Below are 70,963 nucleotides of genomic sequence, written 5' to 3' on the forward strand. Positions count from 1 at the left end.
TTCCCCACCTCTGATTGCCTGCCACTGATTGCCCGCCTCTGATTCCCCGCCTCTGATTCCCCGCCTCTGATTCCCCACCTCTGTCTGTATGCCTCTCTTTCGCCTCCGCTTTTTCCCCTACACTTTTTCCGCGCCTCTCTTTCCCTCCCTCAATTTCAACAACTCTGTTTGATCTGTTCTGTGTACCTCATTTTCAACACACAATTTCCAACCACTATGTTTCACCCATCACTTTCCCCGCCTCTATTTCTCCGCCTATGTTTACCCACCTCTGTTTACCCACCTGTTTCACCGCCTCTGATTCCCCGCCTATGATTCCCCACCTCTGACTCTACGCCTCTCTTTCGCCTCCACTCTTTCCACTCCACTCTTTCCATGCCTGTCTTTCCCTCCCTCAATTTCAACAACACTGTTTGATCTGTTTTGTGTACCTGATTTTAAACACACAAGTTCCAGCCACTATGTTTTGCCCGCCTCTTTCACCGCCTCTATTTATCCACCTATGTTTACCTGCCTCTGTTTACCCGCCTGTTTCCCCGCCTCTGATTCCCCACCTTTCATTCCCCGCCTCGCTTTCCCTGCCTCTATTTCCGCGCCTCTTTCACTGCCTCTCTTTCCCCACATCTCTTTTCCTCCCGCTGATTCCCCGCCTCTGATTCCCCGCCTCTGATTCCCTGCCTCAGATTCCCTGCCTCTGATTCCCCGCCTCTGATTCCCCGCCTCTTATTCCCAGCCTCTGATTCCCCGCCTCTGATTCCCCGCCTCTGATGCCCTGCCTCAGATTCCCCGTCTCTGATTCCCTGCATCAGCTTCCCCGCCTCATATTCCCTGCCTCTGATTCCCTGCCTCAGATTCCCTGCCTCAGATTCCCTGCCTCTGATTCCCCGCCTCTGATTCCCTGCCTCTGATTCCCTGCCTCTGATTCCCCGCCTCTTATTCCCCACCTCATATTCCCCGCCTCAGATTCCCCGGCTCTGATTCCCTGCCTCAGATTCCCTGCCTCAAATTCCCTGCCTCTGATTCCCCGCATCTGATTCCCCGCCTCTGTTTCCCCGCCTCTGATTCCTCGCATCTGATTCCCCGCCTCTGATTCCCCACCTCTGATTCCACGCCTCTGATTCCCCGCCTCTGATTCCCCGCCTCAGATTCCCCAGCTCTGATTCCCTGCCTCAGATTCCCTGCCTCAGATTCCCTGCGTCCGATTCCCCGCCTCTGAATCCCAGCCTCTGAATCCCCGCCTCTGATTCCCCGCCTCTGTTTCCCCGCCTCGGATTCCCCGCCTCTGATTACCCGCCTCCCTTTCCGCGCAACTTTCCCGGCCTCCGTTTCCCCACTTCTCTTTCCCCGCCTCAGATTCCACGCCTCTGATTCCCTGCATCAGATTCCCTGCCTCAGATTCCCTGCCTCTGACTCCCTGCATCAGATTCCATGCCTCTGATTCCCCGCCTCTGATTCCCCACTTCTGATTCCCCGCCTCTGATTCCCCGCCTCAGATTCCTTGCCTATGATTCCCTGCCTCTGATTCCCTGCCTCTGATTCCCTGACTCTGATTCCCTGCCTCTGATTCCCTGCCCCTGATTCCCTGCCTCTGATTCCGCGCTTCTGATTCCACGCCTCTCTTTCCGTGTCTCTGATTCCGCGCCTCTGATTCCCTGCCTCTGATACCCTGCCTCTCTTTGCCTGCCTCTATATCCGTGCCTCTTTCTCTGCATCTCGTTTACCACATCTCATTTCCCCCCACTGATAACCCGCCTCTGATTCCCCGCCTCTGATTCCCCGCCTCTGATTCCCTGCCTCTAATTCCCCGCCTCTGATTCCCCACCTCTGATTCCCCACCTCTGATTCCCCGCCTCTGATTCCCCGCCTCTGATTCCCCACCTCAGATTTCCCGGCTCTGATTCCCTGCCTCAGATTCCCTGCGACAGATTCCCCACCTCAGATTCCCTGCCTTAGTTTCCCTGCCTCAGATTCCCTGCCTCTGATTCCCCGCATCTGATTCCCCACCTCTGATGACCCGCCTCTGATTCCCCGCCTCAGATTCCCCGGCTCTGATTCCCTGCCTCAGATTTCCTGCCTCAGATTCCCTACCTCTGATTTCCCACTTCTGATTACCCGCCTCTGATAACCCTCCTCTGATTCCCCGCCTCTGATTCCCCACCTCTGATTCCCCACCTCAGATTCCCCGGCACTGATTCCCCGCATCTGATTCCCTGCCTCTAATTCCCCGCCTCTGATTCCCGGCCTCTGATTCCCTGCCTCTGATTCCCCGCCTCTGATTCCCCGCCTCCCTTTCCGCACAACTTTCACGGCCTCCGTTTCCAAACATCTCTTTCCCCGCCTCTAATTCCCCGCCTCAGATTCCCCGGCTCTGATTCCCCGGCTCTGATTCCCTGCATCAGATTCCCTGCCTCAGATTCCCTGCCTCTGATTCCCTGCATCAGATTCCGTGCCTCTGATTCCCCGCCTCTGATTCCTCGCTTCTGATTCCCCGCCTCTGATTCCCCGCCTCAGATTCCCTGCCTATGATTCCCTGCCTCTGATTCCCTGCCTCTGATTCCCCGCCTCTGATTCCCCGCCTCAGATTCCCTGCCTATGATTCCCTGCCTCTGTTTCCCCGCCTCTGATTCCCCGCCTCTGATTCCCCGCCTCAGATTCCCCGGCTCTGATTCCCTGCATCAGATTCCCTGCCTCAGATTCCCTGCCTCTGACTCCCTGCATCAGATTCCCTGCCTCTGATTCCCCGCCTCTGATTCCCCGCTTCTGATTCCCCGCCTCTGATTCCCCGCCTCAGATTCCTTGCCTATGATTCCCTGCCTCTGATTCCCTGCCTCTGATTCCCTGACTCTGATTCCCTGCCTCTGATTCCCTGCCCCTGATTCCCTGCCTCTGATTCCGCGCTTCTGATTCCACGCCTCTCTTTCCGTGTCTCTGATTCCGCGCCTCTGATTCCCTGCCTCTGATACCCTGCCTCTCTTTGCCTGCCTCTATATCCGTGCCTCTTTCTCTGCATCTCGATTACCACATCTCATTTCCCCCCACTGATAACCCGCCTCTGATTCCCCGCCTCTGATTCCTCACCTCTGATTCCCTGCCTCTAATTCCCCGCCTCTGATTCCCCACCTCTGATTCCCCACCTCTGATTCCCCGCCTCTGATTCCCCGCCTCTGATTCCCCACCTCAGATTTCCCGGCTCTGATTCCCCACCTCTGATTCCCCACCTCTGATTCCCCGCCTCTGATTCCCCGCCTCTGATTCCCCACCTCTGATTCCCCACCTCTGATTCCCCGCCTCTGATTCCCCGCCTCTGATTCCCCACCTCAGATTTCTCACCTCTGATTCCCTGCCTCTAATTCCCCGCCTCTGATTCCCCACCTCTGATTCCCCACCTCTGATTCCCCGCCTCTGATTCCCCGCCTCTGATTCCCCACCTCAGATTTCCCGGCTCTGATTCCCTGCCTCAGATTCCCTGTGACAGATTCCCTGCCTCAGATTCCCTGCCTCTGATTCCCCGCCTCTTATTCCCCACCTCTTATTCCCCGCCTCAGATTCCCCACCTCTGATTCCCCACCTCTGATTCCCCGCCTCTGATTCCCCGCCTCTGATTCCCCACCTCAGATTTCCCGGCTCTGATTCCCTGCCTCAGATTCCCTGCGACAGATTCCCTGCCTCAGATTCCCTGCCTCTGATTCCCCGCCTCTTATTCCCCACCTCTTATTCCCCGCCTCAGATTCCCCGGCTCTGATTCCCTGCCTCAGATTCCCTGCCTCAAATTCCCTGCCTCTGATTCCCCGCATCTGACTCCCCGCCTGTGATTCCCCGCCTCTGATTCCTCGCATCTGATTCCCAGCCTCTGATTCCCCGCCTCTGATTCCACGCCTCTGATTCCCCGCCTCTGATTCCCCGCCTCAGATTCCCCAGCTCTGATTCCCTGCCTCAGATTCCCTGCCTCAGATTCCCTGCCTCCGATTCCCCGCCTCTGATTCCCTGCCTCTGATACCCCGCCTCTGATTCCCCGCATCTGAATCCCAGCCTCTGAATCCCCGCCTCTGATTCCCCGCCTCTGTTTCCCCGCCTCGGATTCCCCGCCTCTGATTACCCGCCTCCCTTTCCACGCAACTTTCCCGGCCTCCGTTTCCCCACATCTCTTTCCCCGCCTCAGATTCCACGCCTCTGATTCCCCTCCTCTGATTCCCTGCCTCTGATTCCCTGCCTCTGATTCCCTGCCTCTGATTCCCCGCCTCTGATTCCCCTCCTCTGATTCCCTGCCTCTGATTCCCTTCCTCTTATTCCCTGCCTCTGATTCCCCGCCTCTGATTCCCTGCCTCTGATTCCCTGCCTCTGATTCCCTGCCTCTGATTCCGGTCCTCTGATTCCAAGCCTCTCTCTCCGTGTCTCTGATTCCCCGCCTCAGATTCCTTGCCTATGATTCCCTGCCTCTGATTCCCTGCCTCTGATTCCCTGCCTCTGATTCCGCGCTTCTGATTGCACGCCTCTCTTTCCGTGTCTCTGATTCCGCGCCTCTGATTCCCTGCCTCTGATACCCTGCCTCTCTTTGCCTGCCTCTATATCCGTGCCTCTTTCTCTGCATCTCGTTTACCACATCTCATTTCCCCCCACTGATAACCCACCTCTGATTCCCCGCCTCTGATTCCCCGCCTCTGATTCCCTGCCTCTAATTCCCCGCCTCTGATTCCCCACCTCTGATTCCCCACCTCTGATTCCCCGCCTCTGATTCCCCGCCTCTGATTCCCCACCTCAGATTTCCCGGCTCTGATTCCCTGCCTCAGATTCCCTGCGACAGATTCCCTGCTCAGATTCCCTCCCTCTGATTCCCCGCCTCTGATACCCCGCCTCTGATTCCCCGCATCTGAATCCCAGCCTCTGAATCCCCGCCTCTGATTCCCCGCCTCTGTTTCCCCGCCTCGGATTCCCCGCCTCTGATTACCCGCCTCCCTTTCCGCGCAACTTTCCCGGCCTCCGTTTCCCCACATCTCTTTCCCCGCCTCAGATTCCACGCCTCTGATTCCCCGCCTCTGATTCCCCACCTTTTATTCCCCGCCTCTCTTTCCCTGCCTCTATTTCCGCGCCTCTTTCTCTGCCTCTCTTTCCCCACATCTCTTTTCTTCCCTCTGATTCCCCGCCTCTGATTCCCCTCCTCTGATTCCCTGCCTCTGATTCCCTGCCTCTGATTCCCCGCCTCTGATTCCCCACCTCTGATTCCCCTCCTCTGATTCCCTGCCTCTGATTCCCTGCCTCTTATTCCCTGCCTCTGATTCCCCGCCTCTGATTCCCTGCCTCTGATTCCCTGCCTCTGATTCCCTGCCTCTGATTCCGGTCCTCTGATTCCAAGCCTCTCTTTCCGTGTCTCTGATTCCCCGCCTCTGATTCCCTGCCTCTGAAAACCTGCCTCTCATTCCCTACCTCTATTTCCGTGCATCATTCTCTGCATCTTGTTTCCCACATCTCATTTCCCCCCTCTGATAACCCGCCTCTGATTCCCGGCCTCTGATTCCCCGCCTCTGATTCCCCGCCTCTGATTCCCCACCTCTGATTCCCTGCCTCAGATTCCCTGGCTCAGATTCCCTGCTTCAGATTCCCTGCCTCAGATTCCCTGCCACTGATTACCCCGCATCTGATTCCCCGCCTCTGATTCCCCGCTTCTGATTCCCGCCTCTGATTCCCTGCCTCTGATTCCCCGCCTCTGAATACCCGCCTCTGATTCCTCGCCTCTGATTCCCTGCCTCAGATTCCCCGGCTCTGATTCCATGCCTCAGATTCCCTGCCTCAGATTCCCTGCCTCCGATTCCCCGCCTCTGATTCCCCGCCTATGATTCCCCGCCTCTGATTCCCAGCCTCTGAATCCCCACCTCTGAATCCCCGCCTCTGATTCCCCGCCTCTGATTCCACGCCTCTGATTCCCCGCCTCTGATTCCAGGCCTCTTATTCCCCGCCTCTGATTCCCCACCTCTGATTGCCTGCCACTGATTGCCCGCCTCTGATTCCCCGCCTCTGATTCCCCGCCTCTGATTCCCCACCTCTGTCTGTATGCCTCTCTTTCGCCTCCGCTTTTTCCCCTACACTTTTTCCGCGCCTCTCTTTCCCTCCCTCAATTTCAACAACTCTGTTTGATCTGTTCTGTGTACCTCATTTTCAACACACAATTTCCAACCACTATGTTTCACCCATCACTTTTCCCGCCTCTATTTATCCACCTATGTTTACCTGCCTCTGTTTACCCGCCTGTTTCCCCGCCTCTGATTCCCCACCTTTCATTCCCCGCCTCGCTTTCCCTGCCTCTATTTCCGCGCCTCTTTCACTGCCTCTCTTTCCCCACATCTCTTTTCCTCCCGCTGATTCCCCGCCTCTGATTCCCCGCCTCTGATTCCCTGCCTCAGATTCCCTGCCTCTGATTCCCCGCCTCTGATTCCCCGCCTCTTATTCCCAGCCTCTGATTCCCCGCCTCTGATTCCCCGCCTCTGATGCCCTGCCTCAGATTCCCCGTCTCTGATTCCCTGCATCAGCTTCCCCGCCTCATATTCCCTGCCTCTGATTCCCTGCCTCAGATTCCCTGCCTCAGATTCCCTGCCTCTGATTCCCCGCCTCTGATTCCCTGCCTCTGATTCCCTGCCTCTGATTCCCCGCCTCTTATTCCCCACCTCATATTCCCCGCCTCAGATTCCCCGGCTCTGATTCCCTGCCTCAGATTCCCTGCCTCAAATTCCCTGCCTCTGATTCCCCGCATCTGATTCCCCGCCTCTGTTTCCCCGCCTCTGATTCCTCGCATCTGATTCCCCGCCTCTGATTCCCCACCTCTGATTCCACGCCTCTGATTCCCCGCCTCTGATTCCCCGCCTCAGATTCCCCAGCTCTGATTCGCTGCCTCAGATTCCCTGCCTCAGATTCCCTGCGTCCGATTCCCCGCCTCTGAATCCCAGCCTCTGAATCCCCGCCTCTGATTCCCCGCCTCTGTTTCCCCGCCTCGGATTCCCCGCCTCTGATTACCCGCCTCCCTTTCCGCGCAACTTTCCCGGCCTCCGTTTCCCCACTTCTCTTTCCCCGCCTCAGATTCCACGCCTCTGATTCCCTGCATCAGATTCCCTGCCTCAGATTCCCTGCCTCTGACTCCCTGCATCAGATTCCATGCCTCTGATTCCCCGCCTCTGATTCCCCACTTCTGATTCCCCGCCTCTGATTCCCCGCCTCAGATTCCTTGCCTATGATTCCCTGCCTCTGATTCCCTGCCTCTGATTCCCTGACTCTGATTCCCTGCCTCTGATTCCCTGCCCCTGATTCCCTGCCTCTGATTCCGCGCTTCTGATTCCACGCCTCTCTTTCCGTGTCTCTGATTCCGCGCCTCTGATTCCCTGCCTCTGATACCCTGCCTCTCTTTGCCTGCCTCTATATCCGTGCCTCTTTCTCTGCATCTCGTTTACCACATCTCATTTCCCCCCACTGATAACCCGCCTCTGATTCCCCGCCTCTGATTCCCCGCCTCTGATTCCCTGCCTCTAATTCCCCGCCTCTGATTCCCCACCTCTGATTCCCCACCTCTGATTCCCCGCCTCTGATTCCCCGCCTCTGATTCCCCACCTCAGATTTCCCGGCTCTGATTCCCTGCCTCAGATTCCCTGCGACAGATTCCCCACCTCAGATTCCCTGCCTTAGTTTCCCTGCCTCAGATTCCCTGCCTCTGATTCCCCGCATCTGATTCCCCACCTCTGATTCCCCGCCTCTGATTCGCCGCCTCTGATTCCCCGCCCCTGATTCCCCGCCTCTGATTCCCCGCCTCTGATGACCCGCCTCTGATTCCCCGCCTCAGATTCCCCGGCTCTGATTCCCTGCCTCAGATTTCCTGCCTCAGATTCCCTACCTCTGATTTCCCACTTCTGATTACCCGCCTCTGATAACCCTCCTCTGATTCCCCGCCTCTGATTCCCCACCTCTGATTCCCCACCTCAGATTCCCCGGCACTGATTCCCCGCATCTGATTCCCTGCCTCTAATTCCCCGCCTCTGATTCCCGGCCTCTGATTCCCTGCCTCTGATTCCCCGCCTCTGATTCCCCGCCTCCCTTTCCGCACAACTTTCACGGCCTCCGTTTCCAAACATCTCTTTCCCCGCCTCTAATTCCCCGCCTCAGATTCCCCGGCTCTGATTCCCCGGCTCTGATTCCCTGCATCAGATTCCCTGCCTCAGATTCCCTGCCTCTGATTCCCTGCATCAGATTCCGTGCCTCTGATTCCCCGCCTCTGATTCCCCGCTTCTGATTCCCCGCCTCTGATTCCCCGCCTCAGATTCCCTGCCTATGATTCCCTGCCTCTGATTCCCTGCCTCTGATTCCCCGCCTCTGATTCCCCGCCTCAGATTCCCTGCCTATGATTCCCTGCCTCTGTTTCCCCGCCTCTGATTCCCCGCCTCTGATTCCCCGCCTCAGATTCCCCGGCTCTGATTCCCTGCATCAGATTCCCTGCCTCAGATTCCCTGCCTCTGACTCCCTGCATCAGATTCCCTGCCTCTGATTCCCCGCCTCTGATTCCCCGCTTCTGATTCCCCGCCTCTGATTCCCCGCCTCAGATTCCTTGCCTATGATTCCCTGCCTCTGATTCCCTGCCTCTGATTCCCTGACTCTGATTCCCTGCCTCTGATTCCCTGCCCCTGATTCCCTGCCTCTGATTCCGCGCTTCTGATTCCACGCCTCTCTTTCCGTGTCTCTGATTCCGCGCCTCTGATTCCCTGCCTCTGATACCCTGCCTCTCTTTGCCTGCCTCTATATCCGTGCCTCTTTCTCTGCATCTCGATTACCACATCTCATTTCCCCCCACTGATAACCCGCCTCTGATTCCCCGCCTCTGATTCCTCACCTCTGATTCCCTGCCTCTAATTCCCCGCCTCTGATTCCCCACCTCTGATTCCCCACCTCTGATTCCCCGCCTCTGATTCCCCGCCTCTGATTCCCCACCTCAGATTTCCCGGCTCTGATTCCCCACCTCTGATTCCCCACCTCTGATTCCCCGCCTCTGATTCCCCGCCTCTGATTCCCCACCAATGATTCCCCACCTCTGATTCCCCGCCTCTGATTCCCCGCCTCTGATTCCCCACCTCAGATTTCTCACCTCTGATTCCCTGCCTCTAATTCCCCGCCTCTGATTCCCCACCTCTGATTCCCCACCTCTGATTCCCCGCCTCTGATTCCCCGCCTCTGATTCCCCACCTCAGATTTCCCGGCTCTGATTCCCTGCCTCAGATTCCCTGTGACAGATTCCCTGCCTCAGATTCCCTGCCTCTGATTCCCCGCCTCTTATTCCCCACCTCTTATTCCCCGCCTCAGATTCCCCACCTCTGATTCCCCACCTCTGATTCCCCGCCTCTGATTCCCCGCCTCTGATTCCCCACCTCAGATTTCCCGGCTCTGATTCCCTGCCTCAGATTCCCTGCGACAGATTCCCTGCCTCAGATTCCCTGCCTCTGATTCCCCGCCTCTTATTCCCCACCTCTTATTCCCCGCCTCAGATTCCCCGGCTCTGATTCCCTGCCTCAGATTCCCTGCCTCAAATTCCCTGCCTCTGATTCCACGCATCTGACTCCCCGCCTGTGATTCCCCGCCTCTGATTCCTCGCATCTGATTCCCAGCCTCTGATTCCCCGCCTCTGATTCCACGCCTCTGATTCCCCGCCTCTGATTCCCCGCCTCAGATTCCCCAGCTCTGATTCCCTGCCTCAGATTCCCTGCCTCAGATTCCCTGCCTCCGATTCCCCGCCTCTGATTCCCTGCCTCTGATACCCCGCCTCTGATTCCCCGCATCTGAATCCCAGCCTCTGAATCCCCGCCTCTGATTCCCCGCCTCTGTTTCCCCGCCTCGGATTCCCCGCCTCTGATTACCCGCCTCCCTTTCCACGCAACTTTCCCGGCCTCCGTTTCCCCACATCTCTTTCCCCGCCTCAGATTCCACGCCTCTGATTCCCCTCCTCTGATTCCCTGCCTCTGATTCCCTGCCTCTGATTCCCTGCCTCTGATTCCCCGCCTCTGATTCCCCTCCTCTGATTCCCTGCCTCTGATTCCCTTCCTCTTATTCCCTGCCTCTGATTCCCCGCCTCTGATTCCCTGCCTCTGATTCCCTGCCTCTGATTCCCTGCCTCTGATTCCGGTCCTCTGATTCCAAGCCTCTCTCTCCGTGTCTCTGATTCCCCGCCTCAGATTCCTTGCCTATGATTCCCTGCCTCTGATTCCCTGCCTCTGATTCCCTGCCTCTGATTCCGCGCTTCTGATTCCACGCCTCTCTTTCCGTGTCTCTGATTCCGCGCCTCTGATTCCCTGCCTCTGATACCCTGCCTCTCTTTGCCTGCCTCTATATCCGTGCCTCTTTCTCTGCATCTCGTTTACCACATCTCATTTCCCCCCACTGATAACCCACCTCTGATTCCCCGCCTCTGATTCCCCGCCTCTGATTCCCTGCCTCTAATTCCCCGCCTCTGATTCCCCACCTCTGATTCCCCACCTCTGATTCCCCGCCTCTGATTCCCCGCCTCTGATTCCCCACCTCAGATTTCCCGGCTCTGATTCCCTGCCTCAGATTCCCTGCGACAGATTCCCTGCTCAGATTCCCTCCCTCTGATTCCCCGCCTCTGATACCCCGCCTCTGATTCCCCGCATCTGAATCCCAGCCTCTGAATCCCCGCCTCTGATTCCCCGCCTCTGTTTCCCCGCCTCGGATTCCCCGCCTCTGATTACCCGCCTCCCTTTCCGCGCAACTTTCCCGGCCTCCGTTTCCCCACATCTCTTTCCCCGCCTCAGATTCCACGCCTCTGATTCCCCGCCTCTGATTCCCCACCTTTTATTCCCCGCCTCTCTTTCCCTGCCTCTATTTCCGCGCCTCTTTCTCTGCCTCTCTTTCCCCACATCTCTTTTCTTCCCTCTGATTCCCCGCCTCTGATTCTCCTCCTCTGATTCCCTGCCTCTGATTCCCTGCCTCTGATTCCCCGCCTCTGATTCCCCACCTCTGATTCCCCTCCTCTGATTCCCTGCCTCTGATTCCCTGCCTCTTATTCCCTGCCTCTGATTCCCCGCCTCTGATTCCCTGCCTCTGATTCCCTGCCTCTGATTCCCTGCCTCTGATTCCGGTCCTCTGATTCCAAGCCTCTCTTTCCGTGTCTCTGATTCCCCGCCTCTGATTCCCTGCCTCTGAAAACCTGCCTCTCATTCCCTACCTCTATTTCCGTGCATCATTCTCTGCATCTTGTTTCCCACATCTCATTTCCCCCCTCTGATAACCCGCCTCTGATTCCCGGCCTCTGATTCCCCGCCTCTGATTCCCCGCCTCTGATTCCCCACCTCTGATTCCCTGCCTCAGATTCCCTGGCTCAGATTCCCTGCTTCAGATTCCCTGCCTCAGATTCCCTGCCACTGATTACCCCGCATCTGATTCCCCGCCTCTGATTCCCCGCTTCTGATTCCCGCCTCTGATTCCCTGCCTCTGATTCCCCGCCTCTGAATACCCGCCTCTGATTCCTCGCCTCTGATTCCCTGCCTCAGATTCCCCGGCTCTGATTCCATGCCTCAGATTCCCTGCCTCAGATTCCCTGCCTCCGATTCCCCGCCTCTGATTCCCCGCCTATGATTCCCCGCCTCTGATTCCCAGCCTCTGAATCCCCACCTCTGAATCCCCGCCTCTGATTCCCCGCCTCTGATTCCACGCCTCTGATTCCCCGCCTCTGATTCCAGGCCTCTTATTCCCCGCCTCTGATTCCCCACCTCTGATTGCCTGCCACTGATTGCCCGCCTCTGATTCCCCGCCTCTGATTCCCCGCCTCTGATTCCCCACCTCTGTCTGTATGCCTCTCTTTCGCCTCCGCTTTTTCCCCTACACTTTTTCCGCGCCTCTCTTTCCCTCCCTCAATTTCAACAACTCTGTTTGATCTGTTCTGTGTACCTCATTTTCAACACACAATTTCCAACAACTATGTTTCACCCATCACTTTTCCCGCCTCTATTTCTCCGCCCATGTTTACCCACCTCTGTTTACCCACCTGTTTCACCGCCTCTGATTCCCCGCCTATGATTCCCCACCTCTGTCTCTACGCCTCTCTTTCGCCTCCACTCTTTCCCCTCCACTCTTTCCGTGCCTGTATTTCCCTCCCTCAATTTCAACAACACTGTTTGATCTGTTTTGTGTACCTGATTTTAAACACACAAGTTCCAACCACTATGTTTTGCCCGCCTCTTTCACCGCCTCTATTTATCCACCTATGTTTACCTGCCTCTGTTTACCCGCCTGTTTCCCCGCCTTTGATTCCCCACCTTTCATTCCCCGCCTCGCTTTCCCTGCCTCTATTTCCGCGCCTCTTTCACTGCCTCTCTTTCCCCACATCTCTTTTCCTCCCGCTGATTCCCCGCCTCTGATTCCCCGCCTCTGATTCCCTGCCTCTGATTCCCCGCCTCTGATTCCCTGCCTCAGATTCCCTGCCTCAGATTCCCTGCCTCAGATTCCCTGCCTCTGATTCCCCGCCTCTGATTCCCCGCCTCTTATTCCCCGCCTCTGGTTCCCCTCCTCTGATTCCCCGCCTCTGATGCCCTGCCTCAGATTCCCCGGCTCTGATTCCCTGCATCAGCTTCGCTGCCTCATATTCCCTGCCTCTGATTCCCCGCCTCTGATTCCCTGCCTCTGATTCCCCGCCTCTGATTCCCTGCCTCAGATTCCCTGCCTCAGATTCCCTGCCTCAGATTCCCTGCCTCTGATTCCCCGCCTCTGATTCCCTGCCTCTGATTCCCTGCCTCAGATTCCCTGCCTCTGATTCCCCGCCTCTTATTCCCCACCTCATATTCCCCGCCTCAGATTCCCCGGCTCTGATTCCCTGCCTCAGATTCCCTGCCTCAAATTCCCTGCCTCTGATACCCCGCATCTGATTCCCCGCCTCTGATACCCCGCCTCTGATTCCTCGCATCTGATTCCCCGCCTCTGATTCCCCGCCTCTGATTCCCCGCCTCAGATTCCCCAGCTCTGATTCCCTGCCTCAGATTCCCTGCCTCAGATTCCCTGCGTCCGATTCCCCGCCTCTGAATCCCAGCCTCTGAATCCCCGCCTCTGATTCCCCGCCTCTGTTTCCCCGCCTCGGATTCCCCGCCTCTGATTCCCCGCCTCTGATTCCCTGCCTCTGATTACCCGCCTCCCTTTCCGCGCAACTTTCCCGGCCTCCGTTTCCCCACTTCTCTTTCCCCGCCTCAGATTCCACGCCTCTGATTCCTCGCCTCTGATTCCCCACCTTTCATTCCCCGCCTCTCTTTCCCTGCCCCTATTTCCGCGCCTCTTTCTCTGCCTCTCTTTCCCCACATCTCTTTTCCTCCCACTGATTCCCCACCTCTGATTCCCCTCCTCTGATTCCCCGCCTCTGATTCCCCGCCTCTGATTCCCCGCCTCTGATTCCCCGCCTTTGATTCCCCTCCTCTGATTCGCTGCCTCTGATTCCCTGCCTCTGATTCCCTGCCTCTGATTCCCCGCCTCTGATTCCCTGCCTCTGATTCCCTGCCTCTGATTCCCTGCCTCTGATTCCCCGACTCAGATTCCCCGCCTCAGATTCCCCTCCTCAGATTCCCTGCCTCAGATTCCCTGCCTCAGATTCCCTGCTTCAGATTCCCTGCCTCAGATTCCCTGCCACTGATTCCCCGCATCTGATTCCCCGCCTCTGATTCCCCGCTTCTGATTCCCACCTCTGATTCCCTGCCTCTGATTCCCCGCCTCTGAATCCCCGCCTCTGATTCCTTGCCTCTGATTCCCTGCCTCAGATTCCCCGGCTCTGATTCCCCGCCTATGATTCCCCGCCTCTGATTCCCAGCCTCTGAATCCCCACCTCTGAATCCCCGCCTCTGATTCCCCGCCTCTGATTCCCCGCCTCTGATTCCAGGCCTCTTATTCCCCGCCTCTGATTCCCCACCTCTGATTGCCTGCCACTGATTGCCCGCCTCTGATTCCCCGCCTCTGATTCCCCGCCTCTGATTCCCCACCTCTGTCTGTATGCCTCTCTTTCGCCTCTGCTTTTTCCCCTACACTTTTTCCGCGCCTCCCTTTCCCTCCCTCAATTTCAACAACTCTGTTTGATCTGTTCTGTGTACCTCATTTTCAAAACACAATTTCCAACCACTATGTTTCACCCATCACTTTCCCCGCCTCTATTTCTCCGCCTATGTTTACCCACCTCTGTTTACCCACCTGTTTCACCGCCTCTGATTCCCCGCCTATGATTCCCCACCTCTGTCTCTACGCCTCTCTTTCGCCTCCACTCTTTCCCCTCCACTCTTTCCGTGCCTGTCTTTCCCTCCCTCAATTTCAACAACACTGTTTGATCTGTTTTGTGTACCTGATTTTAAACACACAAGTTCCAACAACTATGTTTTGCCCGCCTCTTTCCCCGCCTCTATTTATCCACCTATGTTTACCTGCCTCTGTTTACCCGCCTGTTTCACATCCTCTCATTCCCCACCTCAGATTCCCCGCCTCTGATTCCCTGCCTCTGATTCCCCGGCTCTGATTCCCTGCCTCAGATTCCCTGCCTCAAATTCCCTGCCTCTGATTCCCCGCATCTGATTCCCCGCCTCTGATTCCCCGCCTCTGATTCCTCGCATCTGATTCCCCGCCTCTGATTCCCCGCCTCTGATTCCACGCCTCTGATTCCCCGCCTCTGATTCCCCGCATCAGATTCTCCAGCTCTGATTCCCTGCCTCAGATTCCCTGCCTCAGATTCCCTGCCTCCCATTCCCCGCCTCTGATTCCCCGCCTCTGATTCCCCGCCTCTGATTCCCCGCCTATGAATCCCAGCCTCTGAATCCCCGCCTCTGATTCCCCGCCTCTGTTTCCCCGCCTCTGTTTCCCCGCCTCTGATTCCCCGTCTCTGATTCCCTGCCTCTGATTACCCGCCTCCCTTTCCGCGCAACTTTCCCGGCCTCCGTTTCCCAACATCTCTTTCCCCGCCTCAGATTCCACGCCTCTGATTCCCCGCCTCTGATTCCCCACATTTCATTCCACGCCTCTCTTTCCCTGCCTCTATTTCCGCGCCTCTTTCTCTGCCTCTCTTTCCCCACATCTCTTTTCCTCCCTCTGAATCCCCACCTCTGATTCCCCTCCTCTGATTCCCTGCCTCAAATTCCCTGCCTCTGATTCCCCGCCTCTGAATCCCCGCCTCTGATTCCCCTCCTCTGATTCCCTGCCTCTGATTCTCTGCCTCTGATTCCCTGCCTCTGATTCCCCGCCTCTGATTCCCTGCCTCTGATTCCCTGCCTCTGATTCCCTGCCTCTGATTCCGCGCCTCTGATTCCACGCCTCTCTTTCCGTGTCTCTGATTCCCCGCCTCTGATTCCCTGCCTCTGATACCCTGCCTCTCATTCCCTGCCTCTATTTCTGTGCATCTTTCTCTGCATCTTGTTTCCCACATCTCATTTCCCCCCTCTGATAAACCGCCACTGATTCCATGCCTGTGATTCCCTGCCTCAGATTCCCCGCCTCAGATTCCCCGACTCAGATTCCCCCTCTCAGATTCCCCGCCTCAGATTCCCTGCCTCAGATTCCCTGCCTCAGATTCCCTGCCTCAGATTCCCTGCCACAGATTCCCTTCATCTGATTCCCTTCATTTGATTCCCTGCGTCTGATTCCCCGCCTCAGATTCCCCGCCTCTGATTCCCCGCCTCTGATTCCCCACCTCTGATTCCCTGCCTCAAATTCCCTGGCTCATATTCCCTGCTTTAGATTCGCTGCCTCAGATTCCCTGCCTCTCATTCCCCGCATCTGATTCCCCGCCTCTGATTCCCCGCCTCTGATTCCCGCCACAAATTCCCTGCCTCTGATTCCCTGCCTCTGATTCCCTGCCTCTGAATCCCCGCCTCCGATTCCGCACCCACGTTTCTCCGTCTCTGTTGCTCTGCCTCTTATTTGCTGGCTCAGTTTCGCCGGCTCTAATTCCGCACCTCTGATTCCACGCCTCTCTTTCCGTGTCTCTGATTCCCCGCCTCTGATTCCCTGCCTCTGATACCCTGCCTCTCTTTCGCTGCCTCTATTTCCGTGCCTCTTTCTCTGCATCTCGTTTCCCACATCTCATTTCCCCCCTCTGATAACCCGCCTCAGATTCCCCGCCTCATATTCCCCGCCTCAGATTCCCTGCCTCAGATTCCCTGCCTCAGATTCCCTTCATCTTATTCCCTTCATCTGATTCCCTGCCTCTGATTCCCCACCTCTGATTCCCCGCCTCTAATTCCCCGCCTCTGATTCCCCACTTCTGATTCCCCGCTTCTGATTCCCCGCCTCTGATTCGCCGCCTCTGATTCCCCGCCTCTGATTCCCCGCCTCTGATTCCCCGCCTCTGATGACCCGCCTCTGATTCCCCGCCTCAGATTCCCCGGCTCTGATTCCCTGCCTCAGATTTCCTGCCTCAGATTCCCTACCTCTGATTTCCCACTTCTGATTACCCGCCTCTGATTCCCCTCCTCTGATTCCCGGCCTCTGATTCCCTGCCTCTGATTCCCCGCCTCTGATTCCCCGCCTCCCTTTCCGCACAACTTTCCCGGCCTCCGTTTCCAAACATCTCTTTCCCCGCCTCTAATTCCCCGCCTCAGATTCCCCGTCTCTGATTCCCTGCCTCAGATTCCCTGCCTCAGATTCGCCGTCTCTGATTTCCAACCTCTGATTGCCCGCCTCTGATTCCCCGCCTCTGATTCCCCAACTCTGTCTCTATGCCTCTCTTTCACCTCTGCTCTTTCCCCTCCACTCTTTCCGCGCCTTTCTTTCCCTCCCTCAATTTCAACAACTCTGTTTGATCTGTTCTGTGTACCTCATTTTCAACACACAATTTCCAACCACTATGTTTCACCCATCTCTTTCCCCGCCTCTATTTATCTGCCTATGTTTACCCACCTCTGTTTACCCGCCTGTTTCACTGCCTCTCATTCCCCACCTCAGATTCCCCGCCTCAGATTCCCCGCCTCTGGTTCCCTGCCTCTGATTCCCTGCCTCTGATTCTCTGCCTCTGATTCCCTGCCACTGATATCCCGCCTCCGATTCCACACCAATGTTTCACCGCCTCTGTTTAACTGCCTCTTATTTCCCGGCTCAGATTCGCCGGCTCTGATTCCGCGCCTCTGATTCCACGCCTATGATTCCCCACCTCTGATTCCCTGCCTCAGATTCCCTGGCTCAGATTCCCTGCTTCAGATTCCCTGCCTCAGATTCCCTGCCACTGATTCCCCGCATCTGATTCCCCGCCTCTGATTCCCCGCTTCTGATTCCCGCCTCTGATTCCCTGCCTCTGATTCCCCGCCTCTGAATCCCCGCCTCTGATTCCCCGCCTCAGATTCCCTGCCTATGATTCCCTGCCTCAGATTCCCTGCCTCTGATTCCGCGCCTCTGATTCCACGCTTCTCTTTCCGTGTCTCTGATAGCCCGCCTCTGATTCCCCGCCTCTGATTCCCCACCTCTGATTCCCTGCCTCAGATTCCCTGGCTCAGATTCCCTTCTTCAGATTCCCTGCCTCAGATCACCTGCCACTGATTCCCCGCATCTGATTCCCCGCCTCTGATTCCCCGCTTCTGATTCCCACCTCTGATTCCCTGCCTCTGATTCCCCGCCTCTGAATCCCCGCCTCTGATTCCTCGCCTCTGATTCCCTGCCTCAGATTCCCCGGCTCTGATTCCATGCCTCAGATTCCCTGCCTCAGATTCCCTGCCTCCGATTCCCCGCCTCTGATTCCCCGCCTATGATTCCCCGCCTCTGATTCCCAGCCTCTGAATCCCCACCTCTGAATCCCCGCCTCTGATTCCCCGCCTCTGATTCCACGCCTCTGATTCCCCGCCTCTGATTCCAGGCCTCTTATTCCCCGCCTCTGATTCCCCACCTCTGATTGCCTGCCACTGATTGCCCACCTCTGATTCCCCGCCTCTGATTCCCCGCCTCTGATTCCCCACCTCTGTCTGTATGCCTCTCTTTCGCCTCCGCTTTTTCCCCTACACTTTTTCCGCGCCTCTCTTTCCCTCCCTCAATTTCAACAACTCTGTTTGATCTGTTCTGTGTACCTCATTTTCAACACACAATTTCCAACCACTATGTTTCACCCATCACTTTCCCCGACTCTATTTCTCCGCCTATGTTTACCCACCTCTGTTTACCCACCTGTTTCACCGCCTCTGATTCCCCGCCTATGATTCCCCACCTCTGTCTCTACGCCTCTCTTTCGCCTCCACTCTTTCCCCTCCACTCTTTCCGTGCCTGTCTTTCCCTCCCTCAATTTCAACAACACTGTTTGATCTGTTTTGTGTACCTGATTTTAAACACACAAGTTCCAACCACTATGTTTTGCCCGCCTCTTTCACCGCCTCTATTTATCCACCTATGTTTACCTGCCTCTGTTTACCCGCCTGTTTCCCCGCCTCTGATTCCCCACCTTTCATTCCCCGCCTCGATTTCCCTGCCTCTATTTCCGTGCCTCTTTCACTGCCTCTCTTTCCCCACATCTCTTTTCCTCCCGCTGATTCCCCGCCTCTGATTCCCCGCCTCTGATTCCCTGCCTCTGATTCCCCGACTCTGATTCCCTGCCTCAGATTCCCTGCCTCAGATTCCCTGCCTCTGATTCCCCGCCTCTTATTCCCCGCCTCTGATTCCCCGCCTCTGATTCCCCGCCTCTGATGCCCTGCCTCAGATTCCCCGGCTCTGATTCCCTGCATCAGCTTCCCTGCCTCATATTCCCTGCCTCTGATTCCCCGCCTCTGATTACCTGCCTCTGATTCCCCGCCTCTGATTCCCTGCCTCAGATTCCCTGCCTCAGATTCCCTGCCTCAGATTCCCTGCCTCTGATTCCCCGCCTCTGATTCCCTGCCTCTGATTCCCTGCCTTAGATTCCCTGCCTCTGATTCCCCGCCTCTTATTCCCCACCTCATATTCCCCGCCTCAGATTCCCCGGCTCTGATTCCCTGCCTCAGATTCCCTGCCTCAAATTCCCTGCCTCTGATTCCCCGCCTCTGATTCCCCACCTCTGATTCCACGCCTCTGATTCCCCGCCTCTGATTCCCCGCCTCAGATTCCCCAGCTCTGATTCCCTGCCTCTGATTCCCCGCCTCTGTTTCCCCGCCTCTGTTTCCCCGCCTCTGATTCCCCGTCTCTGATTCCCTGCCTCTGATTACCCGCCTCCCTTTCCGCGCAACTTTCCCGGCCTCCGTTTCCCCACATCTCTTTCCCCGCCTCAGATTCCACGCCTCTGATTCCCCGCCTCTGATTCCCCACATTTCATTCCACGCCTCTCTTTCCCTGCCTCTATTTCCGCGCCTCTTTCTCTGCCTCTCTTTCCCCACATCTCTTTTCCTCCCTCTGATTCCCCACCTCTGATTCCCTTCCTCTGATTCCCTGCCTCAAATTCCCTGCCTCTGATTCCCCGCCTCTGATTCCCCGCCTCTGATTCCCCTCCTCTGATTCCCTGCCTCAAATTCCCTGCCTCTGATTCCCCGCCTCTGATTCCCCAACTCTGATTCCACGCCTCTGATTCCCCGCCTCTGATTCCCCGCCTCAGATTCCCCAGCTCTGATTCCCTGCCTCAGATTCCCTGCCTCAGATTCCCTGCGTCCGATTCCCCGCCTCTGAATCCCAGCCTCTGAATCCCCGCCTCTGATTCCCCGCCTCTGTTTCCCCGCCTCGGATTCCCCGCCTCTGATTCCCCGCCTCTAATTCCCTGCCTCTGATTACCCGCCTCCCTTTCCGCGCAACTTTCCCGGCCTCCGTTTCCCCACTTCTCTTTCCCCGCCTCAGATTCCACGCCTCTGATTCCTCGCCTCTGATTCCCCACCTTTCATTCCCCGCCTCTCTTTCCCTGCCCCTATTTCCGCGCCTCTTTCTCTGCCTCTCTTTCCCCACATCTCTTTTCCTCCCACTGATTCCCCGCCTCTGATTCCCCTCCTCTGATTCCCCGCCTCTGATTCCCCGCCTCTGATTCCCCGCCTCTGATTCCCCGCCTTTGATTCCCCTCCTCTGATTCCCTGCCTCTGATTCCCTGCCTCTGATTCCCTGCCTCTGATTCCCCGCCTCTGATTCCCCGCCTCTGATTCCCTGCCTCTGAATCCCTGCCTCTGATCCCGGGCCTCTGATTCCACACCTCTCTTTCCGTGTCTCTGATTCCCTGCCTCTGATACCCTGCCTCTCATTCCCTGCCTCTATTTCCGTGCATCTTTCTCTGCATCTTGTTTCCCACATCTCATTTCCCCCCTCTGATAACCCGCCTCTGATTCCATGCCTGTGATTCCCTGCCTCAGATTCCCCGCCTCAGATTCCCCGACTCAGATTCCCCTCCTCAGATTCCCCGCCTCAGATTCCCTGCCTCAGATTCCCTGCCTCAGATTCCCTGCCTCAGATTCCCTGCCTCAGATTCCCTTCATCTGATTCCCTTCATTTGATTCCCTGCGTCTGATTCCCGGCCTCTGATTCCCCGCCTCTGATTCCCCGCCTCTGATTCCCCACCTCTGATTCCCTGCCTCAGATTCCCTGGCTCAGATTCCCTGCTTCAGATTCCCTGCCTCAGATTCCTTGCCACTGATTCCCCGCATCTGATTCCCCGCCTCTGATTCCCCGCTTCTGATTCCCGCCTCTGATTCCCTGCCTCTGATTCCCCGCCTCTGAATCCCCGCCTCTGATTCCTCTCCTTTGATTCCCTGCCTCAGATTCCCCGGCTCTGATTCCATGCCTCAGATTCCCTGCCTCAGATTCCCTGCCTCCGATTCCCCGCCTCTGATTCCGCGCCTATGATTCCCCGCCTCTGATTCCCAGCCTCTGAATCCCCACCTCTGAATCCCCGCCTCTGATTCCCCGCCTCTGATTCCCCGCCTCTGATTCCACGCCACTGATTCCCCGCCTCTGATTCCAGGCCTCTTATTCCCCGCCTCTGATTCCCCACCTCTGATTGCCTGCCACTGATTGCCCGCCTCTGATTCCCCGCCTCTGATTCCCCACCTCTGATTCCCCACCTCTGTCTGTATGCCTCTCTTTCGCCTCCGCTTTTTCCCCTACACTTTTTCCGCGCCTCTCTTTCCCTCCCTCAATTTCAACAACTCGGTTTGATCTGTTCTGTGTACCTCATTTTCAACACACAATTTCCAACCACTATGTTTCACCCATCACTTTCCCCGCCTCTATTTCTCCGCCTATGTTTACCCACCTCTGTTTACCCACCTGTTTCACCGCCTCTGATTCCCCGCGTATGATTCCCCACCTCTGTCTCTACGCCTCTCTTTCGCCTCCACTCTTTCCCCTCCACTCTTTCCGTGCCTGTCTTTCCCTCCATCAATTTCAACAACACTGTTTGATCTGTTTTGTGTACCTGATTTTAAACACACAAGTTCCAACCACTATGTTTTGCCCGCCTCTTTCCCCGCCTCTATTTATCCACCTATGTTTACCTGCCTCTGTTTACCCGCCTGTTTCACCGCCTCTCATTCCCAACCTCAGATTCCCCGCCTCTGATTCCCTGCCTCTGATTCCCCGGCTCTGATTCCCTGCCTCAGATTCCCTGCCTCAAATTCCCTGCCTCTGATTCCCCGCATCTGATTCCCCGCCTCTGATTCCCCGCCTCTGATTCCTCGCATCTGATTCCCCGCCTCTGATTCCCCACCTCTGATTCCACGCCTCTGATTCCCCGCCTCTGATTCCCCGCATCAGATTCTCCAGCTCTGATTCCCTGCCTCAGATTCCCTGCCTCAGATTCCCTGCCTACCATTCCCCGCCTCTGATTCCCCGCCTCTGATTCCCCGCCTCTGATTCCCCGCCTCTGTTTCCCCGCCTCTGTTTCCCCGCCTCTGATTCCCCGTCTCTGATTCCCTGCCTCTGATTACCCGCCTCCCTTTCCGCGCAACTTTCCCGGTCTCCGTTTCCCCACATCTCTTTCCCCGCCTCAGATTCCACGTCTCTGATTCCCCGCCTCTGATTCCCCACATTTCATTCCACGCCTCTCTTTCCCTGCCTCTATTTCCGCGCCTCTTTCTCTGCCTCTCTTTCCCCACATCTCTTTTCCTCCCTCTGATTCCCCACCTCTGATTCCCCTCCTCTGATTCCCTGCCTCAAATTCCCTGCCTCTGATTCCCCGCCTCTGATTCCCCGCCTCTGATTCCCCTCCTCTGATTCCCTGCCTCTGATTCTCTGCCTCTGATTCCCTGCCTCTGATACCCCGCCTCAGATTCCCTGCCTCTGATTCCCTGCCTCTGATTCCCTGCCTCTGAATCCCCGCCTCCGATTCCGCACCCACGTTTCTCCGTCTCTGTTGCTCTGCCTCTTATTTGCAGGCTCAGTTTCGCCGGCTCTGATTCCGCACCTCTGATTCCACGCCTCTCTTTCCGTGTCTCTGATTCCCCGCCTCTGATTCCCTGCCTCTGATACCCTGCCTCTCTTTCGCTGCCTCTATTTCCGTGCCTCTTTCTCTGCATCTCGTTTCCCACATCTCATTTCCCCCCTCTGATAACCCGCCTCAGATTCCCCGCCTCATATTCCCCGCCTCAGATTCCCTGCCTCAGATTCCCTGCCTCAGATTCCCTTCATCTTATTCCCTTCATCTGATTCCCTGCCTCTGATTCCCCGCCTCTGATTCCCCACCTCTGTCTGTATGCCTCTCTTTCGCCTCCGCTTTTTCCCCTACACTTTTTCCGCGCCTCTCTTTCCCTCCCTCAATTTCAACAACTCTGTTTGATCTGTTCTGTGTACCTCATTTTCAACACACAATTTCCAACCACTATGTTTCACCCATCACTTTCCCCGCCTCTATTTCTCCGCCTATGTTTACCCACCTCTGTTTACCCACCTGTTTCACCGCCTCTGATTCCCCGCGTATGATTCCCCACCTCTGTCTCTACGCCTCTCTTTCGCCTCCACTCTTTCCCCTCCACTCTTTCCGTGCCTGTCTTTCCCTCCATCAATTTCAACAACACTGTTTGATCTGTTTTGTGTACCTGATTTTAAACACACAAGTTCCAACCACTATGTTTTGCCCGCCTCTTTCCCCGCCTCTATTTATCCACCTATGTTTACCTGCCTCTGTTTACCCGCCTGTTTCACCGCCTCTCATTCCCAACCTCAGATTCCCCGCCTCTGATTCCCTGCCTCTGATTCCCCGGCTCTGATTCCCTGCCTCAGATTCCCTGCCTCAAATTCCCTGCCTCTGATTCCCCGCATCTGATTCCCCGCCTCTGATTCCCCGCCTCTGATTCCTCGCATCTGATTCCCCGCCTCTGATTCCCCACCTCTGATTCCACGCCTCTGATTCCCCGCCTCTGATTCCCCGCATCAGATTCTCCAGCTCTGATTCCCTGCCTCAGATTCCCTGCCTCAGATTCCCTGCCTACCATTCCCCGCCTCTGATTCCCCGCCTCTGTTTCCCCGCCTCTGATTCCCCGCCTCTGTTTCCCCGCCTCTGTTTCCCCGCCTCTGATTCCCCGTCTCTGATTCCCTGCCTCTGATTACCCGCCTCCCTTTCCGCGCAACTTTCCCGGCCTCCGTTTCCCCACATCTCTTTCCCCGCCTCAGATTCCACGCCTCTGATTCCCCGCCTCTGATTCCCCACATTTCATTCCACGCCTCTCTTTCCCTGCCTCTATTTCCGCGCCTCTTTCTCTGCCTCTCTTTCCCCACATCTCTTTTCCTCCCTCTGATTCCCCACCTCTGATTCCCCGCCTCTGATTCCCCGCCTCTGATTCCCCTCCTCTGATTCCCTGCCTCTGATTCTCTGCCTCTGATTCCCTGCCTCTGATACCCCGCCTCAGATTCCCTGCCTCTGATTCCCTGCCTCTGATTCCCTGCCTCTGAATCCCCGCCTCCGATTCCGCACCCACGTTTCTCTGTCTCTGTTGCTCTGCCTCTTATTTGCTGGCTCAGTTTCGCCGGCTCTGATTCCGCACCTCTGATTCCACGCCTCTCTTTCCGTGTCTCTGATTCCCCGCCTCTGATTCCCTGCCTCTGATACCCTGCCTCTCTTTCGCTGCCTCTATTTCCGTGCCTCTTTCTCTGCATCTCGTTTCCCACATCTCATTTCCCCCCTCTGATAACCCGCCTCAGATTCCCCGCCTCATATTCCCCGCCTCAGATTCCCTGCCTCAGATTCCCTGCCTCAGATTCCCTTCATCTTATTCCCTTCATCTGATTCCCTGCCTCTGATTCCCCACCTCTGATTCCCCGCCTCTAATTCCCCGCCTCTGATTCCCCGCTTCTGATTCCCCGCTTCTGATTCCCCGCCTCTGATTCGCCGCTTCTGATTCCCCGCTTCTGATTCCCCGCCTCTGATTCGCCGCCTCTGATTCCCCGCCTCAGATTCCCCGGCTCTGATTCCCTGCCTCAGATTTCCTGCCTCAGATTCCCTACCTCTGATTTCCCACTTCTTATTACCCGCCTCTGATTCCCCTCCTCTGATTCCCCGCCTCTGATTCCCCACCTCTGATTCCCCGCCTCAGATTCCCCGGCTCTGATTCCCCGCATCTGATTCCCTGCCTCTAATTCCCCGCCTCTGATTCCTGGCCTCTGATTCCCTGCCTCTGATTCCCCGCCTCTGATTCCACGCCTCCCTTTCCGCACAAATTTCCCGGCCTCCGTTTCCAAACATCTCTTTCCCCGCCTCTAATTCCCCGCCTCAGATTCCCCGTCTCTGATTCCCTGCCTCAGATTCCCTGCCTCAGATTCGCCGTCTCTGATTTCCAACCTCTGATTGCCCGCCTCTGATTCCCCGCCTCTGATTCCCCAACTCTGTCTCTATGCCTCTCTTTCACCTCTGCTCTTTCCCCTCCACTCTTTCCGCGCCTTTCTTTCCCTCCCTCAATTTCAACAACTCTGTTTGATCTGTTCTGTGTACCTCATTTTCAACACACAATTTCCAACCACTATGTTTCACCCATCTCTTTCCCCGCCTCTATTTATCTGCCTATGTTTACCCACCTCTGTTTACCCGCCTGTTTCACTGCCTCTCATTCCCCACCTCAGATTCCCCGCCTCAGATTCCCCGCCTCTGATTCCCTGCCTCTGATTCTCTGCCTCTGATTCTCTGCCTCTGATTCCCTGCCACTGATATCCCGCCTCCGATTCCACACCAATGTTTCACCGCCTCTGTTTAACTGCCTCTTATTTCCCGGCTCAGATTCGCCGGCTCTGATTACGCGCCTCTGATTCCACGCCTATGATTCCCCACCTCTGATTCCCTGCCTCAGATTCCCTGGCTCAGATTCCCTGCTTCAGATTCCCTGCCTCAGATTCCCTGCCACTGATTCCCCGCATCTGATTCCCAGCCTCTGATTCCCCGCTTCTGATTCCCGCCTCTGATTCCCTGCCTCTGATTCCCCGCCTCTGAATCCCCGCCTCTGATTCCCCGCCTCAGATTCCCTGCCTATGATTCCCTGCCTCTGATTCCCTGCCTCTGATTCCGCGCCTCTGATTCCACGCTTCTCTTTCCGTGTCTCTGATAGCCCGCCTCTGATTCCCCGCCTCTGATTCCCCACCTCTGATTCCCTGCCTCAGATTCCCTGGCTCAGATTCCCTTCTTCAGATTCCCTGCCTCAGATCACCTGCCACTGATTCCCCGCATCTGATTCCCCGCCTCTGATTCCCCGCTTCTGATTCCCACCTCTGATTCCCTGCCTCTGATTCCCCGCCTCTGAATCCCCGCCTCTGATTCCTCGCCTCTGATTCCCTGCCTCAGATTCCCCGGCTCTGATTCCATGCCTCAGATTCCCTGCCTCAGATTCCCTGCCTCCGATTCCCCGCCTCTGATTCCCCGCCTATGATTCCCCGCCTCTGATTCCCAGCCTCTGAATCCCCACCTCTGAATCCCCGCCTCTGATTCCCCGCCTCTGATTCCACGCCTCTGATTCCCCGCCTCTGATTCCAGGCCTCTTATTCCCCGCCTCTGATTCCCCACCTCTGATTGCCTGCCACTGATTGCCCACCTCTGATTCCCCGCCTCTGATTCCCCGCCTCTGATTCCCCACCTCTGTCTGTATGCCTCTCTTTCGCCTCCGCTTTTTCCCCTACACTTTTTCCGCGCCTCTCTTTCCCTCACTCAATTTCAACAACTCTGTTTGATCTGTTCTGTGTACCTCATTTTCAACACACAATTTCCAACCACTATGTTTCACCCATCACTTTCCCCGACTCTATTTCTCCGCCTATGTTTACCCACCTCTGTTTACCCACCTGTTTCACCGCCTCTGATTCCCCGCCTATGATTCCCCACCTCTGTCTCTACGCCTCTCTTTCGCCTCCACTCTTTCCCCTCCACTCTTTCCGTGCCTGTCTTTCCCTCCCTCAATTTCAACAACACTGTTTGATCTGTTTTGTGTACCTGATTTTAAACACACAAGTTCCAACCACTATGTTTTGCCCGCCTCTTTCACCGCCTCTATTTATCCACCTATGTTTACCTGCCTCTGTTTACCCGCCTGTTTCCCCGCCTCTGATTCCCCACCTTTCATTCCCCGCCTCGATTTCCCTGCCTCTATTTCCGTGCCTCTTTCACTGCCTCTCTTTCCCCACATCTCTTTTCCTCCCGCTGATTCCCCGCCTCTGATTCCCCGCCTCTGATTCCCTGCCTCTGATTCCCCGCCTCTGATTCCCTGCCTCAGATTCCCTGCCTCAGATTCCCTGCCTCTGATTCCCCGCCTCTTATTTCCCGCCTCTGATTCCCCGCCTCTGATTCCCCGCCTCTGATGCCCTGCCTCAGATTCCCCGGCTCTGATTCCCTGCATCAGCTTCCCTGCCTCATATTCCCTGCCTCTGATTCCCCGCCTCTGATTCCCTGCCTCTGATTCCCCGCCTCTGATTCCCTGCCTCAGATTCCCTGCCTCAGATTCCCTGCCTCAGATTCCCTGCCTCTGATTCCCCGCCTCTGATTCCCTGCCTCTGATTCCCTGCCTCAGATTCCCTGCCTCTGATTCCCCGCCTCTTATTCCCCACCTCATATTCCCCGCCTCAGATTCCCCGGCTCTGATTCCCTGCCTCAGATTCCCTGCCTCAAATTCCCTGCCTCTGATTCCCCGCCTCTTATTCCCCACCTCTGATTCCACGCCTCTGATTCCCCGCCTCTGATTCCCCGCCTCAGATTCCCCAGCTCTGATTCCCTGCCTCAGATTCCCTGCCTCAGATTCCCTGCGTCCGATTCCCCGCCTCTGAATCCCAGCCTCTGAATCCCCGCCTCTGATTCCCCGCCTCTGTTTCCGCGCCTCGGATTCCCCGCCTCTGATTCCCCGCCTCTGATTCCCTGCCTCTGATTACCCGCCTCCCTTTCCGCGCAACTTTCCCGGCCTCCGTTTCCCCACTTCTCTTTCCCCGCCTCAGATTCCACGCCTCTGATTCCTCGCCTCTGATTCCCCACCTTTCATTCCCCGCCTCTCTTTCCCTGCCCCTATTTCCGCGCCTCTTTCTCTGCCTCTCTTTCCCCACATCTCTTTTCCTCCCACTGATTCCCCGCCTCTGATTCCCCTCCTCTGATTCCCCGCCTCTGATTCCCCGCCTCTGATTCCCCGCCTCTGATTCCCCGCCTTTGATTCCCCTCCTCTGATTCCCTGCCTCTGATTCCCTGCCTCTGATTCCCTGCCTCTGATTCCCCGCCTCTGATTCCCCGCCTCTGATTCCCTGCCTCTGAATCCCTGCCTCTGATCCCGGGCCTCTGATTCCACGCCTCTCTTTCCGTGTCTCTGATTCCCTGCCTCTGATACCCTGCCTCTCATTCCCTGCCTCTATTTCCGTGCATCTTTCTCTGCATCTTGTTTCCCACATCTCATTTCCCCCCTCTGATAACCCGCCTCTGATTCCATGCCTGTGATTCCCTGCCTCAGATTCCCCGCCTCAGATTCTCCGACTCAGATTCCCCTCCTCAGATTCCCCGCCTCAGATTCCCTGCCTCAGATTCCCTGCCTCAGATTCCCTGCCTCAGATTCCCTGCCTCAGATTCCCTTCATCTGATTCCCTTCATTTGATTCCCTGCGTCTGATTCCCGGCCTCTGATTCCCCGCCTCTGATTCCCCGCCTCTGATTCCCCACCTCTGATTCCCTGCCTCAGATTCCCTGGCTCAGATTCCCTGCTTCAGATTCCCTGCCTCAGATTCCCTGCCACTGATTCCCCGCATCTGATTCCCCGCCTCTGATTCCCCGCTTCTGATTCCCGCCTCTGATTCCCTGCCTCTGATTCCCCGCCTCTGAATCCCCGCCTCTGATTCCTCTCCTTTGATTCCCTGCCTCAGATTCCCCGGCTCTGATTCCATGCCTCAGATTCCCTGCCTCAGATTCCCTGCCTCCGATTCCCCGCCTCTGATTCCGCGCCTATGATTCCCCGCCTCTGATTCCCAGCCTCTGAATCCCCACCTCTGAATCCCCGCCTCTGATTCCCCGGCTCTGATTCCCCGCCTCTGATTCCACGCCACTGATTCCCCGCCTCTGATTGCAGGCCTCTTATTCCCCGCCTCTGATTCCCCACCTCTGATTGCCTGCCACTGATTGCCCGCCTCTGATTCCCCGCCTCTGATTCCCCGCCTCTGATTCCCCGCCTCTGATTCCCCACCTCTGTCTGTATGCCTCTCTTTCGCCTCCGCTTTTTCCCCTACACTTTTTCCGTGCCTGTCTTTCCCTCCCTCAATTTCAACAACTCTGTTTGATCTGTTCTGTGTACCTCATTTTCAACACACAATTTCCAACCACTATGTTTCACCCATCACTTTCCCCGCCTCTATTTCTCCGCCTATGTTTACCCACCTCTGTTTACCCACCTGTTTCACCGCCTCTGATTCCCCGCCTATGATTCCCCACCTCTGTCTCTACGCCTCTCTTTCGCCTCCACTCTTTCCCCTCCACTCTTTCCGTGCCTGTCTTTCCCTCCCTCAATTTCAACAACACTGTTTGATCTGTTTTGTGTACCTGATTTTAAACACACAAGTTCCAACCACTATGTTTTGCCCGCCTCTTTCCCCGCCTCTATTTATCCACCTATGTTTACCTGCCTCTGTTTACCCGCCTGTTTCACCGCCTCTCATTCCCAACCTCAGATTCCCCGCCTCTGATTCCCTGCCTCTGATTCCCCGGCTCTGATTCCCTGCCTCAGATTCCCTGCCTCAAATTCCCTGCCTCTGATTCCCCGCATCTGATTCCCCGCCTCTGATTCCCCGCCTCTGATTCCTCGCATCTGATTCCCCGCCTCTGATTCCCCACCTCTGATTCCACGCCTCTGATTCCCCGCCTCTGATTCCCCGCATCAGATTCTCCAGCTCTGATTCCCTGCCTACCATTCCCCGCCTCTGATTCCCCGCCTCTGATTCCCCGCCTCTGATTCCCCGCCTCTGTTTCCCCGCCTCTGTTTCCCCGCCTCTGATTCCCCGTCTCTGATTCCCTGCCTCTGATTACCCGCCTCCCTTTCCGCGCAACTTTCCCGGCCTCCGTTTCCCCACATCTCTTTCCCCGCCTCAGATTCCACGCCTCTGATTCCCCGCCTCTGATTCCCCACATTTCATTCCACGCCTCTCTTTCCCTGCCTCTATTTCCGCGCCTCTTTCTCTGCCTCTCTTTCCCCACATCTCTTTTCCTCCCTCTGATTCCCCACCTCTGATTCCCCTCCTCTGATTCCCTGCCTCAAATTCCCTGCCTCTGATTCCCCGCCTCTGATTCCCCTCCTCTGATTCCCTGCCTCTGATTCTCTGCCTCTGATTCCCCGCCTCTTATTCCCCTCCTCTGATTCCCTGCCTCTGATTCTCTGCCTCTGATTCCCCGCCTCAGATTCCCTGCCTCAGATTCCCTGCCTCAGATTCCCTGCCTCAGATTCCCCGCCTCAGATTCCCTTCATCTGATTCACTTCATTTGATTCCCTGCGTCTGATTCCCCGCCTCAGATTCCCTGCCTCTGATTCACCGCCTCTGATTCCCCACCTCTGATTCCCTGCCTCAAATTCCCTGGCTCATATTCCCTGCTTCAGATTCCCTGCCTCATATTCCCTGCCTCTGATTCCCCGCCTCTGATTCCCTGCCTCTGATTCCCCGCCTCTGATTCCCTGCCTCAGATTCCCTGCCTCAGATTCCCTGCCTCAGATTCCCTGCCTCTGATTCCCCGCCTCTGATTCCCTGCCTCTGATTCCCTGCCTCAGATTCCCTGCCTCTGATTCCCCGCCTCTTATTCCCCACCTCATATTCCCCGCCTCAGATTCCCCAGCTCTGATTCCCTGCCTCAGATTCCCTGCCTCAAATTCCCTGCCTCTGATTCCCCGCATCTGATTCCCCGCCTCTGATTCCCCGCCTCTGAATCCTCGCATCTGATTCCCCGCCTCTGATTCCCCACCTCTGATTCCACGCCTCTGATTCCCCGCCTCTGATTCCCCGCCTCAGATTCCCCAGCTCTGATTCCCTGCCTCAGATTCCCTGCCTCAGATTCCCTGCGTCCGATTCCCCGCCTCTGAATCCCAGCCTCTGAATCCACGCCTCTGATTCCCCGCCTCTGTTTCCCCGCCTCGGATTCCCCACCTCTGATTACCCGCCTCCCTTTCCGCGCAACATTCCCGGCCTCCGTTTCCCCACTTCTCTTTTCCCGCCTCAGATTCCACGCCTTTGATTCCCTGCATCAGATTCCCTGCCTCAGATTCCCTGCCTCTGACTCCCTGCATCAGATTCCCTGCCTCTGATTCCCCGCCTCTGATTCCCCGCTTCTGATTCCCCGCCTCTGATTCACCGCCTCAGATTCCTTGCCTATGATTCCCCGCCTCTGATTCCCTGCCTCTGATTCCCTGACTCTGATTCCCTGCGTCTGATTCCCTGCCCCTGATTCCCTGCCTCTGATTCCGCGCTTCTGATTCCACGCCTCTCTTTCCGTGTCTCTGATTCCGCGCCTCTGATTCCCTGCCTCTGATACCCAGCCTCTCTTTGCCTGCCTCTATATCCGTGCCTCTTTCTCTGCATCTCGTTTACCACATCTCATTTCCCCACACTGATAACCCGCCTCTGATTCCCCGCCTCTGATTCCCCGCCTCTGATTCCCTGCCTCTAATTCCCCGCCTCTGATTCCCCACCTCTGATTCCCCACCTCTGATTCCCCGCCTCTGATTCCCCGCCTCTGATTCCCCACCTCAGATTTCCCGGCTCTGATTCCCTGCCTCAGATTCCCTGCGACAGATTCCCTGCCTCAGATTCCCTGCCTCTGATTCCCCGCCTCTTATTCCCCACCTCTTATTCCCCGCCTCAGATTCCCCGGCTCTGATTCCCTGCCTCAGATTCCCTGCCTCAAATTCCCTGCCTCTGATTCCCCGCATCTGATTCCCCGCCTGTGATTCCCCGCCTCTGATTCCTCGCATCTGATTCCCAGCCTCTGATTCCCCGCCTCAGATTCCCCAGCTCTGATTCCCTGCCTCAGATTCCCTGCCTCAGATTCCCTGCCTCCGATTCCCCGCCTCTGATTCTCCGCCTCTGATACCCCGCCTCTGATTCCCCGCATCTGAATCCCAGCCTCTGAATCCCCGCCTCTGATTCCCCACCTTTCATTCCCCGCCTCTCTTTCCCTGCCTCTATTTCCGCGCCTCTTTCTCTGCCTCTCTTTCCCCACATCTCTTTTCTTCCCTCTGATTCCCCGCCTCTGATTCCCCTCCTCTGATTCCCTGCCTCTGATTCCCTGCCTCTGATTCCCCGCCTCTGATTCCCCGCCTCTGATTCCCCACCTCTGATTCCCCTCCTCTCATTCCCTGCCTCTGATTCCTTGCCTCTTATTCCCTGCCTCTGATTCCCCGCCTCTGATTCCCTGCCTCTGATACCCTGCCTCTCATTCCCTACCTCTATTTCCGTGCATCATTCTCTGCATCTTGTTTCCCACATCTCATTTCCCCCCTCTGATAACCCGCCTCTGATTCCATGCCTGTGATTCCCTGCCTCAGATTCCCTGCTTCAGATTCCCCTACTCAGATTCCCCGCCTCAGATTCCCTGCTTCAGATTCCCTGCCTCAGATTCCCTGCCACTGATTCCCCGCATCTGATTCCCCGCCTCTGATTCCCCGCTTCTGATTCCCGCCTCTGATTCCCTGCCTCTGATTCCCCGCCTCTGAATCCCCGCCTCTGATTTCTCGCCTCTGATTCCCTGCCTCAGATTCCCCGGCTCTGATTCCATGCCTCAGATTCCCTGCCTCAGATTCCCTGCCTCCGATTCCCCGCCTCCGATTCCCCGCCTATGATTCCCCGCCTCTGATTCCCAGCCTCTGAATCCCCACCTCTGAATCCCCGCCTCTGATTCCCCGCCTCTGATTCCACGCCTCTGATTCCCCGCCTCTGATTCCAGGCCTCTTATTCCCCGCCTCTGATTCCCCACCTCTGATTGCCTGCCACTGATTGCCCGCCTCTGATTCCCCGCCTCTGATACCCCGCCTCTGATTCCCCACCTCTGTCTGTATGCCTCTCTTTCGCCTCCGCTTTTTCCCCTACACTTTTTCCGCGCCTCTCTTTCCCTCCCTCAATTTCAACAACTCTGTTTGATCTGTTCTGTGTAACTCATTTTCAACACACAATTTCCAACCACTATGTTTCACCCATCACTTTCCCCGCCTCTATTTCTCCGCCTATGTTTACCCACCTCTGTTTACCCACCTGTTTCACCGCCTCTGATTCCCCGCCTATGATTCCCCACCTCTGTCTCTACGCCTCTCTTTCGCCTCCACTCTTTCCCCTCCACTCTTTCCGTGCCTGTCTTTCCCTCCCTCAATTTCAACAACACTGTTTGATCTGTTTTGTGTACCTGATTTTAAACACACAAGTTCCAACCACTATGTTTTGCCCGCCTCTTTCACCGCCTCTATTTATCCACCTATGTTTACCTGCCTCTGTTTACCCGCCTGTTTCCCCGCCTCTGATTCCCCACCTTTCATTCCCCGCCTCGCTTTCCCTGCCTCTATTTCCGTGCCTCTTTCACTGACTCTCTTTCCCCACATCTCTTTTTCTCCCGCTGATTCCCCGCCTCTGATTCCCCGCTTCTGATTCCCTGCCTCTGATTTCCCGCCTCTGATTCCCTGCCTCAGATTCCCTGCCTCAGATTCCCTGCCTCAGATTCCCTGCCTCTGATTCCCCGCCTCTGATTCCCCGCCTCTTATTCCCCGCCTCTGATTCCCCGCCTCTGATTCCCCGCCTCTGATGCCCTGCCTCAGATTCCCCGGCTCTGATTCCCTGCATCAGCTTCCCTGCCTCATATTCCCTGCCTCAGATTCCCCACCTCTGATTCCCTGCCTCTGATTCCCCGCCTCTGATTCCCTGCCTCAGATTCCCTGCCTCAGATTCCCTGCCTCAGATTCCCTGCCTCTGATTCCCCGCCTCTGATTCCCTGCCTCTGATTCCCTGCCTCAGATTCCCTGCCTCTGATTCCCCGCCTCTTATTCCCCACCTCATATTCCCCGCCTCAGATTCCCCGGCTCTGATTCCCTGCCTCAGATTCCCTGCCTCAAATTCCCTGCCTCTGATTCCCCGCATCTGATTCCCCGCCTCTGATTCCCCGCCTCTGATTCCTCGCATCTGATTCCCCGACTCTGATTCCCTGCCTCAGATTCCCTGCTTCAGATTCCCCGCCTCTGAATCCCAGCCTCTGAATCCCCGCCTCTGATTCCCCGCCTCTGTTTCCCCGCCTCGGATTCCCCGCCTCTCATTCCCCGCCTCTGATTCCCTGCCTCTGATTACCCGCCTCACTTTCCGCGCAACTTTACCGGCCTCCGTTTCCCCACTTCTCTTTCCCCGCCTCAGATTCCACGCCTCTGATTCCTCGCCTCTGATTCCCCACCTTTCATTCCCCGCCTCTCTTTCCCTGCCCCTATTTCCGCGCCTCTTTCTCTGCCTCTCTTTCCCCACATCTCTTTTCCTCCCACTGATTCCCCGCCTCTGATTCCCCTCCTCTGATTCCCCGCCTCTGATTCCCCGCCTTTGATTCCCCTCCTCTGATTCCCTGCCTCTGATTCCCTGCCTCTGATTCCCTGCCTCTGATTCCCCGCCTCTGATTCCCTGCCTCTGATTCCCTGCCTCTGATTCCCTGCCTCTGATCCCGGGCCTCTGATTCCACGCCTCTCTTTCCGTGTCTCTCATTCCCTGCCTCTGATACCCTGCCTCTCATTCCCTGGCTCTATTTCCGTGCATCTTTCTCTGCATCTTGTTTCCCACATCTCATTTCCCCCCTCTGATAACCCGCCTCTGATTCCATGCCTGTGATTCCCTGCCTCAGATTCCCCGCCTCAGATTCCCCGACTCAGATTCCCCACCTCAGAATCCCCGCCTCAGATTCCCTGCCTCAGATTCCCTGCCTCAGATTCCCTGCCTCAGATTCCCTGCCTCAGATTCCCTTCATCTGATTCCCTTCATTTGATTCCCTGCGTCTGATTCCCGGCCTCTGATTCCCCGCCTCTGATTCCCCGCCTCTGATTCCCCACCTCTGATTCCCTGCCTCAGATTCCCTGGCTCAGATACCCTGCTTCAGATTCGCTGCCTCAGATTCCCTGCGTCCGATTCCCCGCCTCTGAATCCCAGTCTCTGAATCCCCGCCTCTGATTCCCCGCCTCTGTTTCCCCGCCTCGGATTCCCCGCCTCTGATTCCCCGCGTCTGATTCCCTGCCTCTGATTACCCGCCTCCCTTTCTGCGCAACTTTCCCGGCCTCCATTTCCCCACTTCTCTTTCCCCGCCTCAGATACCACGCCTCTGATTCCTCGCCTCTGATTCCCCACCTTTCATTCCCCGCCTCTCTTTCCCTGCCCCTATTTCCGCGCCTCTTTCTCTGCCTCTCTTTCCCCACATCTCTTTTCCTCCCACTGATTCCCCGCCTCTGATTCCCCTCCTCTGATTCCCCGCCTCTGATTCCCCGCCTCTGATTCCCCGCCTCTGATTCCCCGCCTCTGATTCCCCGCCTTTGATTCCCCTCCTCTGATTCCCTGCCTCTGATTCCCTGCCTCTGATTCCCTGCCTCTGATTCCCCGCCTCTGACTCCCTGCCTCTGATTCCCTGCCTCTGATTCCCTGCCTCTGATCCCGGGCCTCTGATTCCACGCCTCTCTTTCCGTGTCTCTGATTCCCTGCCTCTGATACCCTGCCTCTCATTCCCTGCCTCTATTTCCGTGCATCTTTCTCTGCATCTTGTTTCCCACATCTCATTTCCCCCCTCTGATAACCCGCCTCTGATTCCATGCATGTGATTCCCTGCCTCAGATTCCCCGCCTCAGATTCCCCGACTCAGATTCCCCGCCTCAGATTCCCCGCCTCAGATTCCCTGCCTCAGATTCCCTGCCTCAGATTCCCTGCCTCAGATTCCCTTCATCTGATTCCCTTCATTTGATTCCCTGCGTCTGATTCCCGGTCTCTGATTCCCCGCCTCTGATTCCCCACCTCTGATTCCCTGCCTCAGATTCCCTGGCTCAGATTCCCTGCTTCAGATTCGCTGCCTCAGATTCCCTGCCACTGATTCCCCGCATCTGATTGCCCGCCTCTGATTCCCCGCTTCTGATTCCCGCCTCTGATTCCCTGCCTCTGATTCCCCGCCTCTGAATCCCCGCCTCTGATTCTCTGCCTCTGATTCCCTGCCACTGATATCCCGCCTCCGATTCCACACCAATGTTTCACCGCCTCTGTTTAACTGCCTCTTATTTCCCGGCTCAGATTCGCCGGCTCTGATTCCGCGCCTCTGATTCCACGCTTCTCGTTCCGTGTCTCTGATAGCCTGCCTCTGATTCCCCGCCTCTGATTCCCCACCTCAGATTCCCCGGCTCTGATTCCCTGCATCAGATTCCCTGCCTCAGATTCCCTGCCTCTGATTCCCTGCATCAGATTCCCTGCCTCTGATTCCCCGCCTCTGATTCCCCGCTTCTGATTCCCCGCCTCTGATTCCCCGCCTCAGATTCCCTGCCTATGAATCCCTGCCTCTGATTCCCTGCCTCTGATTCCGCGCCTCTGATTCCAAGCTTCTCTTTCCGTGTCTCTGATAGCCCACCTCTGATTCCCCGCCTCTGATTCCCCGCCTCAGATTCCCCGGCTCTGATTCCCTGCATCAGATTCCCTGCCTCAGATTCCCTGCCTCTGACTCCCTGCATCAGATTCCCTGCCTCTGATTCCCCGCCTCTGACTCCCTGCCTCTGATTCCCTGCCTCTGATTCCCTGCCTCTGATCCCGGGCCTCTGATTCCACGCCTCTCTTTCCGTGTCTCTGATTCCCTGCCTCTGATACCCTGCCTCTCATTCCCTGCCTCTATTTCCGTGCATCTTTCTCTGCATCTTGTTTCCCACATCTCATTTCCCCCCTCTGATAACCCGCCTCTGATTCCATGCATGTGATTCCCTGCCTCAGATTCCCCGCCTCAGATTCCCCGACTCAGATTCCCCGCCTCAGATACCCCGCCTCAGATTCCCTGCCTCAGATTCCCTGCCTCAGATTCCCTGCCTCAGATTCCCTTCATCTGATTCCCTTCATTTGATTCCCTGCGTCTGATTCCCGGTCTCTGATTCCCCGCCTCTGATTCCCCACCTCTGATTCCCTGCCTCAGATTCCCTGGCTCAGATTCCCTGCTTCAGATTCGCTGCCTCAGATTCCCTGCCACTGATTCTCCGCATCTGATTGCCCGCCTCTGATTCCCCGCTTCTGATTCCCGCCTCTGATTCCCTGCCTCTGATTCCCCGCCTCTGAATCCCCGCCTCTGATTCCCTGCCTCAGATTCCCCGGCTCTGATTCCATGCCTCAGATTCCCTGCCTCAGATTCCCTGCCTCCGATTCCCCGCCTCTGATTCCCCGCCTCTGATACCCCGCCTCTGATTCCCCGCATCTGAATCCCAGCCTCTGAATCCCCGCCTCTGATTCCCCGCCTCTGTTTCCACGCCTCGGATTCCCCGCCTCTGATTACCCGCCTCCCTTTCCGCGCAACTTTCCCGGCCTCCGTTTCCCCACATCTCTTTCCCCGCCTCAGATTCCACGCCTCTGATTCCCCGCATCTGATTCCCCACCTTTCATTCCCCGCCTCTCTTTCCCTGCCTCTATTTCCGCGCCTCTTCCTCTGCCTCTCTTTCCCCACATCTCTTTTCTTCCCACTGATTCCCCGCCTCTGATTCCCCTCCTCTGATTCCCTGCCTCTGATTCCCTGCCTCTGATTCCCCGCCTCTGATTCCCTGCCTCTGATTCCCTGCCTCTGATTCCCTGCCTCTGATTCCGGTCCTCTGATTCCAAGACTCTCTTTCCGTGTCTCTGATTCCCCGCCTCTGATTCCCTGCCTCTGATACCCTGCCTCTCATTCCCTACCTCTATTTCCGTGCATCATTCTCTGCATCTTGTTTCCCACATCTCATTTCCCCCCTCTGATAACCCGCCTCTGATTCCATGCCTGTGATTCCCTGCCTCAGATTCCCCGCTTCAGATTCCCCTACTCAGATTCCCCGCCTCAGATTTCCCGCCTCAGATTCCCTGCCTCAGATTCCCTGCCTCAGATTCCCTGCCTCAGATTCCCAGCCTCAGATTCCCTTCATCTGATTCCCTTCATTTGATTCCCTGCGTCTGATTCCCGGCCTCTGATTCCCCGCCTCTGATTCCCCGCCTCTGATTCCCCACCTCTGATTCCCTGCCTCAGATTCCTTGGCTCAGATTCCCTGCTTCAGATTCCCTGCCTCAGATTCCCTGCCACTGATTCCCCGCATCTGATTCCCCGCCTCTGATTCCCTGCTTCTGATTCCCGCCTCTGATTCCCTGCCTTTGATTCCCCGCCTCTGAATCCCCGCCTCTGATTTCTCGCCTCTGATTCCCTGCCTCAGATTCCCCGGCTCTGATTCCATGCCTCAGATTCCCTGCCTCAGATTCCCTGCCTCCGATTCCCCGCCTCTGATTCCCCGCCTATGATTCCCCGCCTCTGATTCCCAGCCTCTGAATCCCCACCTCTGAATCCCCGCCTCTGATTCCCCGCCTCTGATTCCACGCCTCTGATTCCCCGCCTCTGATTCCAGGCCTCTTATTCCCCGCCTCTGATTCCCCACCTCTGATTGCCTGCCACTGATTGCCCGCCTCTGATTCCCCGCCTCTGATTCCCCGCCTCTGATTCCCCACCTCTGTCTGTATGCCTCTCTTTCGCCTCCGCTTTTTCCCCTACACTTTTTCCGCGCCTCTCTTTCCCTCCCTCAATTTCAACAACTCTGTTTGATCTGTTCTGTGTAACTCATTTTCAACACACAATTTCCAACCACTATGTTTCACCCATCACTTTCCCCGCCTCTATTTCTCCGCCTATGTTTACCCACCTCTGTTTACCCACCTGTTTCACCGCCTCTGATTCCCCGCCTATGATTCCCCACCTCTGTCTCTACGCCTCTCTTTCGCCTCCACTCTTTCCCCTCCACTCTTTCCGTGCCTGTCTTTCCCTCCCTCAATTTCAACAACACTGTTTGATCTGTTTTGTGTACCTGATTTTAAACACACAAGTTCCAACCACTATGTTTTGCCCGCCTCTTTCACCGCCTCTATTTATCCACCTATGTTTACCTGCCTCTGTTTACCCGCCTGTTTCCCCGCCTCTGATTCCCCACCTTTCATTCCCCGCCTCGCTTTCCCTGCCTCTATTTCCGCGCCTCTTTCACTGCCTCTCTTTCCCCACATCTCTTTTCCTCCCGCTGATTCCCCGCCTCTGATTCCCCGCCTCTGATTCCCTGCCTCTGATTCCCCGCCTCTGATTCCCCGCCTCTGATTCCCTGCCTCTGATTCCCTGCCTCTGATTCCCCGCCTCTGATTCCCTGCCTCTGATTCCCTGCCTCAGATTCCCTGCCTCTGATTCCCCGCCTCTGATTCCCCGCCTCTTATTCCCCGCCTTAGATTCCCCGCCTCTGATTCCCCGCCTCTGATGCCCTGCCTCAGATTCCCCGGCTCTGATTCCCTGCATCAGCTTCCCTGCCTCATATTCCCTGCCTCTGATTCCCCGCCTCTGATTCCCTGCCTCTGATTCCCCGCCTCTGATTCCCTGCCTCAGATTCCCTGCCTCAGATTCCCTGCCTCAGATTCCCTGCCTCTGATTCCCCGCCTCTGATTCCCTGCCTCTGATTCCCTGCCTCAGATTCCCTGCCTCTGATTCCCCGCCTCTTATTCCCCACCTCATATTCCCCGCCTCAGATTCCCCGGCTCTGATTCCCTGCCTCAGATTCCCTGCCTCAAATTCCCTGCCTCTGATTCCCCGCATCTGATTCCCCGCCTCTGATTCCCCGCCTCTGATTCCTCGCATCTGATTCCCCGCCTCTGATACCCCACCTCTGATTCCACGCCTCTGATTCCCCACCTCTGATTCCCCGCCTCAGATTCCCCAGCTCTGATTCCCTGCCTCAGATTCCCTGCCTCAGATTCCCTGCGTCCGATTCCCCGCCTCTGAATCCCAGCCTCTGATTCCCCGCCTCTGATTCCCCGCCTCTGTTTCCCCGCCTCGGATTCCCCGCCTCTGATTCCCCGCCTCTGATTCCCTGCCTCTGATTACCCGCCTCCCTTTCCGCGCAACTTTCCCGGCCTCCGTTTCCCCACTTCTCTTTCCCCGCCTCAGATTCCACGCCTCTGATTCCTCGCCTCTGATTCCCCACCTTTCATTCCCCGCCTCTCTTTCCCTGCCCCTATTTCCGCGCCTCTTTCTCTGCCTCTCTTTCCCCACATCTCTTTACCTCCCACTGATTCCCCGCCTCTGATTCCCCTTCTCTGATTCCCCGCCTCTGATTCCCCGCCTCTGATTCCCCGCCTCTGATTCCCCGCCTCTGATTCCCCGCCTTTGATTCCCCTCCTCTGATTCCCTGCCTCTGATTCCCTGCCTCTGATTCCCTGCCTCTGATTCCCCGCCTCTGATTCCCTGCCTCTGATTCCCTGCCTCTGATTCCCTGCCTCTGATCCCGGGCCTCTGATTCCACGCCTCTCTTTCCGTGTCTCTGATTCCCTGCCTCTGATACCCTGCCTCTCATTCCCTGCCTCTATTTCCGTGCATCTTTCTCTGCATCTTGTTTCCCACATCTCATTTCCCCCCTCTGATAACCCGCCTCTGATTCCATGCCTGTGATTCCCTGCCTCAGATTCCCTGCCTCAGATTCCCCGACTCAGATTCCCCACCTCAGATTCCCCGCCTCAGATTCCCTACCTCAGATTCCCTGCCTCAGATTCCCTGCCTCAGATTCCCTGCCTCAGATTCCCTGCCTCTGATTCCCCGCCTCTGATTCCCTGCCTCTGATTCCCTGCCTCAGATTCCCTGCCTCTGATTCCCCTCCTCTTATTCCCCACCTCATATTCCCCGCCTCAGATTCCCCGGCTCTGATTCCCTACCTCAGATTCCCTGCCTCAAATTCCCTGCCTCTGATTCCCCGCATCTGATTCCCCGCCTCTGATTCCCCGCCTCTGATTCCTCGCATCTGATTCCCCGCCTCTGATTCCCTGCCTCAGATTCCCTGCGTCAGATTCCCCGCCTCTGAATCCCAGCCTCTGAATCCCCGCCTCTGATTCCCCGCCTCTGTTTCCCCGCCTCGGATTCCCCGCCTCTGATTCCCCGCCTCTGATTCCCTGCCTCTGATTACCCGCCTCACTTTCCGCGCAACTTTACCGGCCTCCGTTTCCCTACTTCTCTTTCCCCGCCTCAGATTCCACGCCTCTGATTCCTCGCCTCTGATTCCCCACCTTTCATTCCCCGCCTCTCTTTCCCTGCCCCTATTTCCGCGCCTCTTTCTCTGCCTCTCTTTCCCCACATCTCTTTTCCTCCCACTGATTCCCCACCTCTGATTCCCCTCCTCTGATTCCCCGCCTCTGATTCCCCGCCTTTGATTCCCCTCCTCTGATTCCCTGCCTCTGATTCCCTGCCTCTGATTCCCTGCCTCTGATTCCCCGCCTCTGATTCCCTGCCTCTGATTCCCTGCCTCTGATTCCCTGCCTCTGATCCCGGGCCTCTGATTCCACGCCTCTCTTTCCGTGTCTCTCATTCCCTGCCTCTGATACCCTGCCTCTCATTCCCTGCCTCTATTTCCGTGCATCTTTCTCTGCATCTTGTTTCCCACATCTCATTTCCCCCCTCTGATAACCCGCCTCTGATTCCATGCCTGTGATTCCCTGCCTCAGATTCCCCGCCTCAGATTCCCCGACTCAGATTCCCCACCTCAGATTCCCCGCCTCAGATTCCCTGCCTCAGATTCCCTGCCTCAGATTCCCTGCCTCAGATTCCCTGCCTCAGATTCCCTTCATCTGATTCCCTTCATTTGATTCCCTGCGTCTGATTCCCGGCCTCTGATTCCCCGCCTCTGATTCCCCGCCTCTGATTCCCCACCTCTGATTCCCTGCCTCAGATTCCCTGGCTCAGATTCCCTGCTTCAGATTCGCTGCCTCAGATTCCCTGCGTCCGATTCCCCGCCTCTGAATCCCAGTCTCTGAATCCCCGCCTCTGATTCCCCGCCTCTGTTTCCCCGCCTCGGATTCCCCGCCTCTGATTCCCCGCGTCTGATTCCCTGCCTCTGATTACCCGCCTCCCTTTCCGCGCAACTTTCCCGGCCTCCATTTCCCCACTTCACTTTCCCCGCCTCAGATACCACGCCTCTGATTCCTCGCCTCTGATTCCCCACCTTTCATTCCCCGCCTCTCTTTCCCTGCCCCTATTTCCGCGCCTCTTTCTCTGCCTCTCTTTCCCCACATCTCTTTTCCTCCCACTGATTCCCCGCCTCTGATTCCCCTCCTCTGATTCCCCGCCTCTGATTCCCCGCCTCTGATTCCCCGCCTCTGATTCCCCGCCTCTGATTCCCCGCCTTTGATTCCCCTCCTCTGATTCCCTGCCTCTGATTCCCTGCCTCTGATTCCCTGCCTCTGATTCCCCGCCTCTGACTCCCTGCCTCTGATTCCCTGCCTCTGATTCCCTGCCTCTGATCCCGGGCCTCTGATTCCACGCCTCTCTTTCCGTGTCTCTGATTCCCTGCCTCTGATACCCTGCCTCTCATTCCCTGCCTCTATTTCTGTGCATCTTTCTCTGCATCTTGTTTCCCACATCTCATTTCCCCCCTCTGATAACCCGCCTCTGATTCCATGCATGTGATTCCCTGCCTCAGATTCCCCGCCTCAGATTCCCCGACTCAGATTCCCCGCCTCAGATTCCCCGCCTCAGATTCCCTGCCTCAGATTCCCTGCCTCAGATTCCCTGCCTCAGATTCCCTTCATCTGATTCCCTTCATTTGATTCCCTGCGTCTGATTCCCGGTCTCTGATTCCCCGCCTCTGATTCCCCACCTCTGATTCCCTGCCTCAGATTCCCTGGCTCAGATTCCCTGCTTCAGATTCGCTGCCTCAGATTCCCTGCCACTGATTCCCCGCATCTGATTGCCCGCCTCTGATTCCCCGCTTCTGATTCCCGCCTCTGATTCCCTGCCTCTGATTCCCCGCCTCTGAATCCCCACCTCTGATTCTCTGCCTCTGATTCCCTGCCACTGATATCCCGCCTCCGATTCCACACCAATGTTTCACCGCCTCTGTTTAACTGCCTCTTATTTCCCGGCTCAGATTCGCCGGCTCTGATTCCGCGCCTCTGATTCCACGCTTCTCGTTCCGTGTCTCTGATAGCCCGCCTCTGATTCCCCGCCTCTGATTCCCCACCTCAGATTCCCCGGCTCTGATTCCCTGCATCAGATTCCCTGCCTCAGATTCCCTGCCTCTGATTCCCTGCATCAGATTCCCTGCCTCTGATTCCCCGCCTCTGATTCCCCGCTTCTGATTCCCCGCCTCTGATTCCCCGCCTCAGATTCCCTGCCTATGAATCCCTGCCTCTGATTCCCTGCCTCTGATTCCGCGCCTCTGATTCCAAGCTTCTCTTTCCGTGTCTCTGATAGCCCACCTCTGATTCCCCGCCTCTGATTCCCCGCCTCAGATTCCCCGGCTCTGATTCCCTGCATCAGATTCCCTGCCTCAGATTCCCTGCCTCTGACTCCCTGCATCAGATTCCCTGCCTCTGATTCCCCGCCTCTGACTCCCTGCCTCTGATTCCCTGCCTCTGATTCCCTGCCTCTGATCCCGGGCCTCTGATTCCACGCCTCTCTTTCCGTGTCTCTGATTCCCTGCCTCTGATACCCTGCCTCTCATTCCCTGCCTCTATTTCCGTGCATCTTTCTCTGCATCTTGTTTCCCACATCTCATTTCGCCCCTCTGATAACCCGCCTCTGATTCCATGCATGTGATTCCCTGCCTCAGATTCCCCGCCTCAGATTCCCCGACTCAGATTCCCCGCCTCAGATACCCCGCCTCAGATTCCCTGCCTCAGATTCCCTGCCTCAGATTCCCTGCCTCAGATTCCCTTCATCTGATTCCCTTCATTTGATTCCCTGCGTCTGATTCCCGGTCTCTGATTCCCCGCCTCTGATTCCCCACCTCTGATTCCCTGCCTCAGATTCCCTGGCTCAGATTCCCTGCTTCAGATTCGCTGCCTCAGATTCCCTGCCACTGATTCCCCGCATCTGATTGCCCGCCTCTGATTCCCCGCTTCTGATTCCCGCCTCTGATTCCCTGCCTCTGATTCCCCGCCTCTGAATCCCCGCCTCTGATTCCCTGCCTCAGATTCCCCGGCTCTGATTCCATGCCTCAGATTCCCTGCCTCAGATTCCCTGCCTCCGATTCCCCGCCTCTGATTCCCCGCCTCTGATACCCCGCCTCTGATTCCCCGCATCTGAATCCCAGCCTCTGAATCCCCGCCTCTGATTCCCCGCCTCTGTTTCCACGCCTCGGATTCCCCGCCTCTGATTACCCGCCTCCTTTTCCGCGCAACTTTCCCGGCCTCCGTTTCCCCACATCTCTTTCCCCGCCTCAGATTCCACGCCTCTGATTCCCCGCCTCTGATTCCCCACCTTTCATTCCCCGCCTCTCTTTCCCTGCCTCTATTTCCGCGCCTCTTCCTCTGCCTCTCTTTCCCCACATCTCTTTTCTTCCCTCTGATTCCCCGCCTCTGATTCCCCTCCTCTGATTCCCTGCCTCTGATTCCCTGCCTCTGATTCCCCGCCTCTGATTCCCTGCCTCTGATTCCCTGCCTCTGATTCCCTGCCTCTGATTCCGGTCCTCTGATTCCAAGCCTCTCTTTCCGTGTCTCTGATTCCCCGCCTCTGATTCCCTGCCTCTGATACCCTGCCTCTCATTCCCTACCTCTATTTCCGTGCATCATTCTCTGCATCTTGTTTCCCACATCTCATTTCCCCCCTCTGATAACCCGCCTCTGATTCCATGCCTGTGATTCCCTGCCTCAGATTCCCCGCTTCAGATTCCCCTACTCAGATTCCCCGCCTCAGATTTCCCGCCTCAGATTCCCTGCCTCAGATTCCCTGCCTCAGATTCCCTGCCTCAGATTCCCTGCCTCAGATTCCCTTCATCTGATTCCCTTCATTTGATTCCCTGCGTCTGATTCCCGGCCTCTGATTCTCCGCCTCTGATTCCCCACCTCTGATTCCCCACCTCTGATTCCCTGCCTCAGATTCCTTGGCTCAGATTCCCTGCTTCAGATTCCCTGCCTCAGATTCCCTGCCACTGATTCCCCGCATCTGATTCCCCGCCTCTGATTCCCTGCTTCTGATTCCCGCCTCTGATTCCCTGCCTTTGATTCCCCGCCTCTGAATCCCCGCCTCTGATTTCTCGCCTCTGATTCCCTGCCTCAGATTCCCCGGCTCTGATTCCATGCCTCAGATTCCCTGCCTCAGATTCCCTGCCTCAGATTCCCTGCCTCAGATTCCCCGCCTCTGATTCCCCGCCTATGATTCCCCGCCTCTGATTCCCAGCCTCTGAATCCCCACCTCTGAATCCCCGCCTCTGATTCCCCGCCTCTGATTCCACGCCTCTGATTCCCCGCCTCTGATTCCAGGCCTCTTATTCCCCGCCTCTGATTCCCCACCTCTGATTGCCTGCCACTGATTGCCCGCCTCTGATTCCCCGCCTCTGATTCCCCGCCTCTGATTCCCCACCTCTGTCTGTATGCCTCTCTTTCGCCTCCGCTTTTTCCCCTACACTTTTTCCGCGCCTCTCTTTCCCTCCCTCAATTTCAACAACTCTGTTTGATCTGTTCTGTGTAACTCATTTTCAACACACAATTTCCAACCACTATGTTTCACCCATCACTTTCCCCGCCTCTATTTCTCCGCCTATGTTTACCCACCTCTGTTTACCCACCTGTTTCACCGCCTCTGATTCCCCGCCTATGATTCCCCACCTCTGTCTCTACGCCTCTCTTTCGCCTCCACTCTTTCCCCTCCACTCTTTCCGTGCCTGTCTTTCCCTCCCTCAATTTCAACAACACTGTTTGATCTGTTTTGTGTACCTGATTTTAAACACACAAGTTCCAACCACTATGTTTTGCCCGCCTCTTTCACCGCCTCTATTTATCCACCTATGTTTACCTGCCTCTGTTTACCCGCCTGTTTCCCCGCCTCTGATTCCCCACCTTTCATTCCCCGCCTCGCTTACCCTGCCTCTATTTCCGCGCCTCTTTCACTGCCTCTCTTTCCCCACATCTCTTTTCCTCCCGCTGATTCCCCGCCTCTGATTCCCCGCCTCTGATTCCCTGCCTCTGATTCCCCGCCTCTGATTCCCCGCCTCTGATTCCCTGCCTCTGATTCCCTGCCTCTGATTCCCCGCCTCTGATTCCCTGCCTCTGATTCCCTGCCTCAGATTCCCTGCCTCTGATTCCCTGCCTCTGATTCCCCGCCTCTTATTCCCCGCCTTAGATTCCCCGCCTCTGATTCCCCGCCTCTGATGCCCTGCCTCAGATTCCCCGGCTCTGATTCCCTGCATCAGCTTCCCTGCCTCATATTCCCTGCCTCTGATTCCCCGCCTCTGATTCCCTGCCTCTGATTCCCCGCCTCTGATTCCCTGCCTCAGATTCCCTGCCTCAGATTCCCTGCCTCAGATTCCCTGCCTCTGATTCCCCGCCTCTGATTCCCTGCCTCTGATTCCCTGCCTCAGATTCCCTGCCTCTGATTCCGCGCCTCTTATTCCCCACCTCATATTCCCCGCCTCAGATTCCCCGGCTCTGATTCCCTGCCTCAGATTCCCTGCCTCAAATCCCCTGCCTCTGATTCCCCGCATCTGATTCCCCGCCTCTGATTCCCCGCCTCTGATTCCTCGCATCTGATTCCCCGCCTCTGATACCCCACCTCTGATTCCACGCCTCTGATTCCCCACCTCTGATTCCCCGCCTCAGATTCCCCAGCTCTGATTCCCTGCCTCAGATTCCCTGCCTCAGATTCCCTGCGTCCGATTCCCCGCCTCTGAATCCCAGCCTCTGATTCCCCGCCTCTGATTCCCCGCCTCTGTTTCCCCGCCTCGGATTCCCCGCCTCTGATTCCCCGCCTCTGATTCCCTGCCTCTGATTACCCGCCTCCCTTTCCGCGCAACTTTCCCGGCCTCCGTTTCCCCACTTCTCTTTCCCCGCCTCAGATTCCACGCCTCTGATTCCTCGCCTCTGATTCCCCACCTTTCATTCCCCGCCTCTCTTTCCCTGCCCCTATTTCCGCGCCTCTTTCTCTGCCTCTCTTTCCCCACATCTCTTTACCTCCCACTGATTCCCCGCCTCTGATTCCCCTTCTCTGATTCCCCGCCTCTGATTCCCCGCCTCTGATTCCCCGCCTCTGATTCCCCGCCTCTGATTCCCCGCCTTTGATTCCCCTCCTCTGATTCCCTGCCTCTGATTCCCTGCCTCTGATTCCCTGCCTCTGATTCCCCGCCTCTGATTCCCTGCCTCTGATTCCCTGCCTCTGATTCCCTGCCTCTGATCCCGGGCCTCTGATTCCACGCCTCTCTTTCCGTGTCTCTGATTCCCTGCCTCTGATACCCTGCCTCTCATTCCCTGCCTCTATTTCCGTGCATCTTTCTCTGCATCTTGTTTCCCACATCTCATTTCCCCCCTCTGATAACCCGCCTCTGATTCCATGCCTGTGATTCCCTGCCTCAGATTCCCTGCCTCAGATTCCCCGACTCAGATTCCCCACCTCAGATTCCCCGCCTCAGATTCCCTGCCTCAGATTCCCTGCCTCAGATTCCCTGCCTCAGATTCCCTGCCTCAGATTCCCTTCATCTGATTCCCTTCATTTGATTCCCTGCGTCTGATTCCCGGCCTCTGATTCCCCGCCTCTGATTCCCCGCCTCTGATTCCCCACCTCTGATTCCCTGCCTCAGATTCCCTGGCTCAGATTCCCTGCTTCAGATTCGCTGCCTCAGATTCCCTGCGTCCGATTCCCCGCCTCTGAATCCCAGCCTCTGAATCCCCGCCTCTGATTCCCCGGCTCTGTTTGCCCGCCTCGGATTCCCCGCCTCTGATTCCCCGCCTCTGATTCCCTGCCTCTTATTACCCGCCTCCCTTTCCGCGCAACTTTCCCGGCCTCCGTTTCCCCACTTCTCTTTCCCCGCCTCAGATTCCACGCCTCTGATTCCTCGCCTCTGATTCCCCACCTTTCATTCCCCGCCTCTCTTTCCCTGCCCCTACTTCCGCGCCTCTTTCTCTGCCTCTCTTTCCCCACATCTCTTTTCCTCCCACTGATTCCCCGCCTCTGATTCCCCTCCTCTGATTCCTTGCCTCTGATTCCCTGCCTCTGATTCCCCGCCTCTGATTCCCCGCCTCTGATTCCCCGCCTTTGATTCCCCTCCTCTGATTCCCTGCCTCTGATTACCTGCCTCTGATTCCCTGCCTCTGATTCCCCGCCTCTGATTCCCTGCCTCTGATTCCCTGCCTCTGATTCCCTGCCTCTGATCCCGGGCCTCTGATTCCACGCCTCTCTTTCCGTGTCTCTGATTACCTGCCTCTGATACCCTGCCTCTCATTCCCTGCCTCTATTTCCGTGCATCTTTCTCTGCATCTTGTTTCCCACATCTCATTTCCCCCCTCTGATAACCCGCCTCTGATTCCATGCCTGTGATTCCCTGCCTCAGATTCCCCGCCTCAGATTCCCCGACTCAGATTCCCCGCCTCAGATTCCCCGCCTCAGATTCCCTGCCTCAGATTCCCTGCCTCAGATTCCCTGCCTCAGATTCCCTGCCTCAGATTCCCTTCATCTAATTCCCTTCATTTGATTCCCTGCGTCTGATTCCCGGCCTCCGATTCCCCGCCTCTGATTCCGCGCCTATGATTCCCCGCCTCTGATTCCCAGCCTCTGAATCCCCACCTCTGAATCCCCGCCTCTGATTCCCCGCCTCTGATTCCCCGCCTCTGATTCCACGCCACTGATTCCCCGCCTCTGATTCCAGGCCTCTTATTCCCCGCCTCTGATTCCCCACCTCTGATTGCCTGCCACTGATTGCCCGCCTCTGATTCCCCGCCTCTGATTCCCCGCCTCTGATTCCCCACCTGTCTGTATGCCTCTCTTTCGCCTCCGCTTTTTCCCCTACACTTTATCCGCGCCTCTCTTTCCCTCCCTCAATTTCAACAACTCTGTTTGATCTGTTCTGTGTACCTCATTTTCAACACACAATTTCCAACCACTATGTTTCACCCATCACTTTCCCCGCCTCTATTTCCCCGCCTATGTTTACCCACCTCTGTTTACCCACCTGTTTCACCGCCTCTGATTCCCCGCGTATGAATCCCCACCTCTGTCTCTACGCCTCTCTTTCGCCTCCACTGTTTCACCTCCACTCTTTCCGTGCCTGTCTTTCCCTCCCTCAATTTCAACAACACTGTTTGATCTGTTTTGTGTACCTGATTTTAAACACACAAGTTCCAACCACTAAGTTTTGCCCGCCTCTTTCCCCGCCTCTATTTATCCACCTATGTTTACCTGCCTCTGTTTACCCGCCTGTTTCACCGCCTCTCATTCCCCACCTCAGATTCCCCGCCTCTGATTCCCTGCCTCTGATTCCCCGGCTCTGATTCTCTGCCTCAGATTCCCCGCCTCAAATTCCCTACCTCTGATTCCCCGCATCTGATTCTCCGCCTCTGATTCCCCGCCTCTGATTCCTCGCATCTGATTCCCCGCCTCTGATTCCCCGCCTCTGATTCCACGCCTCTGATTCCCCGCCTCTGATTCCCCGCATCAGATTCTCCAGCTCTGATTCCCTGCCTCAGATTCCCTGCCTCAGATTCCCTGCCTCCCATTCCCCGCCTCTGATTCCCCGCCTCTAATTCCCCGCCTCTGATTCCCCGCCTCTGAATCCCAGCCTCTGAATCCCCGCCTCTGATTCCCCGCCTCTGTTTCCCCGCCTCTGTTTCCCCGCCTCTGATTCCCCGTCTCTGATTCCCTGCCTCTGATTACCCGCCTCCCTTTCCGCGCAACTTTCCCGGCCTCCGTTTCCCCACATCTCTTTCCCCGCCTCAGATTCCACGCCTCTGATTCCCCGCCTCTGATTCCCCACATTTCATTCCACGCCTCTCTTTCCCTGCCTCTATTTCCGTGCCTCTTTCTCTGCCTCTCTTTCCCCACATCTCTTTTCCTCCCTCTGATTCCCCACCTCTGATTCCCCTCCTCTGATTCCCTGCCTCAAATTCCCTGCCTCTGATTCCCCGCCTCTGATTCCCTGCCTCTGATTCCCCTCCTCTGATTCCCTGCCTCTGATTCTCTGCCTCTGATTCCCTGCCTCTGATTCCCCGCCTCTGATTCCATGCCTCTGATTCCCTGCCTCTGATTCCCTGCCTCTGATTCCGCGCCTCTGATTCCACGCCTCTCTTTCCGTGTCTCTGATTCCCCGCCTCTGATTCCCTGCCTCTGATACCCTGCCTCTCATTCCCTGCCTCCATTTCCGTGCATCTTTCTCTGCATCTTGTTTCCCACATCTCATTTCCCCCCTCTGATAAACCGCCTCTGATTCCATGCCTGTGATTCCCTGCCTCAGATTCCCCGCCTCAGATTCCCCGACTCAGATTCCCCCTCTCAGATTCCCCGCCTCAGATTCCCTGCCTCAGATTCCCTGCCTCAGATTCCCTGCCTCAGATTCCCTGCCTCAGATTCCCTTCATCTGATTCCCTTCATTTGATTCCCTGCGTCTGATTCCCCGCCTCAGATTCCCCGCCTCTGATTCCCCGCCTCTGATTCCCCGCCTCTGATTCCCGCCTCAGATTCCCTGCCTCTGATTCCCTGCCTCTGATTCCCTGCATCTGATTCCCTGCCTCTGAATCCCCGCCTCCGATTCCGCACCCACGTTTCTCCGTCTCTGTTGCTCTGCCTCTTATTTGCTGGCTCAGTTTCGCCGGCTCTGATTCCGCACCTCTGATTCCACGCCTCTCTTTCCGTGTCTCTGATTCCCCGCCTCTGATTCCCTGCCTCTGATACCCTGCCTCTCTTTCGCTGCCTCTATTTCCGTGCCTCTTTCTCTGCATCTCGTTTCCCACATCTCATTTCCCCCCTCTGATAACCCACCTCAGATTCCCCGCCTCATATTCCCCGCCTCAGATTCCCTGCCTCAGATTCCCTTCATCTTATTCCCTTCATCTGATTCCCTGCCTCTGATTCCCCACCTCTGATTCCCCGCCTCTAACTCCCCGCCTCTGATTCCCCGCATCTGATTCCCCGCCTCTGATTCCCCGCCTCTGATTCGCCGCCTCTGATTCCCCGCCTCTGATTCCCCGCCTCTGATTCCCCGCCTCTGATGACCCGCCTCTGATTCCCCGCCTCAGATTCCCCGGCTCTGATTCCCTGCCTCAGATTTCCTGCCTCAGATTCCCTACCTCTGATTTCCCACTTCTGATTACCCGCCTCTGATTCCCCTCCTCTGATTCCCCGCCTCTGATTCCCCACCTCTGATTCCCCGCCTCAGATTCCCCGGCTCTGATTCCCCGCATCTGATTCCCTGCCTCTAATTCCCTGCCTCTGATTCCCGGCCTCTGATTCCCTGCCTCTGATTCCCCGCCTCTGATTCCCCGCCTCCCTTTCCGCACAACTTTCCCTGCCTCCGTTTCCAAACATCTCTTTCCCCGCCTCTAATTCCCCGCCTCAGATTCCCCGGCTCTGATTCCCTGCCTCAGATTCCCTGCCTCAGATTCCCCGTCTCTGATTTCCCACCTCTGATTGCCCGCCTCTGATTCCCCGTCTCTGATTCCCCGCCTCTGATTCCCCAACTCTGTCTCTATGCCTCTCTTTCACCTCTGCTCTTTCCCCTCCACTCTTTCCATGCCTTTCTTTCCCTCCCTCAATTTCAACAACTCTGTTTGATCTGTTCTGTGTACGTCATTTTCAACGCACAATTTCCAAACACTATGTTTCACCCATCTCTTTCCCCGCCTCTATTTATCTGCCTATGTTTACCCACCTCTGTTTACCCGCCTGTTTCACCGCCTCTCATTCCCCACCTCAGATTCCCCGCCTCAGATTCCCCGCCTCTGATTCCCTGCCTCTGATTCCCTGCCTCTGATTCTCTGCCTCTGATTCCCTGCCACTGATATCCCGCCTCCGATTCCACACCAATGTTTCACCGCCTCTGTTTAACTGCCTCTTATTTCCCGGCTCAGATTCGCCGGCTCTGATTCCGCGCCTCTGATTCCACGCTTCTCGTTCCGTGTCTCTGATAGCCCGTCTCTGATTACCCGCCTCTGATTCCCCACCTCAGATTCCCCGGATCTGATTCCCTGCATCAGATTCCCTGCCTCAGATTCCCTGCCTCTGATTCCCTGCATCAGATTCCCTGCCTCTGATTCCCCGCCTCTGATTCCCCGCTTCTGATTCCCCGCCTCTGATTCCCCGCCTCAGATTCCCTGCCTATGAATCCCTGCCTCTGATTCTCTGCCTCTGATTCCGCGCCTCTGATTCCAAGCTTCTCTTTCCGTGTCTCTGATAGCCCGCCTCTGATTCCCCGCCTCTGATTCCCCGCCTCAGATTCCCCGGCTCTGATTCCCTGCATCAGATTCCCCGCCTCAGATTCCTTGCCTATGATTCCCTGCCTCTGATTCCCTGCCTCTGATTCCCTGACTCTGATTCCTTGCCTCTGATTCCCTGCCCCTGATTCCCTGCCTCTGATTCCGCGCTTCTGATTCCACGCCTCTCTTTCCGTGTCTCTGATTCCGCGCCTCTGATTCCCTGCCTCTGATACCCTGCCTCTCTTTGCCTGCCTCTATATCCGTGCCTCTTTCTCTGCATCTCGTTTACCACATCTCATTTCCCCCCACTGATAACCCGCCTCTGATTCCCCGCCTCTAATTCCCCGCCTCTGATTCCCTGCATCTAATTCCCCGCCTCTGATTCCCCACCTCTGATTCCCCACCTCTGATTCCCCGCCTCTGATTCCCCGCCTCTGATTCCCCACGTCAGATTTCCCGGCTCTGATTCCCTGCCTCAGATTCCCTGCGACAGATTCCCTGCCTCAGATTCCCTGCCTCTGATTCCCCGCCTCTTTTTCCCCACCTCTTATTCCCCGCCTCAGATTCCCCGGCTCTGATTCCCTGCCTCAGATTCCCTGCCTCAAATTCCCTGCCTCTGATTCCCCGCATCTGATTCCCCGCCTGTGATTCCCCGCCTCTGATTCCTCACATCCGATTCCCAGCCTCTGATTCCCCGCCTCTGATTCCACGCCTCTGATTCCCCGCCTCTGATTCCCCGCCTCAGATTCCCCAGCTCTGATTCCCTGCCTCAGATTCCCTGCCTCAGATTCCCTGCCTCCGATTCCCCACCTCTGATTCCCCGCCTCTGATACCCCGCCTCTGATTCCCCGCATCTGAATCCCAGTCTCTGAATCCCCGCCTCTGATTCCCCTCCTCTGTTTCCCCGCCTCGGATTCCCCGCCTCTGATTACCCGCCTCCCTTTCCGCGCAACTTTCCCGGCCTCCGTTTCCCCACATCTCTTTCCCCGGCTCAGATTCCACGCCTCTGATTCCCCGCCTCTGATTCCCCACCTTATATTCCCCGCCTCTCTTTCCCTGCCTCTATTTCCGCGCCTCTTTCTCTGCCTCTCTTTCCCCACATCTCTTTTCTTCCCTCTGATTCCCCGCCTCTGATTCCCCTCCTCTGATTCCCTGCCTCTGATTCCCTGACTCTGATTCCCCGCCTCTGATTCCCCGCCTCTGATTCCCCACCTCTGATTCCCTGCCTCTGATTCCCCGCCTCTGATTCCCCGCCTGTGATTCCCCGCCTCTGATTCCCTGCCTCTGATTCCCTGCCTCTGATTCCCCACCTCTGATTCCCTGCCTCTGATTCCCTGCCTCAGATTCCCTGCCTCTGATTCCCCGCCTCTGATTCCCCGCCTCTTATTCCCCGCCTTAGATTCCCCGCCTCTGATTCCCCGCCTCTGATGCCCTGCCTCAGATTCCCCGGCTCTGATTCCCTGCATCAGCTTCCCTGCCTCTGATTCCCCGCCTCTGATTCCCCGCCTCTGATTCCCTGCCTCTGATTCCCCGCCTCTGATTCCCCGCCTCTGATTCCCTGCCTCTGATTCCCTGCCTCTGATTCCCCGCCTCTGATTCCCTGCCTCTGATTCCCTGCCTCAGATTCCCTGCCTCTGATTCCCCGCCTCTGATTCCCCGCCTCTTATTCCCCGCCTTAGATTCCCCGCCTCTGATTCCCCGCCTCTGATGCCGTGCCTCAGATTCCCCTGCTCTGATTCCCTGCATCAGCTTCCCTGCCTCATATTCCCTGCCTCTGATTCCCCGCCTCTGATTCCCTGCCTCTGATTCCCCGCCTCTGATTCCCTGCCTCAGATTCCCTGCCTCAGATTCCCTGCCTCAGATTCCCTGCCTCTGATTCCCCGCCTCTGATTCCTGCCTCTGATTCCCTGCCTCAGATTCCCTGCCTCTGATTCCCTTCATCTAATTCCCTTCATTTGATTCCCTGCGTCTGATTCCCGGCCTCCGATTCCCCGCCTCTGATTCCGCGCCTATGATTCCCCGCCTCTGATTCCCAGCCTCTGAATCCCCACCTCTGAATCCCCGCCTCTGATTCCCCGCCTCTGATTCCCCGCCTCTGATTCCACGCCACTGATTCCCCGCCTCTGATTCCAGGCCTCTTATTCCCCGCCTCTGATTCCCCACCTCTGATTGCCTGCCACTGATTGCCCGCCTCTGATTCCCCGCCTCTGATTCCCCGCCTCTGATTCCCCACCTGTCTGTATGCCTCTCTTTCGCCTCCGCTTTTTCCCCTACACTTTTTCCGCGCCTCTCTTTCCCTCCCTCAATTTCAACAACTCTGTTTGATCTGTTCTGTGTACCTCATTTTCAACACACAATTTCCAACCACTATGTTTCACCCATCACTTTCCCCGCCTCTATTTCCCCGCCTATGTTTACCCACCTCTGTTTACCCACCTGTTTCACCGCCTCTGATTCCCCGCGTATGAATCCCCACCTCTGTCTCTACGCCTCTCTTTCGCCTCCACTGTTTCACCTCCACTCTTTCCGTGCCTGTCTTTCCCTCCCTCAATTTCAACAACACTGTTTGATCTGTTTTGTGTACCTGATTTTAAACACACAAGTTCCAACCACTAAGTTTTGCCCGCCTCTTTCCCCGCCTCTATTTATCCACCTATGTTTACCTGCCTCTGTTTACCCGCCTGTTTCACCGCCTCTCATTCCCCACCTCAGATTCCCCGCCTCTGATTCCCTGCCTCTGATTCCCCGGCTCTGATTCTCTGCCTCAGATTCCCTGCCTCAAATTCCCTGCCTCTGATTCCCCGCATCTGATTCTCCGCCTCTGATTCCCCGCCTCTGATTCCTCGCATCTGATTCCCCGCCTCTGATTCCCCGCCTCTGATTCCACGACTCTGATTCCCCGCCTCTGATTCCCCGAATCAGATTCTCCAGCTCTGATTCCCTGCCTCAGATTCCCTGCCTCAGCTTCCCTGCCTCCCATTCCCCGCCTCTGATTCCCCGCCTCTGATTCCCCGCCTCTGATTCCCCGCCTCTGAATCCCAGCCTCTGAATCCCCGCCTCTGATTCCCCGCCTCTGTTTCCCCGCCTCTGTTTCCCCGCCTCTGATTCCCCGTCTCTGATTCCCTGCCTCTGATTACCCGCCTCCCTTTCCACGCAACTTTCCCGGCCTCCGTTTCCCCACATCTCTTTCCCCGCCTCAGATTCCACGCCTCTGATTCCCCGCCTCTGATTCCCCACATTTCATTCCACGCCTCTCTTTCCCTGCCTCTATTTCCGTGCCTCTTTCTCTGCCTCTCTTTCCCCACATCTCTTTTCCTCCCTCTGATTCCCCACCTCTGATTCCCCTCCTCTGATTCCCTGCCTCAAATTCCCTGCCTCTGATTCCCCGCCTCTGATTCCCTGCCTCTGATTCCCCTCCTCTGATTCCCTGCCTCTGATTCTCTGCCTCTGATTCCCTGCCTCTGATTCCCCGCCTCTGATTCCATGCCTCTGATTCCCTGCCTCTGATTCCCTGCCTCTGATTCCGCACCTCTGATTCCACGCCTCTCTTTCCGTGTCTCTGATTCCCCGCCTCTGATTCCCTGCCTCTGATACCCTGCCTCTCATTCCCTGCCTCCATTTCCGTGCATCTTTCTCTGCATCTTGTTTCCCACATCTCATTTCCCCCCTCTGATAAACCGCCTCTGATTCCATGCCTGTGATTCCCTGCCTCAGATTCCCCGCCTCAGATTCCCCGACTCAGATTCCCCCTCTCAGATTCCCCGCCTCAGATTCCCTGCCTCAGATTCCCTGCCTCAGATTCCCTGCCTCAGATTCCCTGCCTCAGATTCCCTTCATCTGATTCCCTTCATTTGATTCCCTGCGTCTGATTCCCCGCCTCATATTCCCCGCCTCTGATTCCCCGCCTCTGATTCCCCACCTCTGATTCCCTGCCTCAAATTCCCTGGCTCATATTCCCTGCTTCAGATTCCCTGCCTCAGATTCCCTGCCTCTGATTCCCCGCATCTGATTCCCCGCCTCTGATTCCCCGCCTCTGATTCCCGCCTCAGATTCCCTGCCTCTGATTCCCTGCCTCTGATTCCCTGCATCTGATTCCCTGCCTCTGAATCCCCGCCTCCGATTCCGCACCCACGTTTCTCCGTCTCTGTTGCTCTGCCTCTTATTTGCTGGCTCAGTTTCGCCGGCTCTGATTCCGCACCTCTGATTCCACGCCTCTCTTTCCGTGTCTCTGATTCCCCGCCTCTGATTCCCTGCCTCTGATACCCTGCCTCTCTTTCGCTGCCTCTATTTCCGTGCCTCTTTCTCTGCATCTCGTTTCCCACATCTCATTTCCCCCCTCTGATAACCCACCTCAGATTCCCCGCCTCATATTCCCCGCCTCAGATTCCCTGCCTCAGATTCCCTTCATCTTATTCCCTTCATCTGATTCCCTGCCTCTGATTCCCCACCTCTGATTCCCCGCCTCTAACTCCCCGCCTCTGATTCCCCGCATCTGATTCCCCGCTTCTGATTCCCCGCCTCTGATTCGCCGCCTCTGATTCCCCGCCTCTGATTCCCCGCCTCTGATTCCCCGCCTCTGATTCGCCGCCTCTGATTCCCCGCCTCTGATTCCCCGCCTCTGATTCCCCGCCTCTGATGACCCGCCTCTGATTCCCCTCCTCTGATTCCCCGCCTCTGATTCCCCACCTCTGATTCCCCGCCTCAGATTCCCCGGCTCTGATTCCCCGCATCTGATTCCCTGCCTCTAATTCCCCGCCTCTGATTCCCGGCCTCTGATTCCCTGCCTCTGATTCCCCGCCTCTGATTCCCCGCCTCCCTTTCCGCACAACTTTCCCTGCCTCCGTTTCCAAACATCTCTTTCCCCGCCTCTAATTCCCCGCCTCAGATTCCCCGGCTCTGATTCCCTGCCTCAGATTCCCTGCCTCAGATTCCCCGTCTCTGATTTCCCACCTCTGATTGCCCGCCTCTGATTCCCCGTCTCTGATTCCCCGCCTCTGATTCCCCAACTCTGTCTCTATGCCTCTCTTTCACCTCTGCTCCTTCCCCTCCACTCTTTCCATGCCTTTCTTTCCCTCCCTCAATTTCAACAACTCTGTTTGATCTGTTCTGTGTACGTCATTTTCAACGCACAATTTCCAACCACTATGTTTCACCCATCTCTTTCCCCGCCTCTATTTATCTGCCTATGTTTACCCACCTCTGTTTACCCGCCTGTTTCACCGCCTCTCATTCCCCACCTCAGATTCCCCGCCTCAGATTCCCCGCCTCTGATTCCCTGCCTCTGATTCCCTGCCTCTGATTCTCTGCCTCTGATTCCCTGCCACTGATATCCCGCCTCCGATTCCACACCAATGTTTTACCGCCTCTGTTTAACTGCCTCTTATTTCCCGGCTCAGATTCGCCGGCTCTGATTCCGCGCCTCTGATTCCACGCTTCTCGTTCCGTGTCTCTGATAGCCCGTCTCTGATTACCCGCCTCTGATTCCCCACCTCAGATTCCCCGGCTCTGATTCCCTGCATCAGATTCCCTGCCTCAGATTCCCTGCCTCTGATTCCCTGCATCAGATTCCCTGCCTCTGATTCCCCGCCTCTGATTCCCCGCTTCTGATTCCCCGCCTCTGATTCCCCGCCTCAGATTCCCTGCCTATGAATCCCTGCCTCTGATTCTCTGCCTCTGATTCCGCGCCTCTGATTCCAAGCTTCTCTTTCCGTGTCTCTGATAGCCCGCCTCTGATTCCCCGCCTCTGATTCCCCGCCTCAGATTCCCCGGCTCTGATTCCCTGCATCAGATTCCCCGCCTCAGATTCCTTGCCTATGATTCCCTGACTCTGATTCCTTGCCTCTGATTCCCTGCCCCTGATTCCCTGCCTCTGATTCCGCGCTTCTGATTCCACGCCTCTCTTTCCGTGTCTCTGATTCCGCGCCTCTGATTCCCTGCCTCTGATACCCTGCCTCTCTTTGCCTGCCTCTATATCCGTGCCTCTTTCTCTGCATCTCGTTTACCACATCTCATTTCCCCCCACTGATAACCCGCCTCTGATTCCCCGCCTCTAATTCCCCGCCTCTGATTCCCTGCATCTAATTCCCCGCCTCTGATTCCCCACCTCTGATTCCCCACCTCTGATTCCCCGCCTCTGATTCCCCGCCTCTGATTCCCCACGTCAGATTTCCCGGCTCTGATTCCCTGCCTCAGATTCCCTGCGACAGATTCCCTGCCTCAGATTCCCTGCCTCTGATTCCCCGCCTCTTTTTCCCCACCTCTTATTCCCCGCCTCAGATTCCCCGGCTCTGATTCCCTGCCTCAGATTCCCTGCCTCAAATTCCCTGCCTCTGATTCCCCGCATCTGATTCCCCGCCTGTGATTCCCCGCCTCTGATTCCTCACATCCGATTCCCAGCCTCTGATTCCCCGCCTCTGATTCCACGCCTCTGATTCCCCGCCTCTGATTCCCCGCCTCAGATTCCCCAGCTCTGATTCCCTGCCTCAGATTCCCTGCCTCAGATTCCCTGCCTCCGATTCCCCACCTCTGATTCCCCACCTCTGATACCCCGCCTCTGATTCCCCGCATCTGAATCCCAGTCTCTGAATCCCCGCCTCTGATTCCCCTCCTCTGTTTCCCCGCCTCGGATTCCCCGCCTCTGATTACCCGCCTCCCTTTCCGCGCAACTTTCCCGGCCTCCGTTTCCCCACATCTCTTTCCCCGCCTCAGATTCCACGCCTCTGATTCCCCGCCTCTGATTCCCCACCTTATATTCCCCGCCTCTCTTTCCCTGCCTCTATTTCCGCGCCTCTTTCTCTGCCTCTCTTTCCCCACATCTCTTTTCTTCCCTCTGATTCCCCGCCTCTGATTCCCCTCCTCTGATTCCCTGCCTCTGATTCCCTGACTCTGATTCCCCGCCTCTGATTCCCCGCCTCTGATTCCCCACCTCTGATTCCCTGCCTCTGATTCCCCGCCTCTGATTCCCCGCCTCTGATTCCCCGCCTCTGATTCCCTGCCTCTGATTCCCTGCCTCTGATTCCCCGCCTCTGATTCCCTGCCTCTGATTCCCTGCCTCAGATTCCCTGCCTCTGATTCCCCGCCTCTGATTCCCCGCCTCTTATTCCCCGCCTTAGATTCCCCGCCTCTGATTCCCCGCCTCTGATGCCCTGCCTCAGATTACCCGGCTCTGATTCCCTGCATCAGCTTCCCTGCCTCTGATTCCCCGCCTCTGATTCCCCGCCTCTGATTCCCTGCCTCTGATTCCCCGCCTCTGATTCCCCGCCTCTGATTCCCTGCCTCTGATTCCCTGCCTCTGATTCCCCGCCTCTGATTCCCTGCCTCTGATTCCCTGCCTCAGATTCCCTGCCTCTGATTCCCCGCCTCTGATTCCCCGCCTCTTATTCCCCGCCTTAGATTCCCCGCCTCTGATTCCCCGCCTCTGATGCCCTGCCTCAGATTCCCCGGCTCTGATTCCCTGCATCAGCTTCCCTGCCTCATATTCCCTGCCTCTGATTCCCCGCCTCTGATTCCCTGCCTCTGATTCCCCGCCTCTGATTCCCTGCCTCAGATTCCCTGCCTCAGATTCCCTGCCTCAGATTCCCTGCCTCTGATTCCCCGCCTCTGATTCCCTGCCTCTGATTCCCTGCCTCAGATTCCCTGCCTCTGATTCCCCGCCTCTTATTCCCCACCTCATATTCCCCGCCTCAGATTCCCCGGCTCTGATTCCCTGCCTCAGATTCCCTGCCTCAAATTCCCTGCCTCTGATTCCCCGCATCTGATTCCCCGCCTCTGATTCCCCGCCTCTGATTCCTCGCATCTGATTCCCCGCCTCTGATACCCCACCTCTGATTCCACGCCTCTGATTCCCCACCTCTGATTCCCCGCCTCAGATTCCCCAGCTCTGATTCCCTGCCTCAGATTCCCTGCCTCAGATTCCCTGCGTCCGATTCCCCGCCTCTGAATCCCAGCCTCTGATTCCCCGCCTCTGATTCCCCGCCTCTGTTTCCCCGCCTCGGATTCCCCGCCTCTGATTCCCCGCCTCTGATTCCCTGCCTCTGATTACCCGCCTCCCTTTCCGCGCAACTTTCCCGGCCTCCGTTTCCCCACTTCTCTTTCCCCGCCTCAGATTCCACGCCTCTGATTCCTCGCCTCTGATTCCCCACCTTTCATTCCCCGCCTCTCTTTCCCTGCCCCTATTTCCGCGCCTCTTTCTCTGCCTCTCTTTCCCCACATCTCTTTTCCTCCCACTGATTCCCCGCCTCTGATTCCCCTTCTCTGATTCCCCGCCTCTGATTCCCCGCCTCTGATTCCCCGCCTCTGATTCCCCGCCTCTGATTCCCCGCCTTTGATTCCCCTCCTCTGATTCCCTGCCTCTGATTCCCTGCCTCTGATTCCCTGCCTCTGATTCCCCGCCTCTGATTCCCTGCCTCTGATTCCCTGCCTCTGATTCCCTGCCTCTGATCCCGGGCCTCTGATTCCACGCCTCTCTTTCCGTGTCTCTGATTCCCTGCCTCTGATACCCTGCCTCTCATTCCCTGCCTCTATTTCCGTGCATCTTTCTCTGCATCTTGTTTCCCACATCTCATTTCCCCCCTCTGATAACCCGCCTCTGATTCCATGCCTGTGATTCCCTGCCTCAGATTCCCTGCCTCAGATTCCCCGACTCAGATTCCCCACCTCAGATTCCCCGCCTCAGATTCCCTGCCTCAGATTCCCTGCCTCAGATTCCCTGCCTCAGATTCCCTGCCTCAGATTCCCTTCATCTGATTCCCTTCATTTGATTCCCTGCGTCTGATTCCCGGCCTCTGATTCCCCGCCTCTGATTCCCCGCCTCTGATTCCCCACCTCTGATTCCCTGCCTCAGATTCCCTGGCTCAGATTCCCTGCTTCAGATTCGCTGCCTCAGATTCCCTGCGTCCGATTCCCCGCCTCTGAATCCCAGCCTCTGAATCCCCGCCTCTGATTCCCCGGCTCTGTTTGCCCGCCTCGGATTCCCCGCCTCTGATTCCCCGCCTCTGATTCCCTGCCTCTTATTACCCGCCTCCCTTTCCGCGCAACTTTCCCGGCCTCCGTTTCCCCACTTCTCTTTCCCCGCCTCAGATTCCACGCCTCTGATTCCTCGCCTCTGATTCCCCACCTTTCATTCCCCGCCTCTCTTTCCCTGCCCCTATTTCCGCGCCTCTTTCTCTGCCTCTCTTTCCCCACATCTCTTTTCCTCCCACTGATTCCCCGCCTCTGATTCCCCTCCTCTGATTCCCCGCCTCTGATTCCCCGCCTCTGATTCCCCGCCTCTGATTCCCCGCCTCTGATTCCCCGCCTTTGATTCCCCTCCTCTGATTCCCTGCCTCTGATTACCTGCCTCTGATTCCCTGCCTCTGATTCCCCGCCTCTGATTCCCTGCCTCCCATTCCCCGCCTCTGATTCCCCGCCTCTGATTCCGCGCCTCTGATTCCACGCCTCTCTTTCCGTGTCTCTGATTCCCCGCCTCTGATTCCCTGCCTCTGATACCCTGCCTCTCATTCCCTGCCTCCATTTCCGTGCATCTTTCTCTGCATCTTGTTTCCCACATCTCATTTCCCCCCTCTGATAAACCGCCTCTGATTCCATGCCTGTGATTCCCTGCCTCAGATTCCCCGCCTCAGATTCCCCGACTCAGATTCCCCCTCTCAGATTCCCCGCCTCAGATTCCCTGCCTCAGATTCCCTGCCTCAGATTCCCTGCCTCAGATTCCCTGCCTCAGATTCCCTTCATCTGATTCCCTTCATTTGATTCCCTGCGTCTGATTCCCCGCCTCAGATTCCCCGCCTCTGATTCCCCGCCTCTGATTCCCCACCTCTGATTCCCTGCCTCAAATTCCCTGGCTCATATTCCCTGCTTCAGATTCCCTGCCTCAGATTCCCTGCCTCTGATTCCCCGCATCTGATTCCCCGCCTCTGATTCCCCGCCTCTGATTCCCGCCTCAGATTCCCTGCCTCTGATTCCCTGCCTCTGATTCCCTGCATCTGATTCCCTGCCTCTGAATCCCCGCCTCCGATTCCGCACCCACGTTTCTCCGTCTCTGTTGCTCTGCCTGTTATTTGCTGGCTCAGTTTCGCCGGCTCTGATTCCGCACCTCTGATTCCACGCCTCTCTTTCCGTGTCTCTGATTCCCCGCCTCTGATTCCCTGCCTCTGATACCCTGCCTCTCTTTCGCTGCCTCTATTTCCGTGCCTCTTTCTCTGCATCTCGTTTCCCACATCTCATTTCCCCCCTCTGATAACCCACCTCAGATTCCCCGCCTCATATTCCCCGCCTCAGATTCCCTGCCTCAGATTCCCTTCATCTTATTCCCTTCATCTGATTCCCTGCCTCTGATTCCCCACCTCTGATTCCCCGCCTCTAACTCCCCGCCTCTGATTCCCCGCATCTGATTCCCCGCTTCTGATTCCCCGCCTCTGATTCGCCGCCTCTGATTCCCCGCCTCTGATGCCCCGCCTCTGATTCCCCGCCTCTGATGACCCGCCTCTGATTCCCCGCCTCAGATTCCCCGGCTCTGATTCCCTGCCTCAGATTTCCTGCCTCAGATTCCCTACCTCTGATTTCCCACTTCTGATTACCCGCCTCTGATTCCCCTCCTCTGATTCCCCGCCTCTGATTCCCCACCTCTGATTCCCCGCCTCAGATTCCCCGGCTCTGATTCCCCGCATCTGATTCCCTGTCTCTAATTCCCCGCCTCTGATTCCCGGCCTCTGATTCCCTGCCTCTGATTCCCCGCCTCTGATTCCCCGCCTCCCTTTCCGCACAACTTTCCCTGCCTCCGTTTCCAAACATCTCTTTCCCCGCCTCTAATTCCCCGCCTCAGATTCCCCGGCTCTGATTCCCTGCCTCAGATTCCCTGCCTCAGATTCCCCGTCTCTGATTTCCCACCTCTGATTGCCCGCCTCTGATTCCCCGTCTCTGATTCCCCGCCTCTGATTCCCCAACTCTGTCTCTATGCCTCTCTTTCACCTCTGCTCTTTCCCCTCCACTCTTTCCATGCCTTTCTTTCCCTCCCTCAATTTCAACAACTCTGTTTGATCTGTTCTGTGTACGTCATTTTCAACGCACAATTTCCAACCACTATGTTTCACCCATCTCTTTCCCCGCCTCTATTTATCTGCCTATGTTTACCCACCTCTGTTTACCCGCCTGTTTCACCGCCTCTCATTCCCCACCTCAGATTCCCCGCCTCAGATTCCCCGCCTCTGATTCCCTGCCTCTGATTCCCTGCCTCTGATTCTCTGCCTCTGATTCCCTGCCACTGATATCCCGCCTCCGATTCCACACCAATGTTTCACCGCCTCTGTTTAACTGCCTCTTATTTCCCGGCTCAGATTCGCCGGCTCTGATTCCGCGCCTCTGATTCCACGCTTCTCGTTCCGTGTCTCTGATAGCCCGTCTCTGATTACCCGCCTCTGATTCCCCACCTCAGATTCCCCGGCTCTGATTCCCTGCATCAGATTCCCTGCCTCAGATTCCCTGCCTCTGATTCCCTGCATCAGATTCCCTGCCTCTGATTCCCCGCCTCTGATTCCCCGCTTCTGATTCCCCGCCTCTGATTCCCCGCCTCAGATTCCCTGCCTATGAATCCCTGCCTCTGATTCTCTGCCTCTGATTCCGCACCTCTGATTCCACGCCTCTCTTTCCGTGTCTCTGATTCCCCGCCTCTGATTCCCTGCCTCTCTTTCGCTGCCTCTATTTCCGTGCCTCTTTCTCTGCATCTCGTTTCCCACATCTCATTTCCCCCCTCTGATAACCCGCCTCAGATTCCCCGCCTCATATTCCCCGCCTCAGATTCCCTGCCTCAGATTCCCTGCCTCAGATTCCCTTCATCTTATTCCCTTCATCTGATTCCCTGCCTCTGATTCCCCACCTCTGATTCCCCGCCTCTAACTCCCCGCCTCTGATTCCCCGCTTCTGATTCCCCACCTCAGATTCCCTGCCTTAGTTTCCCTGCCTCAGATTCCCTGCCTCTGATTCCCCGCATCTGATTCCCCGCTTCTGAATCCCCGCCTCTGATTCGCCGCCTCTGATTCCCCGCCTCCGATTCCCCGCCTCTGATTCCCCGCCTCTGATGACCCGCCTCTGATTCCCCGCCTCAGATTCCCCGGCTCTGATTCCCTGCCTCAGATTTCCTGCCTCAGATTCCCTACCTCTGATTTCCCACTTCTGATTACCCGCCTCTGATTCCCCTCCTCTGATTCCCCGCCTCTGATTCCCCACCTCTGATTCCCCGCCTCAGATTCCCCGGCTCTGATTCCCCGCATCTGATTCCCTGCCTCTAATTCCCCGCCTCTGATTCCCGGCCTCTGATTCCCTGCCTCTGATTCCCCGCCTCTGATTCCCCGCCTCCCTTTCCGCACAACTTTCCCGGCCTCCGTTTCCAAACATCTCTTTCCCCGCCTCTAATTCCCCGCCTCAGATTCCCCGGCTCTGATTCCCTGCCTCAGATTCCCTGCCTCAGATTCCCCGTCTCTGATTTCCCACCTCTGATTGCCCGCCTCTGATTCCCCGTCTCTGATTCCCCGCCTCTGATTCCCCAACTCTGTCTCTATGCCTCTCTTTCACCTCTGCTCTTTCCCCTCCACTCTTTCCACGCCTTTCTTTCCCTCCCTCAATTTCAACAACTCTGTTTGATCTGTTCTGTGTACCTCATTTTCAACACACAATTTCCAAACACTATGTTTCACCCATCTCTTTCCCCGCCTCTATTTATCTGCCTATGTTTACCCACCTCTGTTTACCCGCCTGTTTCACCGCCTCTCATTCCCCACCTCAGATTCCCCGCCTCAGATTCCCCGCCTCTGATTCCCTGCCTCTGATTCCCTGCCTCTGATTCTCTGCCTCTGATTCCCTGCCACTGATATCCCGCCTCCGATTCCACACCAATGTTTCACCGCCTCTGTTTAACTGCCTCTTATTTCCCGGCTCAGATTCGCCGGCTCTGATTCCGCGCCTCTGATTCCACGCTTCTCGTTCCGTGTCTCTGATAGCCCGCCTCTGATTACCCGCCTCTGATTCCCCACCTCAGATTCCCCGGCTCTGATTCCCTGCATCAGATTCCCTGCCTCAGATTCCCTGCCTCTGATTCCCTGCATCAGATTCCCTGCCTCTGATTCCCCGCCTCTGATTCCCCGCTTCTGATTCCCCGCCTCTGATTCCCCGCCTCAGATTCCCTGCCTATGAATCCCTGCCTCTGATTCCCTGCCTCTGATTCCGCAACTCTGATTCCAAGCTTCTCTTTCCGTGTCTCTGATAGCCCACCTCTGATTCCCCGCCTCTGATTCCCCGCCTCAGATTCCCCGGCTCTGATTCCCTGCATCAGATTCCCTGCCTCAGATTCCCTGCCTCTGACTCCCTGCATCAGATTCCCTGCCTCTGATTCCCCGCCTCTGATTCCCCGCTTCTGATTCCCCGCCTCTGATTCCCCGCCTCAGATTCCTTGCCTATGATTCCCTGCCTCTGATTCCCTGCCTCTGATTCCCCGGCTCTGATTCCCTGCCGCAGATTCCCTGCCTCAAATTCCCTGCCTCTGATTCCCCGCATCTGATTCCCCGCCTGTGATTCCCCGCCTCTGATTCCTCACATCCGATTCCCAGCCTCTGATTCCCTGCCTCTGATTCCGCGCCTCTGATTCCACGCCTCTCTTTCCGTGTCTCTGATTCCCCGCCTCTGATTCCCTGCCTCTGATACCCTGCCTCTCATTCCCTGCCTCTATTTCCGTGCATCTTTCTCTGCATCTTGTTTCCCACATCTCATTTCCCCCCTCTGATAAACCGCCTCTGATTCCATGCCTGTGATTCCCTGCCTCAGATTCCCCGCCTCAGATTCCCCGACTCAGATTCCCCCTCTCAGATTCCCCGCCTCAGATTCCCTGCCTCAGATTCCCTGCCTCAGATTCCCTGCCTCAGATTCCCTGCCTCAGATTCCCTTCATCTGATTCCCTTCATTTGATTCCCTGCGTCTGATTCCCCGCCTCAGATTCCCCGCCTCTGATTCCCCGCCTCTGATTCCCCACCTCTGATTCCCTGCCTCAAATTCCCTGGCTCATATTCCCTGCTTCAGATTCCCTGCCTCAGATTCCCTGCCTCTGATTCCCCGCATCTGATTCCCCGCCTCCGATTCCCCGCCTCTGATTCCCGCCTCAGATTCCCTGCCTCTGATTCCCTGCCTCTGATTCCCTGCATCTGATTCCCTGCCTCTGAATCCCCGCCTCCGATTCCGCACCCACGTTTCTCCGTCTCTGTTGCTCTGCCTCTTATTTGCTGGCTCAGTTTCGCCTGCTCTGATTCCGCACCTCTGATTCCACGCCTCTCTTTCCGTGTCTCTGATTCCCCGCCTCTGATTCCCTGCCTCTCTTTCGCTGCCTCTATTTCCGTGCCTCTTTCTCTGCATCTCGTTTCCCACATCTCATTTCCCCCCTCTGATAACCCGCCTCAGATTCCCCGCCTCATATTCCCCGCCTCAGATTCCCTGCCTCAGATTCCCTGCCTCAGATTCCCTTCATCTTATTCCCTTCATCTGATTCCCTGCCTCTGATTCCCCACCTCTGATTCCCCGCCTCTAACTCCCCGCCTCTGATTCCCCGCTTCTGATTCCCCACCTCAGATTCCCTGCCTTAGTTTCCCTGCCTCAGATTCCCTGCCTCTGATTCCCCGCATCTGATTCCCCGCTTCTGAATCCCCGCCTCTGATTCGCCGCCTCTGATTCCCCGCCTCTGATTCCCCGCCTCTGATGACCCGCCTCTGATTCCCCGCCTCAGATTCCCCGGCTCTGATTCCCTGCCTCAGATTTCCTGCCTCAGATTCCCTACCTCTGATTTCCCACTTCTGATTACCCGCCTCTGATTCCCCTCCTCTGATTCCCCGCCTCTGATTCCCCACCTCTGATTCCCCGCCTCAGATTCCCCGGCTCTGATTCCCCGCATCTGATTCCCTGCCTCTAATTCCCCGCCTCTGATTCCCGGCCTCTGATTCCCCACCTCTGATTCCCCGCCTCAGATTCCCCGGCTCTGATTCCCCACATCTGATTCCCTGCCTCTAATTCCCCGCCTCTGATTCCCGGCCTCTGATTCCCTGCCTCAGATTCCCCGCCTCTGATTCCCCGCCTCCCTTTCCGCACAACTTTCCCGGCCTCCGTTTCCAAACATCTCTTTCCCCGCCTCTAATTCCCCGCCTCAGATTCCCCGGCTCTGATTCCCGCCTCAGATTCCCTGCCTCTGATTCCCTGCCTCTGATTCCCTGCATCTGATTCCCTGCCTCTGAATCCCCGCCTCCGATTCCGCACCCACGTTTCTCCGTCTCTGTTGCTCTGCCTCTTATTTGCTGGCTCAGTTTCGCCGGCTCTGATTCCGCACCTCTGATTCCACGCCTCTCTTTCCGTGTCTCTGATTCCCCGCCTCTGATTCCCTGCCTCTCTTTCGCTGCCTCTATTTCCGTGCCTCTTTCTCTGCATCTCGTTTCCCACATCTCATTTCCCCCCTCTGATAACCCGCCTCAGATTCCCCGCCTCATATTCCCCGCCTCAGATTCCCTGCCTCAGATTCCCTGCCTCAGATTCCCTTCATCTTATTCCCTTCATCTGATTCCCTGCCTCTGATTCCCCACCTCTGATTCCCCGCCTCTAACTCCCCGCCTCTGATTCCCCGCTTCTGATTCCCCACCTCAGATTCCCTGCCTTAGTTTCCCTGCCTCAGATTCCCTGCCTCTGATTCCCCGCATCTGATTCCCCGCTTCTGAATCCCCGCCTCTGATTCGCCGCCTCTGATTCCCCGCCTCCGATTCCCCGCCTCTGATTCCCCGCCTCTGATGACCCGCCTCTGATTCCCCGCCTCAGATTCCCCGGCTCTGATTCCCTGCCTCAGATTTCCTGCCTCAGATTCCCTACCTCTGATTTCCCACTTCTGATTACCCGCCTCTGATTCCCCTCCTCTGATTCCCCGCCTCTGATTCCCCACCTCTGATTCCCCGCCTCAGATTCCCCGGCTCTGATTCCCCGCATCTGATTCCCTGCCTCTAATTCCCCGCCTCTGATTCCCGGCCTCTGATTCCCTGCCTCTGATTCCCCGCCTCTGATTCCCCGCCTCCCTTTCCGCACAACTTTCCCGGCCTCCGTTTCCAAACATCTCTTTCCCCGCCTCTAATTCCCCGCCTCAGATTCCCCGGCTCTGATTCCCTGCCTCAGATTCCCTGCCTCAGATTCCCCGTCTCTGATTTCCCACCTCTGATTGCCCGCCTCTGATTCCCCGTCTCTGATTCCCCGCCTCTGATTCCCCAACTCTGTCTCTATGCCTCTCTTTCACCTCTGCTCTTTCCCCTCCACTCTTTCCACGCCTTTCTTTCCCTCCCTCAATTTCAACAACTCTGTTTGATCTGTTCTGTGTACCTCATTTTCAACACACAATTTCCAAACACTATGTTTCACCCATCTCTTTCCCCGCCTCTATTTATCTGCCTATGTTTACCCACCTCTGTTTACCCGCCTGTTTCACCGCCTCTCATTCCCCACCTCAGATTCCCCGCCTCAGATTCCCCGCCTCTGATTCCCTGCCTCTGATTCCCTGCCTCTGATTCTCTGCCTCTGATTCCCTGCCACTGATATCCCGCCTCCGATTCCACACCAATGTTTCACCGCCTCTGTTTAACTGCCTCTTATTTCCCGGCTCAGATTCGCCGGCTCTGATTCCGCGCCTCTGATTCCACGCTTCTCGTTCCGTGTCTCTGATAGCCCGCCTCTGATTCCCAGCCTCTGATTCCCCACCTCAGATTCCCCGGCTCTGATTCCCTGCATCAGATTCCCTGCCTCAGATTCCCTGCCTCTGATTCCCTGCATCAGATTCCCTGCCTCTGATTCCCCGCCTCTGATTCCCCGCTTCTGATTCCCCGCCTCTGATTCCCCGCCTCAGATTCCCTGCCTATGAATCCCTGCCTCTGATTCCCTGCCTCTGATTCCGCGCCTCTGATTCCAAGCTTCTCTTTCCGTGTCTCTGATAGCCCACCTCTGATTCCCCGCCTCTGATTCCCCGCCTCAGATTCCCCGGCTCTGATTCCCTGCATCAGATTCCCTGCCTCAGATTCCCTGCCTCTGACTCCCTGCATCAGATTCCCTGCCTCTGATTCCCCGCCTCTGATTCCCCGCTTCTGATTCCCCGCCTCTGATTCCCCGCCTCAGATTCCTTGCCTATGATTCCCTGCCTCTGATTCCCTGCCTCTGATTCCCCGGCTCTGATTCCCTGCCTCAGATTCCCTGCCTCAAATTCCCTGCCTCTGATTCCCCGCATCTGATTCCCCGCCTGTGATTCCCCGCCTCTGATTCCTCACATCCGATTCCCAGCCTCTGATTCCCCGCCTCTGATTCCACGCCTCTGATTCCCCGCCTCTGATTCCCCGCCTCAGATTCCCCAGCTCTGATTCCCTGCCTCAGATTCCCTGCCTCAGATTCCCTGCCTCCGATTCCCCACCTCTGATTCCCCGCCTCTGATACCCCGCCTCTGATTCCCCGCATCTGAATCCCAGTCTCTGAATCCCCGCCTCTGATTCCCCTCCTCTGTTTCCCCGCCTCGGATTCCCCGCCTCTGATTACCCGCCTCCCTTTCCGCGCAACTTTCCCGGCCTCCGTTTCCCCACATCTCTTTCCCCGCCTCAGATTCCACGCCTCTGATTCCCCGCCTCTGATTCCCCACCTTATATTCCCCGCCTCTCTTTCCCTGCCTCTATTTCCGCGCCTCTTTCTCTGCCTCTCTTTCCCCACATCTCTTTTCTTCCCTCTGATTCCCTGACTCTGATTCCCCGCCTCTGATTCCCCGCCTCTGATTCCCCTCCTCTGATTCCCTGCCTCTGATTCCCTGCCTCTTATTCCCTGCCTCTGATTCCCCGCCTCTGATTCCCTGCCTCTGATTCCCTGCCTCTGATTCCCTGCCTCTGATTCCGGTCCTCTGATTCCAAGCCTCTCTTTCCGTGTCTCTGATTCCCCGCCTCTGATTCCCTGCCTCTGATACCCTGCCTCTCATTCCCTACCTCTATTTCCGTGCATCATTCTCTGCATCTTGTTTCCCACATCTCATTTCCCCCCTCTGATAACCCGCCTCTGATTCCATGCCTGTGATTCCCTGCCTCAGATTCCCCGCTTCAGATTCCCCTACTCAGAAGCCCCGCCTCAGATTTCCCGCCTCAGATTCCCTGCCTCAGATTCCCTGCCTCAGATTCCCTGCCTCAGATTCCCAGCCTCAGATTCCCTTCATCTGATTCCCTTCATTTGATTCCCTGCGTCTGATTCCCGGCCTCTGATTCCCCGCCTCTGATTCCCCAACTCTGTCTCTATGCCTCTCTTTCACCTCTGCTCTTTCCCCTCCACTCTTTCCACGCCTTTCTTTCCCTCCCTCAATTTCAACAACTCTGTTTGATCTGTTCTGTGTACCTCATTTTCAACACACAATTTCCAACCACTATGTTTCACCCATCTCTTTCCCCGCCTCTATTTATCTGCCTATGTTTACCCACCTCTGTTTACCCGCCTGTTTCACCGCCTCTCATTCCCCACCTCAGATTCCCCGCCTCAGATTCCCCGCCTCTGATTCCCTGCCTCTGATTCCCTGCCTCTGATTCTCTGCCTCTGATTCCCTGCCACTGATATCCCGCCTCCGATTCCACACCAATGTTTCACCGCCTCTGTTTAACTGCCTCTTATTTCCCGGCTCAGATTCGCCGGCTCTGATTCCGCGCCTCTGATTCCACGCTTCTCGTTCCGTGTCTCTGATAGCCCACCTCTGATTCCCCGCCTCTGATTCCCCACCTCAGATTCCCCGGCTCTGATTCCCTGCATCAGATTCCCTGCCTCAGATTCCCTGCCTCTGATTCCCTGCATCAGATTCCCTGCCTCTGATTCCCCGCCTCTGATTCCCCGCTTCTGATTCCCCGCCTCTGATTCCCCGCCTCAGATTCCCTGCCTATGAATCCCTGCCTCTGATTCCCTGCCTCTGATTCCGCGCCTCTGATTCCAAGCTTCTCTTTCCGTGTCTCTGATAGCCCACCTCTGATTCCCCGCCTCTGATTCCCCGCCTCAGATTCCCCGGCTCTGATTCCCTGCATCAGATTCCCTGCCTCAGATTCCCTGCCTCTGACTCCCTGCATCAGATTCCCTGCCTCTGATTCCCCGCCTCTGATTCCCCACTTCTGATTCCCCGCCTCTGATTCCACGTCTCAGATTCCTTGCCTATGATTCCCTGCCTCTGATTCCCTGCCTCTGATTCCCTGACTCTG

This window comes from Narcine bancroftii, chromosome 13 (assembly GCF_036971445.1).
Source record: "Narcine bancroftii isolate sNarBan1 chromosome 13, sNarBan1.hap1, whole genome shotgun sequence".
NCBI lineage: Eukaryota > Metazoa > Chordata > Chondrichthyes > Torpediniformes > Narcinidae > Narcine > Narcine bancroftii.